General features: G+C 49.5%; 2 protein-coding genes across 2 annotated transcripts; one reads left to right on the top strand and one right to left on the bottom strand.

Annotated features, from left to right (window-relative positions):
- Positions 1-15,325: 15,325 nt before the first annotated feature.
- Positions 15,326-45,849, bottom strand: Srd5a1 (steroid 5 alpha-reductase 1). The gene is made up of 5 exons (XM_003462250.5): positions 45,281-45,849; positions 33,879-34,045; positions 29,833-29,934; positions 26,698-26,848; positions 15,326-17,743 (listed from the first exon to the last, which is right to left on the bottom strand). Exons 1-5 carry the CDS (start codon positions 45,847-45,849, stop codon positions 17,677-17,679), a joined length of 1,056 nt encoding a protein of 351 aa, XP_003462298.3. The 3' UTR covers positions 15,326-17,676.
- Positions 45,850-46,070: 221 nt separating this feature from the next.
- Nsun2 (NOP2/Sun RNA methyltransferase 2) lies at positions 46,071-65,841 on the top strand. The gene is made up of 19 exons (XM_003462253.5): positions 46,071-46,367; positions 46,445-46,602; positions 46,937-47,041; positions 49,098-49,203; positions 50,880-50,951; positions 51,655-51,739; positions 52,935-53,127; positions 55,089-55,163; positions 56,123-56,253; positions 57,428-57,501; positions 57,997-58,127; positions 58,423-58,519; positions 60,980-61,164; positions 61,332-61,424; positions 62,014-62,149; positions 62,652-62,732; positions 62,940-63,078; positions 63,966-64,005; positions 64,977-65,841. Exons 1-19 carry the CDS (start codon positions 46,071-46,073, stop codon positions 65,284-65,286), a joined length of 2,508 nt encoding a protein of 835 aa, XP_003462301.1. The 3' UTR covers positions 65,287-65,841.
- The last annotated feature ends 4,412 nt before the right edge of the window (positions 65,842-70,253 follow it).

Below are 70,253 nucleotides of genomic sequence, written 5' to 3'. Positions count from 1 at the left end.
ATTTCTTATTCAAAGCCAAAGGGAGTGGCTTATTGTTAAGGGAGAAATATCTTTTCGGCCTGATTGGTCCAAACGTTCCCTTAGCACATATGTCAGGCTAATGGAAAGGAGACTAATACCAGGCATCGTTTCCTTTCTGAGGTGTTTCAAGCCAGGCAGCAGCATCAGTGCTGAGACAAGAGGGAACCATGGAGGCCCTCAGAGACTTTGAGCTGGGAAAGGAGCTTTCCTGGCCTCGCAGTTTTCAGCACTGATTTTGTGGTTTCATGGCGGGGACGGAACCAACCCACACTGCTGAACGCCTCTCATCGAGGTAGACACTAATTAATTTGAGATGCTTTTTCCATCTACTTGTATACTTTAGATCAGATGAGCTAGATGTTAAGGAAGAAAGAAAATCATTATCCCATTGAGGCAAACAGTTTGCTTTTAATTCTATCCAAGTGAAGAAGTTACATTTAAAGTCTGTAAGATATTTATGAAGACCCAGGAATTAACATGTATCTGAGGGCACAGAACTTTAGTGACCAATGCAAAGTGCAGGGCTTCGCACGGCACCTGAGGAGCTCACAGGCACTTACGGAACTGATGGACAGACAATAGGGGGCGTGGGCTGTGACCCCAAATAACAACACCCCAGCAAGGAGCTTGACTGAGACCCCCTGAACTGTTTTCTTCTCTAGCCTGACATTGATCATTGCAATTGTCTGTTTGGAGGAGCGCTGCCCGGAACGAGGAAGTATGCAGAGTGGGACAGCAGGACCAGAGGCTGGAGGGGTCAGTCGGGGATGTGACCAGGAACTGACGAAGCTTGGAGAGTTGGTCAGCTAGTCCCAGGGTCCCCCTGACACACAGCTTCAGTGGCTTTCTTCCAGAAAGCATCAGGAAACAATGACCACACTCTTCACATCTACAAAGTTTATCTTTTAGCCAGTACTTTTCCAGAACCCAAGTTAGATTCTCCCTAAATCCACCAAATTTTATGGAGCCAACTATGAGTGGTTTTTTTTTTTTTTGTTTTGTTTTTTATTGGTACTGGGGCTATTGAACTCACAACCATGTACTTGCAAGACAGGCGCTTATGCCTCTGAGCTAAGTCTCCAGCCCCTAAATATGAGTTTTGTCCTATCCTCATCCTGGTCCAGCTACAATTCCTGCTTCTTGAGAAGAGATGGAAAATGTCTTCACTTAGTTTAGGTTTGTCTTGGCCCGGAAAGCCTTTATCCACTGTGGTTTCTCCTTTGCTCTGAATGTTATGTAGGGTTCTCCAGATATTTTCTCCAGAACAGAGTTTTAACAGTCTGCATCAGTCTCCCTCAAGTAGCCCAGTAAATGCTGAAGAACCCATTTTTCCTGTAATAGTGAAGAACCTGTATTTCTAGTATAATCCAGGAAGTGACGTGATTTTCAGGCATGTGAATGTGGAGAGCACACTAGGAAAGAGGTACCCACGGGCGCACCCCTTCTCTCCTGTGGTCCACATATACGCAGTGCTCGAGACAGGTGCTGGATACTGCCCTTTTCCACTTGGCCAAACGGTGCCTCATATTGGCCTAGCTTCCTGGACGATGCAATGCAAGGCCTTGGGTCAGCGCTGGGCATTCCACTGCTGTACTGTCCCTGTCAGTCCTCTGGGCTGTCTCGTCTCCCTACTGTGCGGACCCCTTCCGCCTTTCCTTTTCAGTGGGAGAGAGGTCCAGATCCCAGGATCCTGCCGGTGGAGCCGACTTCTTCATGTTCTGCTTTGTAGATGTAGACGGACGCTGACCGTTTGCCAGCACATATCCCACACCCACTCAGTGCTGAGGAACGCTCGTATTTCCCCATTAGATATATATTCTTCTATGTACAAAGTGGCTGCTTTAGGAGAGGCAAGAATCAGAGAAGTAACCTGTAATACTGCATCTGCATTCTCTCTGACAGACGAGACGCTTTTATCAATGAAAAGTGAGCATCCTGAGGTTGCCCTGGGCTCAGGCGTCAGAGTCAGCAGGGTTATGAATGTGACTTTCCAGCTCCACGTTCCTCAGAGCAGTGGACAAAGTCATTAAAAAATAAAGCCGGTGAAAGTGGTCTGCTTTCCCAGTCACTAAACTGGTTTACAATTGATGGATAGCATTCACCAGAGTCTCGATTTCACTGCTGTGGAGAAAGTTCCAGAAGTTCAGAATAACCATTTTGCTGACTTAGCATTTCTATTTATTTTCTTCTAACAAGAAATTTATTTTTATATTTCTGACAGCTTATTTTTCAAAAATAAATCCAAAAGTTTCTTTCTTTCTTTCCTTTTTTTTTTAAGGGGGATTACTGGGTATCGAATGCACAACCTCACACTTGCCAGGCAGGTGCTTATGCCTGCCTGAGTTAAACCCCTGGACCCTTCAGAAATTTATTTCAGATAAATAATTATTTTAATACATCAGGGATTTAGCTCAGTGGCATAAGTGTCTGCCCGGCAGGTGTGAGGCTGTGAGTTCGATCCCTGGTACCAAACATATATATGTATAATTTTTAATGCAATTTCTCAGGTCACACATGGTCCTTATTTTATTTTTAAGCAAATTCAAATTTTGCATTGTGTCACATAATTATATTAGGAATTATCTGTGCAAAACAGATTTTGCTCCAGGAATTTCATAAACTGATGGTGAGTTTGGTTCTTTTTAAAGACATATTTTTTTAATGCCTATTAACTTTTACACAATATTGGAGCACAATATGGAATGCCCACACCTGCATGTTTTCATCATGTCCACCAAACCATACCCTCCCTCATGCCCTGTCTCCATTATCCCCTTCCTCTTGTTTAATAGTCTCCTTTCTACTTTCATGTCACCTTTTTAGATCCCACATTTTAGGGAAAACACGCGTATCTGAGTCTGGCCTATTTCACTTAGCATTCTCCACATTTGTCCGTTTTCTTGAGAGTTACACAATGCCATTCTGCTTTACAGCTGATGGATACTCCACCATGTCTATTTGCCACATTATAGTTACCTTGATCTTCTGATAGGCGGCTGGCTGACTCCTTGTCTTGGCTATTGTGAACTGTGCCGCAGTGAACAAAGACACGGGGAGGTCCCTAGCGCAGGAAGACTTTAATTTCTTTGGGTGCATACCAAGCAGTGGTACGGGTCACACAATAGTTCTGTTTTAGTTTTACAGGTATCTCCTCATTAATATCTACTGTGATCACGCTATTTTTCTTTCCTTCCAGCAGTGTAGAAAGGCTGCCCCCTGCATCCTCACCAGCATGGATGCTCTGTGACACACTGGAGGACAGATAACCTCAGTGTAGTTTTCATTTGAATTTCACAACTGAAGATTTGAGCAGCTTTTAACCCACATTCATTTCATTTGCCCACTTACTGATGGAGCTACTTGACTTTTTACTGTTAAACCTTTAGAGTATCCTCTTGCTGCTAACCCTGCGTTGTAACAGTAGCTGCAAAGAGTTTCTCCCCCTATGCAGGCTGGCTCTTTATTTTGTTGGTTGCTTTGCTTGCTGTGCAGAAATGCTTCCGTTTGTGTAGTTCCATTTTTTTGATTCTTGATATTACTCTCAGTGCTGTTGATGCTCAGTCTGGGAAGTCCTGGGCTGTGCCGATGGATTTCAGTGTTTCTCCAATGCTTTGTGCCAGCAGGTTCAGTTTTTAGTCTTATACCTAGGTCTCTGATCCATTTGGAATTGATTTTTGTGCAGGGTAAGAGACAGATCTAGTTTCAATCTTCTATACCTGGATATCCGGTTTATCCAGCACTGTTTTTAAAGAGGCTGTCTTTTCCAACATATGCTTTGGGTCCTTTTTAAAAGAATTAGACAGCTATCATGTGTGGGTTTATTTCTTTGTCTTCTATTCTATTCCACTGGCCTCTTCTGAGTTTATGCAGTACCATAATGTTTTTGTTGCTATGGATCTGTAGTGTAATTTGAAATGTAGTTTTGTGATGTCTGTAGGCTTTCTGTTTTTGCCTATGATTGCTTTGTCTACTCTAAATGTTTTGTGTTTTCAAATAAACTTTAGAGTTGCTTTTTTCTAATTCTGTTAGGAGTGTTTGGAATTTTGATGGAGAGTCCATTGAAAATCTGGTAGACTGCTCTCGGTAGTATGGCCATTTTAACAGTATTAATTTTGCCAATCCAAGACCATCTATATCTAAACCCTCACAGGCCTGAAGCCTAGCACATGAAATAGCACCTGTGTGTCCTCCTAGCACCTGCAGTTCAGGAGCTGAGCTCTGCATCTCCCCAGGCCCCAGGCCAGTGAGCTGGGCTGGGATCTCATCCAGGGTTCACGGGGGAAGGGTTTGCTTCCTTACGCACATGGTGGCTGGTGACATTCAGCTCCAGTGGTCACAGGAATGAAGGTTTTCCTTTCTTGCTGGGCATTTTCTGGAGTCAGCGCTCCTCCTCCCCACAGATGGAGAAGTTTACAATACAGCAGCTGCTTCTTCAAAGCCAGTGAGAGCACCTCTCACATGAGAGCGATTGCATCCAAACACACCCTAATCACACAGCCTGCACCTTTGCATGGGGGTCACACTAGGCTGTGAATACCAGAAGGTGGGGCTGTAGGGACCTCCCTATATTCAGCTTCAATAATGCATCTTCTAACGTTGTCGTCTTTGTGAGTACCGAAGTCATGCTAAGAGCAGGAGATGAGAAAGTGAAGGTGCCCAGGGACTTCAAAAGGTGTGAGTGAGTCCAGACCACAGCACAGCAGGGATTCAGCAGTGGAGGAGAGCAGATCTGAGCATCCAACAGGAGGGGTGAGCGCACTGATAATGTGAGTATTATTTTTAACATTTGTTGAGTACACCTACCTGGCAGTGTAGGAAATCATTCCAAAGGTTATGCTTCTTCTGCTCACAATTCTTCCAGGTACTCCATGCTGGTATTTTGTTTTGCAAATGAGGAAACTGAAATGCAAAATATTTAAGTGGCTTGTTCAGGTTTGCAGAGATACGAAATTTTGTGGAGCCGGTGGCGGACCAGTTACTTTTAAACACTGTGTCCTGTCTGCTCTAGTGTTATGCTGTGCTAGGTTGGGGACTAATTCAGGACTTGCTCATGACCATCCCTGGAAACTCAACTCCTTAGGCAGCCTGGTGATTTGTGTCTGACACTGTTGAGCCCCATTTAGGAGCCACAGAGAGAGCTGTGACCTGATTCAGGAGCCAGGCTAAGCCACACACCAGATGCCTGGACACCTGAGGACAGGGTGGCCTCAGTGGGACAAGAGACTTGTACTATCCACAGGACAAACGGGCCAGTCATCAGAGTGCCTGGCCAGGGGCAGCAGCAATTCATCATCCATACGCTCCAGGGTGGTGGCCAGGCTGGAAGCAAAGCACCTTTTCTGGTGATAGGTTTGGCTGAAGGTCCTGAGAGGTGAGGTCTCTGGGGGTCGGCTCCCTGAGGTCCTGCACAGCAGCCCCAAGCATCTCCAAAAAACAGCAAGGTGCCAGTTTCTCTTTGAAGATTTCAGCTTCTTTGCATTATATCTGATGTCCCCATTGTCAGCTGGGAATTTCATTGCTTTTGGAATCCGGATTGTGTGATGACCTTACTGGTGTCATTCTCTGAGAGATGCGGGTCCTTTCTGTAGCTCCCACAGTCACAGGCGCCCAGTGGGCATCAGGGCAGGCTTGGTGTCTAGCTGGTCAGCATGAGGGCACTGCCTGCTGTGACACCTTCCCAACAAGGGGACTGCTGGACACCCAACCCCTGCGGCACATCCCTCTGGTCCGTGATGTCCAGGGTGGGCTCCCAATGGGGCGTGGTGTCTCGTGATGAATCTGTCGAGGCTGAAACGGTGAGCCAGAATGCACCTCCACTCTTTGTAAGCTGATGATAGTGGCTGTGTGTTATTGCCTGAGAGCTGACTTGTGTGTCAGCTCTCCAGCCTGCGGCACGCTGTGTCCAGAAGACCCAGCCTGGATGGAAGGCGGCTGCTAGAGGACCTGAGAGGGGCTGCACTGCAACAGGGCTGTGCTTACTGGGAACAGTGGGTCAGGGCTGTGGGTTCGGCAACTCGTGCCCCAGGGCTCAATGACACACAGGGGGCGGGGTGGCACACTTCAGATGGATGTCTGTGAAAGGCAGGAGAGCATGATGCCAGCAGAGGCCAGAGCCAGGCAACAGCTGACCCAGAGCCGGTGAGATGTATACCCTGTGCTTTCTCTGGATCTGTGTCACTCCTTTGACTTGACACTATTTTGGTCACTTATTTTTTTGTCTTCCCAATTGAGTGTGCCACACACCCTGGCCGGAGATCCAGGACTCAGGCAGTTCTGATCCTTCTGGAGTAAAGCTTTAGGGGAGGTGCTGCTGGCTGGTCCTGCAGGGGGCAGCAGATGCAAGGGTGCATCTCTCCCCGAGGTCCTGAGACCTTTCCAGGATGTGGCTCAGTGTTCAGTCATGTACTTCCATCAATGCATTAACCCACTGAGTACAGTATCCCCATGATCCAGTCACCTGCCCACAGCCCCGTCCCTGAACATGTGATGCTGGGTGGATATTTTCTACCTAAATCATGATAGACAGTGAATCAAAAGCTCACGTGGCCTCTTTCACGTGGGACACCAGTTTCAGACATTTCAGGATCGAACCACAGGCTCTCAGTAAAGCATGGGCCCCTGCCCTGCTTTTCTCATTTGAGCACTGAACAAACATGTTTAGAACCTCAGCTAAGTCTTGAGTTCCTTACCAGGTCTTGGGGTGGGTTACAGTGGACAGGAGACCTCAGCATCTACTTCTCTCCTCCAAGCCAGGTCAAGGGCAACATGGGCCACGGGAAACAGAATGTGAATCATGAAGGCCACTGTAGACAGCCCTTCCCGGTTCTCATTGAGATCTGGGAAGTTTATTTTTGTAGTTCCAAGAGGAAGTCATTGGAATTCTAGGGAGTTAATCCCAATCTACCACTTCCAGTGCAACCCAAGGGGAGAATAGAGGCACTAAGACGTATTTATAATTATGGGCAGCCATGGGGTCCTAAATCCAGCCAGGATGAAAGTTCCCAGGGACAAAGGCCCCATCCAAAGGCCCAACCTGGATTTTACTTTCTCCACAAGGGGAGTGGCTCAGGGATGAGTGACAGTGAGAGTGGCAGAAGCTACATGAGTGTTGTGAGCTGGGTTAGGTGGGGGCCTGAGATCACCTCTGCGATATGCAGAGACAGTAATTTGCATAACACAGCTGAGGTAGTATCTTATGTTTTGGGGTCAGTGCTTCAGCTGATCTATGCTCTTCTCTGCCTGGGAAGTCATATCCTCTTATCTCAACGCTGGATCCCAGGTGACAGCGTGGAACTATGCTCTTCTCCCATGTCACTCAGTCACTGGGCAGGTAAACAGCAACTGTTGGCTTGTTTCAGTAATTATGCATCTGATCTTCAGCCAGCCCAATTTACATGCTGGGGTTATTTTTCTCTAATTGCTGAGACAAAACACCCGACACTAAAATGAAGCCAGGAGAGGGTTACTTAGCTCACTGTGGAGGTTTTAGTCTATAATCAGCTGGTTCCAAGGCAGAGTGGCTTCACAGAGGAACAGTTTATGGTGGCCAAAAGTTAACAAAGCAAGAAAGAACCTTACCAGTGTCTTTCTGCCCCTTTTATCTTATTGAGACTCCCAGGTTAGGATGGTGTTAAAATAATCAGTGGAACAATTTATTAATCACACACCCTCAGTCCCAGCATTGCATTATGAACCAATCACACACCCTAGATTCAGCCACCTCTGAAAAACCTCCACTTATGACCACATGAGGATTTGGGGGACATCTAGACACAAACTTTAGCAAAAGGGGAATGGGAAAAAAGAAAAATTAAACTATAGTACATATAGGGACAAATGTTGAATGTGATCATTATGTCTAACAAATATCCCTAATAAAAAAATCCACCTAGACAAATGTTGAATGTGATCATTATGTCTAACAAATATCCCTAATAAAAAAATCCACCTAGACTTAGAACACTCGTAATAAGAAAGATAAGGCAAAGCCAGGTGTGGTGGCTCACACCTGGAATCCCAGCACTCAGGAGGCTGAGGCAGAAGGATCATAGCAAGTTCAAGACCAGCCTGGGCTACAAAGTAAGCTCAAGGCAAGCCTGAACTACTCTGTGAGACCCTGTCTCAAAGGAAAAAAAAAAAAGCAGAAATTTAGAAATTAAGAAATACAGGAGTAGAGGGAGAAAAATAAATACAGAGGAAATTTGCAAAATGGTCACAGCCATTTCTCCTAACTCCTGGAAGACCAGTGTATGACCCAAGTGACCTCAGGTACCAGACTTGGTGTTGCTGTTATAGGTTTTCTCTCTTTGTTTAAGCAGCACATTTTACAAAGACCCTGGAATGTACTAGAATAATACATTGTGTAGGAGACCAAATAATTAGAATTTAGCCTAATTGACCTTCTCTGAGGACACCAAGGAGAAAACAGCAAGCTGCCTCCTCTGGCAATAAGCAGGCACGCTAGCATGATGCAGGATCCAGGGAAGTGTGAACGCGGCTGAGATCTGGTGGCTTTGCTGGGTATGTACTAACAGACAACAAGAAGAGACGAATCTTGGGTTACTCTAATTGCTTGCTTCCATGTCTGAATGAAAAGCAAGGTGAGCCAAATTCTCAAGATTCTCTGTTCACTAAAGGCAAGAGACCCTCACACCTTCATTCTGAACTGATTCTGTGATTTTTGTCTTTTATCCTTGTTCACCTCCTTTACAGAAAGACCAACATCAAACCAAATGGTAGATGCTTTGCACTGAGGAGTTGGAAGGCAACTGTTCATTATGCTAGTGGGCTGGTGGGACCCAACCCAAATCACCAGCACTGCCTGAGAGTGAAGCAGAGACTTACATATGTTTTATGGAGAAAAATTGATAGCAGCTTATGATATAACTGGCTTCATGAGTCAAATTGTATGCTGTCAGGCAGATTTGTTCTGGGCAGCTAAGTTGGTGGGGTTATCATAAGGTGGGAGAAAACAGGGAGGGAGCTGGGACTGAGGGAGTGGTTGAAACTAATCCCCTCCTTGACAAGTTTATCTTGATTGTACAGTCCTTGAAAATAGAATATATTTATATGTCAGGCAGTTCCAGCAGTCCAGATGGATGCAGCAAGACTGAGCCAGGTTGGACTATTTCTAGGTTGCAGCTGATGTGGTCAAGGCTGAGTCTAATGGATAGATATGTGGTGGGCTGAGGGAGCACATAGTACATCAGACTGTTGATTTTTAACTTTTCTGTCACATTCCCCACTTTATTTTATGGGGAAGATTCTTTTTTGTTTCCTCAATTATAAGGAGCTGATAAGAGTGGGTAACTCGTAAGAGGAGCTGGCAGTGTAGGCCTTCAATGCTGTCAGACAGAAATTGGGTCAGAATGTGGGTCACACAAGGGCTGAGAAGGAAGACAATTAGGAGAGTCACTGGAGGCCCATGAATTACATTTACACAGGGTAGAACAAAAACAGCTGTCATGGTTTATGTCTGTGGCACATAGGGGTGGAGCACGGATGTTATGTAATGGCAGGAAGAAGGTGTGTCTTGCTCTTCTGCTGGTTCCTGCTTGCTGTTTGCAGTCACAATGAACTGTGGCCCAGCCATGCCCGCCTGCCTTGGAGCCAACTGAATATGGACTGAAACCTCTAAAAACTGTAAGAAATAAACTTTTCCTTTCCCAACTTGAGCTTCAGGTATTTTGTCTCAGCAGCGAGTAAAAAGTAACTAACACAGAATTTGGTACCAGGAGTGGGGTCGTTTGCTGTGACTATACCTGACCATGTTTTTTGAGAGGCTTTGGAATTGGCTTGTGGGCAGAGTTTGGAAAGGCTCAGACATGTCTCCTGGATGCATAGAGCTGGAGCAGCTTAGGCTGTTTTGTAGAGGAGATTCTGGTAAGAGCTCAGGAGACCAGAAGACTAATAGAAAGCCTCATGGTAAAGACCAGGGTTGCGAGGTTTCTGCTGGGAAGAAGGACTGCATTGGTTGTTGGACTCCCCATGATTTGTGTTATGGCTTGGCAGAAATTTTGTCTGCATTTTGTTCATGCCCAGAGACTTTGCCTGAGACTGAGACAAAGGGCAATGGACTGATTAATCTTGAAAAAGAAACTAAAAAGCAATCAAACATTGAGGCTATGGCATGGCTATTGTTGGGGACTTTTAGCCAGCTTTATGTTGCAAATCAAGAGCAAAAAGTCCAGCAGGATAATATGCAATACTGTGAGTTTGACCAGAAGGAAAGTGCCAGGAAGGATGTGGATTGTAAAGACAGATTTGAGATTTTGATTGCTAAAGAGAAACAGAGAGATAAGAAAGATAGCAGGGGGCATCCCAGGAAGCCAGCCCCCATCCTCTGCAGCCTTGCTGCAAAGGTAAAAGAATTTGCTCAGAGTAAAAGAATTTGCTCTCCTGCCTCAGAGGAGAAAGCTGCAGAGCACAGGGTTCCAAAATGATGACAGAGGCCACATGAGGTTCCAGAATGGCGGCAACATAGAGAAGTTTTTCCTCACAATCAGGTAAACAGAGCCCTGCAATCCAGGAAACTGACCCCTACAGCCAAGAGAGAGAAAAGCTTGTCTAGTGCTTCAGCTGGCAGCAGACCTTGGCGGCATCCACAAGGTGCTGATTTTAGGTGCAAGGAAAATGCACAAATTCTGAGGGTAAGACAGCTTTCACCTCAATTGCAAAGGGCCTGGGAGGCCGAGCAGTGTCCCCCTGAGAGGGCAATTTGTGAAGATGTAAGGGTGAAGCCAAAGGTGCAGTGGAGACCCCAGAAGTTTGGAAAAGCCAGGAACGTGGATGATCCAAGGAAAGCTGCAAAAAGCGAGCAGAGAGGATTTAAGAGAAAAGCTGTGGGAGCTGAAATCCCTGGAAGTGCCATGGGGTTGGAATCACCCAAGCCTTTTGGAGCTTGCAACCAGTTTGCTTCAGATACTGAGCATGGAACTCTAGGACTTAATGTTTGCCCTGCTGGATGTTGGACTTGCTTTGTTTCCAATGCTTTCTATTCCCATTTGTAACTTTTGGAATGGTAATGTCTGTCTTCTGCCTTTGCATTTCAGAAATGTTTAACCTTGTTTCATTTGTACAGGGGGTTACAGTTAAGAGTTTGCCATAGATCTTGGAGGAGACTTGGGACTTGGACTATTCAGCAATGCTGAAACTGTTAGAACTTTGGCACCTCTTGGAGGTGGACTACATGTCTTTTGTATAAAGGATGTACATGAGTCCTGGGGGCCAGGGGTGTAATGTCATGGTTTATGTCTGTGGCCCCCATCCTCATCAGTTTGCATTGTGCATTTGTGATGGTTCATTGTCTAGAGCTTGGATTGATGGTGTCAGTGCTCCACCCACATAGGGGTGGAGCCAGCAACGAGTAAAAAGTAACTAAGACAACAGCCTTCTCATGGGGTTTCCTGCCTGTCAGAGTTGTGATCTAGAGAATGAAAGTGAACACTGAAATAGGACAAGGAACTAGGAAACAGGCAGAGTGACAGTACATTGAAATTAAAACTTGGAAAACACAGATCAAGGTTCCTTCCAATAGTTACATCAATATAGAAGAGAGTGAGGGTGATTTTGTGGGGGGTTTTCCAGTCCTCTAGGAGATACTGCCCAGTGTCTTGTGGCAAGCACCAAAATAAATAAAAGAAGGGGAACTAATTGCCAAAATGGGTAACAGAACATGAGTCAGTATAGACAGGTACTCTGGTATACAGTGTCCACTTAATCTTCAGCCATGAGAAAAGAAACCATGCCTTCCTGTGAAGCAGATCCACCATGCAGATTGGGAAGAGACTCAGTCAAAAAAGAAACCACAACTTCCCATGAGCCAGCCAATACATAGCCTGAAAAACCGGAAAAGCACCACCACCCCTGCTGACTTAGAGGATTCAGGGTGAGATGCAAATGAGTTGAAAGGAAAACCCCATGCTTGTATTGTTTGGTTGACTCTGCTGGCCTGGGGCTGGTGGTCTGGGCATCTACCTGGAGGATGGCAGAGTGCATTGTGTCAACTGTGGAGGATTTCCTCATTTTATTTTTGATATCCAATGTTTTGTTCCATTTTACTGTTTTGTTTTATTCCTGTGTCTGGTAATCTGAGCAACTATTTTGAAGATAACAATATGCAGTATTGTTAACACTGCTTTGTTTTTTTCTCTATTTATTGTTTTATTTAATGTTATGTTTTGATTGGTTTTTCTGTTCTGTTTTGTCTGGTTTTGTTATGGCTGGGGGTATGGACAACTTAGCAAGAAAATGCCACGGCAGCCATTGTTGATCTCTTATAGTCCTGTTTTGAAGTTCTGAACCACCTTCACTGCTTTGTTTTGAATGGCTTTGTTCTGTTTTGTTTTGCTGGGTTTTATTCTCTCTTAAAAAATATTAAAATAAACAAACTTCAGCCAGGTGTGAACTTGCCATCTTCCAGAGTGGTGAGAGCAAGGCTTTGACTATGCTGTCTCTGTAAGGTAGTTCTCAGGGGACTTGTCTCAGGGTAGGTTTTTCAACAATCATCAGGGTGAGGCCCCTTGATCTTGGAGTGGTGAATCCAGGGCTGATTCTCTGCTATTTGTGTGTGTGGTTGGGGTAGTCAAAATAAATAGGGAACTTTTAATATTGAGGGACAGGGGATCCTCTTGCCCCAACTTTAGCCTAAACAATATGGCTTGTTGAGGCCTCAGTCCTTGCATAAATTCGACACCTTTGGCTGCAGGCTGCATAAATTGATGCCAGTTTTAGGATATAATAATGGCAACCCAGAAGCTGGGTCATGGCAGTCTTTCTTCTGTGGGTGATGTCACAGTTATATGTTATGTTAACTCAATTATAGGTCAACTCCTTCCGACTGATCACTCAATCTTCTACTAAGGCCCAGATGCTGTGTTTCCATGACCTGCGTGGCTCTTGAGGGTCCCAGGGTGAGGACTGTGAAGGGCAGTGAGAAGGTTAAGAAATAAAGACAAGACATAGAAAGCTGAGATTAGGTCAAGTCCTCTCTGGATGGGTGAAAAGGAACTGCCTCCTCACTGCAGGGGTGTTATTTATATGTTTAGCAACACAATGTCACATGGTACCTCTTTGCCTAGCAACCCACTACTTGGATGTCTAGGGTTGGTGTTTTTCTGGGCTGAAGCAGCTTCTTCATGTGGCTTGCCCTGGGAGCTCTTTGTTCTTGGGACTGTCATGCCCCAGCCCGTACATTTGATACATTTCCAGCTTCAATGGTTCCCAACATAATCCTCTTTTTGTTTTGTTGTAGCACAAGATAGGTAGTCAGTTGAAGCTGGAGGAGCTGCATTGGCATAACTCTGTAGACCTTTTCATTTTTAAACCCTTTTTCAGTTAAGTGAAGTCCAAGGATTTTAGAAGAAAAAAAATTTTTTTTGGTACCAGGGATCAAACTCATGACCTTGCACTTGCAAAGCAGACACTTATGCCTCTGAGCTAAATCCCTGACCCAGTCCAAGGATTTTAAGTCCCTGCATTCTGCAACTGAAACCCTGTATAGTTCATTAACCCATAGCAGCAGATAGCTATCAGTGTAGCTGGCAATTTTCAGAAGGTATTAGTGATTTGAATTTCTTTTTATAACTAATATTTACTACAGCATTGTTTTAAACACCTCAAGTATTTGTATGTTTTCTGTAGAATGTTCAAGACCAAGATGAGACCTGTTTCAATTACAATCAGTTTTTTGCTATCTATTAAGGTCAGTTAAGTCTCCTCAGGAACACCTGGGAACCATGCATAGCACCTCTTAGTTGCCCGTCAGTGTCAGCGTTTGGATGAGCCACAGACATTGTTTTACCAAGGTGCTTTCTATGAAAGCTTGGAAGATCTTTTCTCCTGGTGACTTCCTTAAGCACAGCACACACTGACAATCACTTGTGATCTTCTTGATCAGAAGCCTAAGAACTCAATGAGAACAGGATGTCACAGCAGAGGTTCTCTTATGTCCTGGGTCCTCACTGACCTTGTAGGACTAGGGCCAAAATATGGGCTATCCTCTTAGTCCATCTACATCTCTAATTTTTTGTCTCTAAACACCAGTTGTTGAGTATCCAGAAGACAGACAAATATGCCTTTTCAGCATGTTCAGGTATCCAGATTCAGCAGGAACCAGTTGCCCCAAAAAACTAAGTTGCCTTTCACAGTCAAGCTGCAGGATGGAGTAGGTGTCTTTCCTTTTTTTCTAGGCCGAGGTGTCAGAGCTCCTTTCCTAAGTCAAACCCAAGATATCTGACTTTTGCCTTCAAATGTTTTTTTTTTTTTTTGTTTTGTTTTGTTTTGAAAAGCTATTTTGTACCTGGTATCACACAAGTGATGGAGGGCTTGAGTTCCCCTCCAAGGGTCCTTTTCTGTGGGGCCTCCAATGAAGGTATCAACATACTGCAGGAGCATGAACTTGGACTTTCGTGGAGGAATCTGGCCAGATCAGCAGCCAGGGCTTCCCTGAAAAGTAGGGGGGAATTCTTCAAACCTTGTGGAAGGCAGGTCCATGGAAACTTACAACAACTGGATACTCAGTTGTTGAACACCCAGAATAGAGTATGAGTGACATTACTATTGTAATGGGTTTAACTTTTATAATTTTACCTACCATCAAGCATTTGAAATACAAAGTATAGCAGAGGTCTATTATTTCTTATCAGTGACGGTTGTCCTAGTAGTTGAATTCCTGCTGAATGTTTAACAGACAGAAGTTATATAGTTTTACAAAGAAAAAATGAGATCAAAAGCCACATATATTTCAGCATGCCAATCACGATATTATTTTTTTGATGACATTATTTTTGTAACATATTTAAATGCCAGCCCTTATTTGATGTCACCAGCATGGTACCACCTGCAGGAATCTGAACACAGGAACAACTCCAGCCCGGGGTAAATTTCCAAAGTTCTGTCAAACTTAAGGAAGTTTTATAGGAAAAATAAAATTACAAAGTTTAACTAATTGATAAATATGCTTTTTTTCAGTTTGAGTTGATGTGCTTGAAGCATTTCTTGTACATTCAAAGTTTTGAATTTTCAGGATTAGCTTGCTCTTTATTGTGTTGTTATAAAATAAAAAGTGATTCAAGGTTACTCAGAGATCTGTCATCAATCAAGTTTACTATCTGAGGAAGAAAAGGGAAACTTCCAAATTCAAACAGCTGCAGTCAGTGTAGGTTGTAGTAAGTGGAGGACGAAAAATATTAAGAAAACTATAAATGTAAGAGATATACTTTTGGAATGAGAAGATTCTGTATGATGAAAGTCTCAGCCTGCTAAAGAGAGAAAGAGAGGTAATGACAAGACTAGAAATCTTACATATGTTGAGGAAAGTTTATTAAAAGGAAAATATATGCTGGCATTGGGGCTCCCAAAGCTGGGAGGAGAGCTTGGGCTGTCTTGCCCCTTTTGAAATTTAAAGACAACCCGTTTCATCCCATCAATCTTAGCACGCACAGCTGGGCCTGTCTCTTGACCTTGAGTCTTCATTACAGCTCAGCCATGGGCCAGCTGGCTCCTCAGGTGTTGTCTCCTAAGTCAGGACTCTACCTGGTTGGTGGTGCTTCAAGGGTTTTAAAGAGGTGCATATGGTTGGAGGGTCAGGTGACACTGTGGGGTGCTAAGCGAGTTTACATTTTTCAAGCTATATTATTATTTCCAGTTATTATATTATTATTAATAAAACAAAGGAAGAAGTATCCTGTTGTATCTGAAGTTACATTACAAGGTCATCCGTTACAAAGACAGCAAAGACAGGAGTCCACATACAAAGAACTGCTCTGTTATCCAGTCTGCCTCATATGTCTGCTTGGTCTTGACAGACATGCTGGGTAGGGTTTCATTGAAAGATTTTGTTTTCTCTTCAAGACTAATTAGACTACTTTTTCCAGTCCCCCGTTGAGTCCAGGGGACCTTGGACTCACGCATTTTATTTTGTGCATACACACACACACACACTCTTGTGCATAGGAACACAGAGGTTAACATGTCAGCCCCTGATTCAGGGAGGAAATCTAACAAACAACAACAGTAGCTTACGCCACTGAACCTGGAACAGGAAGAAGTGACAGACGAGGCTGCCAAGGAGTGATCAGGTCCTCTGCCATTGACAGAGGGGAGGGCAGTAAGCAGGTGACAGGCTCTCTAGGAAAAAGACCCAGGGAGACCTAACTTATGCGAGGACCCAATCTGTTCTTGTTTCAACTCCACCTGGGGTCTGAAGAGGTCTCTGCTGTCACACTGGGGCTTCCTCCTCGACTGCCCAGCTTAAATTTGAAGGGCATACCTTCTCATCTGCAGATCAAGGAGAGGGTTCCAGCAGCGGCCAGCAGGCCCACATCAGTGACCTAAATCTGTCAGCAATGTCTTCCCAGTCTTCTAAACCAAGAAACATTGCAGAAAAACCAGTAGCAAACCAGAGGGAGGACCCTCTGCACTGAGGGGGTGTAAGGCAATTGTTTATTATGCTAGTAGGGTGGTGGGACCAAGTCCAAAAAACTAGCACTGACTGAGAGTGAAACAGAGACATACACGTTAAAATCAGGAAGTACAAGAGCTGAGAGCAGGCTGTCATATAACTGGTTATATGAATCAGGTCGTATGTTGTCACGCATGTTTGTTCCAGGCAGGTTAGTCAGAGGGGTTATTTATCAAAAAGGGGGAGAAAATAAGGAGGCAGCTGGACTGGCCTTGACCACTTTATCTCGGTTAGACAGTCACTGAAGACAGAGTCCTTGAAGGTGAGATGGTACAGACTGTCCAGATGATGGATGCAGTCAGACTGAGTCAGGGCGGACTATCTCTCAGTTGCGGCTGATGTGGTCAAGGCTGAGTCTAACGGGGTAAAATGTGATGGGCTGAGCAAACACATCTTGTCTTAATGAAGCATCAGACTGTTGATTTTTAACTTTTCTGTCCAGCCTCCACTGTGAAACCTTGAAGGCTGGTCTCTACAATACTGTTTCACCATTTTGCTCTGTAAAGAGTTTAAGAAAACTGAGTTTCAGAAAATTCTAGTTCTATGCAAAGGAAGGAAAAAATACAACCACAGAGCATATTTAGAGGTAGCGAGCCCAGAACCAGGCTGGAAGACAGAGGAGCTGCACCTTTGGCAACCATCTGAGGGTCCCTCGCAGGGAGACGGGGCAGCTTGCTCTTTTTAGAGCACATACCCTCCCCTGGTCACTTCTTCTGAGAGCTGGCTGAAATCAGTGCCTACTGCCTCTGGCAACTTAGCAAAATCTGGTCTCAGAATAAGAAATCAAAGAGGCCAGGGTGTAGCTCAGTGCAAAGGGCCTGGATTTAATCCCTGGTACCACACACACACAAGCAAGCACAAAAAGCTTACAAATTCTGTGCTTGTACATAATTTGCTATCCACAGGCAAAACAGGCAAACTAGAAATAAAAGAAATTACCAGTACTAAATTCCCAAGGTTTGAAATTCCTGACCACTTATGTGGCATAATCCTTCAACCTGTATTTCAGTTTGGTGGGTTTATCACTGGGTAGCTTACAAATTTTACTAAGGCAAAAAAAAAAAAAATCCACTGAGTGTATCTTGAAAACAATCAAGAAACAGGAAAATTCCAGCGATCTGGCTCATTTATACAGTCTCCCAGAGAAAGAGCAGTGAGCCTTGCACATGAAGATCATCTGCTTGATGGCACACTTAATACAAAAATGGAATTATTACTTTTCGAGACTTTGGATAATCTTCAAACTTCTCAAGGTACCACCTAAAGTAAAGATTAAAAAAAAAAAGAAATTTTGTCATTTCAGCATTTCACGGACACTAACCAAAGTGATATTTTTCATTATAAATGAATACTGATATTTCAAAAGTAGCAGTAAAGACTCTGGCATTTTGAATACAGAGTTTAGTTTTATCCATGTCACTGATATCTTTGTAACCTGAAGTGTGATTCAGACCCAGTAATCCATGATCTTCACCTTTCTCCTGGGAAGCAAACTGCTGACAGGGTCAAAGCACTCATGAGCTCCCCCCACTCTGGGGCAGTGTACAGCCTGGGGCACTACACAGCACTGGCAGGTATTGTATGACCCCTTCCCCAGTCCTACAGTGAGCCACGGCCTGGGCCCCTGGGCAGCTCTGAGGAAGGATGCAGGGTCAGCTGGGACAGAGCAATTGCATAATTCAATCCCATGCCCAAAACAAATAGCATTTTTTGTTTTCATATACAATAAAAGTCATGCTTGTTCATTTTGGGGTAGTAGCCTACTGAGAAAGCTAGCAACCAAGCAGATGGTGTAAAAGTTGGAAACAATTTGAGGCTGGGCTCTGTGGCAGGCATCTGTAATCCCAGCTCCTCAGGAGCTGAGGCAGGAGGATCACCTGAGCCTAGGAGTTCAAATCCAGCCTGGACAACCATGTGACACCCATATAAAACAATAAACAAAACAAATAAACAAAACAAGAAAATTTTTGGGAGGATGGAAGAATAGAAAGGATTTTCCATAAGCATAAAAGTATGCTAAATTGGGTGCCCAGGATTAAAATGCTGAACTGTAATTTTATTGGTGTCATCCATAATTCCATGATGATAAATATTTCTGACATTTTAACAGGAGGGTATCTTGATCTGTTTTCCTATGGAGTTGTTCCCATTATCCCTGTGTAGTTTTTAAAAGGTAATGGTATTTGCATTCCCTTTTATTTAATGTTTATGTGCTGCTAAGCAGATTTTAAATACACTGTGGTTTGTAAGCTTCAGTTACTATGATGAGAACTTAACAGTGGTGGGAAAAGCAGACACACTCTTGTACAGAGCGTGGGTGACCTATGAAACTGCAGAGGGGATTTTGTCTTTTTTTTTTTTTTTTTCCATACCAGGGATAGAACTTGCAACCTCGTGCTTGCCAGACAAGCACTTTCGCCAGTGAGCTAAATCTCTAGCCTGCAGATGGGATTTTGCAGAAAGGACATGTAACACTGTCTGCTCATAATACAAATTTGTAAATTCTGCAAGTCTAGTTTTTATGTAGATAGTATATTTGAAATTGTCTTATGTAACTTTTTCCTCAAAAGATTTGCTTCTAAATCAGAGCTGTTTGCGCTTAAACACGTTGCCATGAAACACAACCCCCCCCCCCCCAAGCATGCAATCACTACACAGATGAAAACTCATGACGGGAAGCAGCCAGCTGTTTGCTAACGTGGCAGAAACAGGAAGCAGCAGGCTGCACATGAACTGGCACCTCCCGGACAGTTCTGGATGAGGCTCACACTGTGGTGCACCAATGCCAGATTCACTTGCACCAGCCTGCTGTGCTCACTGCTGCTGGCCTGCAGGTCCCACGCGGCACGGGAGAAGACCAGCTTCCCAAGCCAGTCGTGGCTTCAGGATCAGGTGTCACCTCACTTTGCCAGCACTGACCAGTGATGGCTCATAAGGTAAGAGTACTTATTTCAGTGTGGCTCCAGGCAGAAGTGGGTGGCCGGTATGTGCAGGGTTGCAACAACCTGCCCACAGTGAGTTCCCGACAGCCCCAGGGACAGGAGCCAGCACCTCTCCTAGCAGCTGTGCATGGAAGATGTGGAGCTCTGGGCTGTGGCAGCGCTGGGGCCGGAGGCTCAGCCTCAGGTCAGAAAGAGCACCAGCACTGTCAGGATGGTCCTACCGAGAGAGGAATGTGTGCCAGACAGAGAGCTCATTTCACACACCGCACCACTCCCCTTCCAGAAATCTCCTCAAGAGTAAAGACATTCACTGCAGTGACACGCATGTTCACGTGTACAGCACAATTCATGATAGCTACTGTTCATGAGTCTGCATGTTCACCGATAGGGGATGGATGAAAAAAACACGGAATTTCCCCTTGATGAGATCTACCCTGCCACACAGAAGGATAAACATGATGTGTCCAGGACTGTGTTCAGTGAGCTAAATCCTGCTCAGGCTTACATGCTGCACGGCTCCTCTCCTATGAGCAAAATGAAAGAGAATGGGAAAAAAGAAGGGAGGTCTCTTCTAAGTGGGAAGGAGACCCAAGAGCTGGGCAGGGGGAGTACGGAGTCAGACGCGTTATGTGGGCAGGCCGGCACGTTGGGATGAATGCGCCGTTACACGCTGCGCACGCATACGAATAAAAATAAGTAAAAACTCACTGCACAGAGGTGATCACATGGGAGTAAAATGCTAAATGGTCCTGAACCCACGTCAAGAAGCGGTGTTTTAAGACACGTATTATAGTCTGTTAAAGGGCACTTGGCCTGGTGTCTGTTCCCGTCTCTGCCCAGAGCTGCAGCTGCCTAAGGTGTGACAGGGCTGGCTGCGAGGCTTTGCCTTCCTCCGACTCCTTCCCCTCCCCTGCCCACTGTGTTCCACCAGACGCCCTGGCTCTGGGAAGCAGTTACTGTTCCTGGCCCTCCCCACAGCCTAGCTTAACGTGAGTCTTTGACAGCATGAGGACTGAGCACAGGCTTTCTGGGGTTCAGAAATCACGCTTCTGGCTTGCAGTCTGAGGAGCAACACAGGATAGGGGTGCCATGGGTGTAAGGAAGCAGAGAGAGATTCTCATCTCATCGGTCTCTGCTCTCCTGTCATGACGCCATCAATCACAGCGACTTGAAGATGCACTAGATTCTTTCTGAATGACATTGAACACAGCGACGGCACTTCTGTCTTCATTTCCGCTGAGCTCCTCCACGGTGACCCCGAGTCTGAGCTTCAGGCCTGGACAGCAGGCGGCCCGGCCCTGGTCCACCACTGCACACAGTGCCGTAAAGCTTGTGCAGCCTGGGTCCGGGCCAGGGAAGGAGACCCCTCTCCAACCTAGAGTCCCTGTCACTCCTGCCCTCAGCAGCAACCTGTGCCTGCCCATCTCATGTGTCCGAGCTTAACTAACGACGCGGTGGATTATGAACTCAAATAGCTCCTGCTGCACAACTTCCGTGACATGCAGCATTAACGTTTTCAGAGCATTACGATAAACAGTGAAAGGAAATGGCTCTACCGAGTTTTTTCTTTTGGAATCAATTTACTGATAGTCTACACTAGTTGGTTTTCTGTGGTATTTATTCAATGGGGCACCACCCTACTATAAACAAAGATAAATTGGGTTCATTTGTAGGAAAATGAACCTTGAGACCCTAAGGTTCAGAGAAACAGATGTGGGCCGCAGGCAATACAGGCTTTCATTGGGAGTAGGAGAACTGTCTTTTCCATTTGTGTATATTTCACATTCAAATGTCGAAAGGGATTTTCCCCTTCTCCACTTTCCTTTAGGAAAACGTTCTGACAGCCCAGGCTCTTGGACCTTCCTCCACCCACCTTTCAAGGTATCGGTGCTGTTACACTGCTTTCTGATATTAAAAGCAGGCCATGACTGGCTTTTTTGTAAGCACCTTCTCTGAAGGTACTGACAGCCGCGTGGAGGAGCTCGGACCCCAGGCCCTGGCCGTGTCAGCTGGTGACGGGGCTCAGAGGAGTGTGGAGACCAGGACATGGACTCCACCTTGGTCAGGGTTAGCAAGCTCTGTCCCACAGGTGCTGGGACGTGACCCTGCTTTGTTCTGTTCATTTCCTAAGACCCTTACACACAGCAAGCACTAGTATTGAACTACATTATTAGGGTTTGATATTGAACTACTAAGGTACTGTTTCAACCAAGTCACCTGGCAGAGGAGAGACCTGAAGCCTTTGGAAATTGGACACGCTGCTTACTCTAAGGCTGTCAGGGTGCAACGGCAGAAGGCCTGGCTGCTTTGGTGCCTCTGCTGGGTCAAAGCACCATAGATAGGTGGCTTTTAAGAACAGCAACCCAAGGACTTCCGGGAGAACATGGCGGATAGTTAACAGCAACTACTGGAGGCTCTCTGAAAGGCTCGGCTCAGAAATCAGGAATGATGCGGACTAAGGAGACATGAGCCGGTAGAGATATGCTCTGCTGACTCAGGAACAAACTGGGCTGAGAGAAACCAACTTGGAATGCAGTCCTGGTGCTAAAATAGGAACAGAAAAGTCTCGGTATGGAGGCTGGACCCCGCGCCATTGGAAACTGCGATTTGGGTTTCCTGCCGCCCGGTGGCTGGCTGCCTCCACAGCGGCTCAGCAAGGAGAGACGCGCAGAAGCTCTGGGAACGGGAGTCTGCGAATGGAGTCGAAAACAGGACGGACAAGGAGGCGTACACTGACTGGTGGCGAGGTGAGTGAGAGAAACTGACACTCCACCACAGTTTGACTCCAGCGGAGGACTTTCTGGGCTCGGGCAGTCCTGTAAGAGCAGGGCGCAGTGGCGACTCCAGCCACACATTCCCCTCTTGGACGGGATTGGTGAAAAGTGCCTGGCCTGCGTGACGCTGCGGGCGGACTTGGTAGGCTGGCCTAACCCAGATCCCAGAGCCTGACGGTGGCGCGGAGGGGTGACTCCCGCGTAGGCTGCCTAGTCCATAACTCCCTGGTGCGCAGCGGTGGGCGGGAACACCTAGCCAGCGCAATTTGATCAGGCTGTGGCTGACAGGCATGGAAGCTGGGCCTCCTATGTAAGCTTGCATTTTATAAGGAACGGAGAAAATGGGGAAGGGAAGCAACAAGAAAGGCTCCTCGGCCCCCAATTCTGAGAAACAGGCAATAGCGGACACCGCACCAATAGACATTAAGTGCCATATAGAGAGCCTCATAGACCAATTCAGGAATGAAGTTATCAACGACCTGAAGCTAGAAGTATGCAGAATAGTTAGAGAAATGCTAAGCACCACCCAGGAAAAAACAGATGGTGGAATGGAAGAACAGAAAAAGAGGGGAGAATTGTTTGATGGAGAAAACAGAGAAAGCATAGAGTACGTGAAGCAGGTTCAAAGGGACTATCAAGAAATTAAGAAGTCTATCCAAGACTGGCATAACAGCTTGAAAGAAACTAAGGACAGACTATCTGAGCTGGAGGGCAGACTTGTAATATGGGAGAATGAAACGAAAAACTTCTTAAAAATAACAAAGAAACAAACAGCAATAATACAAAGACAAGAAGATGATAAGAGGAGCCATAACTTAAGGATTAAGAACATAAAAGAAGAAGTAGGGACACAAACAAGTGAACTACAAAAGCTACTCACAGAAATAATCCAGGAGAATTTTCCTAATTTAGCAAAAGGTAAAGATACTCAGATGTACGAGGCATACAGGACCCCAGCTACCTACAACCCTAACAGAGAAACACCCAGGCATATGATAATAAAAATTCCAGAAATTCAATACAAGAACAGAATATTAAAAGCTGTAAGAGACAAGAAACAGACCACTTACAAGGGAACACCCATCAGAATTACAGCAGATTTCTCTGCACAAACCATCAAATCACGAAGAGCATGGGGGGAAATAATTCAAGCTTTGAAAGACAATAATCTCCAGCCAAGATTGAGATAACCTGCATAACTGTCCCTGGAAATTGATGGAAAAACAAGGTGCTTTCAGGATAAAGAGGAACTGGGGGAATTTGCAACCACCAATTCAACCCTACAGAAAGTATTGCATATTTGCAAGATATTCTAAAAAAAGAAAAATACAAAGAACCCAGAAATGGTGGCGGGGAGGCCACAACGAATGGAGCAGAGAACAAAATGAAGAAGACAAACTGACAGCTACTGACAGAAAAAGAGCTCAACAGAAATGAGACAGAGAAGATTGGATGATAGGAACATCTATTTTAGAGAAAATGACATCTTAATAGGTAATACTGATTTAGTATCATCTTGTTTTGAAGTCTCATCTAGCTTTTGTTCTTCTGTCTCCAATGGTCTAAACAGGTTGTATCTTATTGGATTTTATTATGTACAATAGTATAAGCAAAAACCTTTTAAAGACAAGGAGATTATACAGAAACCATTGTTCATTTTCTGTTAGTCGATTCTAAATACTCTGTAATGCTGTCATTCTCTTAAATGGTTTTACATTGTTTTGATATACTTAATGCTACAGTATATGAAGTTGTACTCAAGGACTTCAAGGAAAGAGTCAATATGGTAACTACTTTTAGGTCGGAATTATCTGGTGGTGAAACACTATTCTGCTTAAATGGTTGTGTTTTGATCTGCGCTGTTTTGCTGTTATGCCCTCTTTTTTCTCAATCTCCACTCCATTATTTATTTTTTATTTTTATCCGTTTAATTAAAGGAAAAAAAATAGCAGGATATAATATAGTAACCCACTTTGACTTTCTATTATCTCGATTTGAAGCCCTGTATTACTCTCACCATCTTGTTTTTGACTGATGTTCCCCTATTCTGTTTTGATGGATAGTATCAGGTTCGAAAGTTTAGGCATCAGCTGAGAAGATAATGAGATTCATTATAACGCCCATTCTCATTGACTTTTATCTACTTTTGAAGACGTACAATGTCTCCAATGTTTTTGGTTTTTGTCGGTTTTATTCTTTACTGTTTTGTTCAATTGTATTATAACTAACGATATAGGCAATTCTATTAGAGATAGCGGGAGGCATTATGGTAACCATTGATGATCACCTTGTATTATGTTTTTATATTATCTATTATGTCCACCGTTTTGACTTGACCGATTCTATCCTGTTATGTCTCATTTGGTTTTACTCTCTTCCAAAAAAGCAATAAGAACCGTGGGAGCAATGAAACCCAAAATGTGTAATAGTCATTGTACAAAAGAGAGGAAAAGAAAGTGCTCTAAACTATATAACTGCGTGTATATTTAAGTGTGTAAGATAGAAAATGATATCACAGAGTTTTATTGGATCATTGAACAGAACTGTTTGCAGTATCATTGTTGGAATGTCCACTCTACAAGCTTTAATTTTGTGACTTGAACAATTATTTTTAAGATGGCAATATGTAATCCATTAACTAGTGATTTCCTACTGTTCATTTTTTTCTTCTGTAAATCTGTATAACTTGTACCCTTTCACTTTTTTTTCTTTTCTCCTTAAATAAAAAAAAAAAAAAAAAAAAAAAAAAAGAACAGCAACCAAATCTCCCCCAGAAACAGCGGCAGGGGCATCCACAGAGGACCCCTGAATGCAGCCCTGGGGACAGTGTCCTTCCTGGTTGTCTGCACCCTGTGTGGCATTTCCCTCTGCAGAGTGTACCCAAATTGAGCTCTCCCCTTGTGTTGAGGCTGCCCATCATGTGGGATCGGGCTGTCCTCCCTGTCACGCCTGCAGCAGTCCCATTCCCATCAGACACACCCACAGGCCCAGGAGTGGAGAACAGTGACCTCTTCTTGTGGGATACAACTCTGCCCTTCCCAGGCAGCGGCTCCCGATGGCCCACAGCCCCAGCCACTCTCCAGCCTGTGACTGCTGTCCTGGACCCTCAAAAAACTGTCTCTCTCAGCAGCTCTGGGATCTCATGGTCCCTGTCTGCAAGGGGACAACATGCCCAGAGGCATCCAGGGGCACCTGGAGAAGATGCAGGATGCCTGTCGCCCCATCTCACCTGCATGTGCATTTTAGGTGTCCACTTTGGGGACCCAGCAGTCGGCCTCCCCCTGCTCCATCTCCGAGAAACGACCCGTGCACTGCTCAGTGCACAAAGAAGCTAGGAGGACACCTAGGTACCTAAGAGGTCTGTGCTTTCCCACTCCACCGAGCCATCAATCCAGTAACCTGGTAGCTTTCCGTCTGTCCTTTCCCCTAAACACCACAAACTCCACGGGTGGGGGGAGGTTACATCTCGCTGCATGCCCAGAGCATCAGCCCCACAGGGGATCCTGATGGCATGCAGGGAGCAATGGAGCAGGGCCCTCTCCAGCTCTGGGATTCACCCCTTCCCTGCCCACCGTGGCTTTCACGATCTTGCGAGCTCCTCCTGTATTCTCAGGTTTCCCTTTCTGCAGTAACAGGGATTGAACCCAGGGCCTTTCTCTTGATCACAGCCTTTTTTTTTTTTTTTTTTTTTTTTTTTTGAGATAAGATCTTACCCAATTCTAAGTGGTCCTGGCTGGGTTTGAATCATGCTTCTCCTACTTTACCCTCTTCTGGCATTACAGATGTATGTTGCCATGCTTGGTATGCATTCTTGATTTGAACTAGGGCTTCTATTTGAAGTCTCCGAATCCTCTGCTTGGCATCAAACCTGACCATGAACTCCAGGAGCAAACATTCAGAAGCTCACAAGTGGCTGGGGGCACTGAAGACTCCCCAAGACCAGTCCCACTGCAGACATGGTCCTTGGGGTACTGCTTGGTTTTGGTTTTTGTTATGGTTTGTGTCTGAGTGTCCCCCACAAACCTTATGCAGCCATTGAGGCAGATGAATCTAGCATTTGTGATTGGCTCATTGTCCCGTGCTGGGATTGGTAGTATTGAGCACTGCACCCACCCAGAAGTTAGGAGCTGGCATACAATATAAAGGAGGGAAGAGGGGGGGCTTTTCCTTTTTCCTTTTTTGCTGGTTGCTTCTGGCCACCACAAACAGCTGCCCCTTAGCCAGGCCACTCTGCCTTGAAGACAGCGGAGCATAGACTGAAACCTCTAGAAACTGTAAGCTAAATAAGTCTTTCCTTCCTTAATTTGGAGGGTCAGGTATTTTGTCACAACAATGACTGAAAAGTAACCAAGATAGTCTTACTTGGCTATGGCAAAGCTGACACTAGGACTGGGCAATTCAAATGAATCTCAGCATTCTGGGACATCTAATCTGAACATTTTTTTCATTCCATGGTCACAGAACCAATGAAGAGAGTTAAGTGTGTTTTAAAACTTACCGGTGATGTTGCTCTGCCCTAGGGTATAAAACAGTAAATGTGAACAGAGCAAAGGCTCCACCTTGGAGGGACCAGCTGGCCAGTGCGAAGCCACACCACTCCACGATCTCCCCAAGATAATTAGCTGCAGTGACATAGTCAAACAAGCCTCCTGGACGGAAAGAGAGCAACACAGGGCGGTTACCATGCAGCCAGGCCTAGCGGAGTCTGTCTTAAGTGATGCTGTAGGACACTGCTGCACATCACTGAGGCACCACCATTCCCACAAACACACGCAGCACATGTGTCATTGGAGGCATCGACGGGGGTGAACGCCAGGTATCTGAGGCTGTGTTTCCTCCTGCGGTGGCTTTACCACAGTCACCCTTATTAACTATTTCTGTAAGCCACCCCAGTTTCCCACATTACTCTGTCATTACTGTCTGTGTGGATTTTATTTTATTGTCTACGTCTTATCTGCATTCGGGCAGCCAGGTCCCAGGAGGGGAACTCTGCACCTTCAAGGAAAGGGCGATGTCACCCGAAGGCCAGGGCTAGAGGAGAGTGGAACAGAACACCTCTTGGGTGAAATCAGGGACCTTGTCCCCAGGCGTTCCTGTGGAGGGAAACATCTGGTGGGGAGAGGGATTGGTGAGTAATCCCCTAAGAAAACTGGCAGATGCCGACCTGCTAGAGATGTCCCAAGCGCACAAGTGGCCGAGACGCTATGTGACTTACCCACAAATGTGATGTCACACACAGTCCACAGAACTTGTCCTCCCCCCACCCCTAACTTCCTCTCTATGGATTTTGTAACTGGGCCCTTTTGATTTTCACCAATGACTGTTCAGAGCTCTGGCCAGGCTCCTGGAAACAGCACACAGCCGGGCTTCACAGAAATGACCATGTTAGAAAACATGGCCATGCCCCACGGAAAAGACCCACTCTGAGCTCGAAGGTAGATGGTCAGCCCCAAAGCCCACCACGGTGGAGTCCTCTAGAACACTGGTCCACATTGCTAAGCTCTGGGGTCTTCAAAGATACTGGCTGCATCTGCATGGGGGACAACAGGATCAGGACAAGGTGGGGGCTTCCACTCTCCTGCATCTCCAAAATCTGACACCCTCCCTCCAGCCACCCTCAGCTCCAAGGGCTCATGTGACTAGAGTCAATTGTCCTCAGTACAACTAAAGGGAGAGTGATGGCGAACCTTTCAGAGCCTTCAATGATAACAAACAGCCTGTTGTGGCACGTGTGCCACAGGTTCACCATCCCTGGGAAAGGTGTATTCTTTCCCAAGCTGGACTTGAGTCTTGGCTGGCTTCATACAAGCTTCCTTACACTACTCTTGGAAACCTGCCCTGGATTTCTTCAGGACTCCCACATGCACACGATGTCTGCCCTCTCTGTCCTCGGCAGCGCTCACTGGAAAATTCCCAGGGCTCCATCTCGCGTTTTTTACGTCCTTGCTGTGGCGTTTGGCTTTTGCTGTTGTTCTCTGTGCACCATGTGATCTCAGGGTCAGGAATAAGGGATTGTAGCAGCAGTTCTCCATCTTTTGGATTCCCAGCTTGTCTTCCTCCATCACCTGGCCACGTCTTCTGCTGTATGCACTGCCCGTCTCTGTGAACACCTGGTCTGTGCCAGAGCTCCTGGGGATGTCCCCCTCGGCTGGGGGCAAGGGAAGGAGGCTGCAGGTGTACGGAGCTGACCGCATCGAGCCGAGTGGGGAGGTGCTGGCACCCCACTCACAGGCATCCCTGCAGCCGCGGCTCCATTCACACAGGAAGTCACGTGGGGAACTTGAATTTCACCTTTTTCCCACTTTGTGAAATGCATTTCTGTTCAGACAGGTTCTGCTGCTGCATCTCCCTCTGTAGTGGCTACCATGGGGTTGTGAAAACACCTTTCTCGTTCCTCTGGTTTGAAACAAGTTGGGTTAGAACGCCAAGCAGCAGCCAGCAGTAGGAGGCAGAGGGAAAAGGTCAGAGACATCCTGGGGCACCTCTGCTGCTGTGTGGTCGGGATGGTCGCACACAGGACAGCTCTGGGCTGCCCAGAGACCCTGCTTCTCAGGAGATGCTTTTCCGCTTTGTTGGACTGTTGCTCAAATCTGTTCCTAGTGGGGCTTTGGGCTTTTCTAGCATTTTCTTCTTCTGCCATCTGGTGCTCCGGCCTCGCCCTGTCTCATGGTAGCAGCTCCTGGAGAGCTGCATTGCTCAGGGATCCAATCAGGTGCCCTCTAGGCAGAGATGAGGGGCACTGGGTCCTCCCCAAAGGACAGTTCCTTGGGAAGCCACATAGGCTGCAGCCGGCCAACACCTGGGGGGAGAAGCATCTCTTCCAGATGCCAGGCAGGCAGAATACTAGCAGCCCAGCTGGGGACCCCATAGAGGTCACGCCTCCCCACATCCACACCCTGGTACTTCCGGAGGTTGGTCTTCCAGGACTGCACTCTCTGGGTCACAGTTTAATGTGATTGTTTGCTTTTGCTGTTGAAAGATCTGAAATCCATCAGGTAATCTAGATTTTTCCTCATGGTGCCAGTTTTCTCCTGAGTGCTGCAGCTACTCTGGAAATGAGGTCTGTGGGGTCCATGAGGCCCCGGGTGGAAGGCAGGTGCCTCTCCAGACTGGGGCTCTGGCTGCCTGGGCACATGATTGCAATCCCACTCCTGCTGGGGACAACCTAGCATTAACCAAACTTAACTGAAGCATCATGGATTTTCAGACCACCCTGGTTGGGACTTCCGGTTACACGGGGTGGCCATGCGTGGCACATTTTCAGTGTTTTCCGATCCTGGCACACATTTAGATTTAGGGTTACAGGCTTTTTAAAATCCACCCAACATTTTAAGGTGTCTCTAGGAGTCGATTCCACCATCCTGAGGGTGGCACAGGTATCAGAATCCAGGGAGCTGTGGGGTCCTCCTCGCCCTGTCTCCAAAGGCTGAGCTTCCTTTTCACTTCATATCCTGTCCTTAGCCAGAATCAGTTCTCTTGTTTTTCTGAAAAGAAAACAATCTGTGGAGGTGATTCACTGCAAACCTATGGCTAGTGACCACCAGAATTGAGTTATTAGAGGCCTCAAGGCTAGGACGGCCGCTGGGCACACGCAGCACAACTTTGAGGGGAAGCCTCCCCGCTTGGGACGCACCCCTCGGTATTTTGTACCCCGTCTCCTCTGGTTTCCGAAGATTCCTCAAGATATGATCCGAGTGGATGTTTACCACCATGCCCGTTAACCACAAGGCACAACCTAAGAACAGAAAAGGACAAGATCAATACGGTAATGAACCACCAGGCTCCAGAACCCACGTGGACTGAACAGGTCCCCCGAACCTGTCTGACTGCCCTCATTCGTGCCATGACTGGCTGCACCTGCTGGGAGACCCTGGGCGCTGTCAGCAGTGGGACACCATCTAACGGGCTTTGCTGTCCTGATGCTGGTCATGAACTAGACAAGCAGTGACCATCCCCAGGGCTGCTGGTCCCAGTCTACATCTAGGACCAGAGACACCCCGAAGCCTCAGGCACAGGCATGCTCCATGGCAAAGCCGGCCCCCAAGCGTACCTGACCACGTTCCCTATAGAGGCAGCAGCCTCCAGCTGAGGACAGGGGAAGAAGCCAGCCCTGCTGATGGTTACCAATGGGGCCTGGGCTCCGGAGGGGCGGCCGCATTCCTGGGTGTCCAGATCTGCACCTCGTCTCCTTTCCTCACAACCTCCTTTGACCCACTCGGTGTCCTGTCCCTGGCTCCCCTGCAGCTGAGACTCCATCAGGTCATCCCTCCTAACCTGTGGGTCACTCATGTCTCCCTCCACATTGCAGGGTTTTAACTGCTTGAGGCTTTGCATCACTGACAGGAGACTTCTCAGTATAACACCACTGAATTCCAACAAGACAAGGCTAAATGGCAGAACTGGAGAGCAGGAACTGATTTTTAAAATTTTTTTTTATATCACTAGTTAAGTTTATTGGTACAATTTAGATATGTGTAATGATCACATTCAGCACATGGAATTTGTACCTGCACGATATATTTTGATTCATACTTTTCCCCTTTCTTTCCTCTCTTAAACCCATTTTCCCCTTATTTACAAAAGCTTTGTTTCTATTTTATCCTTTTTTCTCACTTTTCCCTTCTGTGCTACTTTTCTCTCATTGATGACATAAAATACCCGATACCCAAACTTAAAGGGAGAAAGGTTCATTTAGCTCACAGTTTGTAGAGGTTTCAGCCCATGATCAGCTGACTCCAAGGCAGCGGGGCACATGGCAGCAGGTGACGGTTTATGGTAGTGGGAGGGGACAAGCCGGGGTCTGTCTCTTACACTGTGTGCAGGCTGCCCACCCTAGGGGGTGTAGCGCTCACACCCCTAATCCCAGCTGACTGTGCCAAAGCACTCAGTGCGATGACTTACTAACCCACCCATACACCTGCATCACAGCATCACACACTCTAGACTCGGCCACCTCTGAAAAAACCCTATTGGTACAGGCAGCTAAGGTAGACAGAAACACTATAGGCAGTGAGACAGAGCTGGGCCTCAAAGGAGCCCAGACACCTTGCAGCTGCGGGGCAGACAGACACCTCTGCTGTGGACCAGGCCTTAAGACAAAAGATAAAACAAATACTCTCACACCCTAAGGATAAAGAGCGGCGATTGATATACTACATAGGTATCCATCACCTTGAGGAAGTGAAAAGCTGCTGTCAGATCGTTCTGTTTAAATCCACAAGGCAAAAAATAAAACTCTCATTCTCTCAAAAAATATGACTGAGCATTGGAAAGTGCTTTGCTAGCAAGAAAGAACTACACTTGAGTTAGTTATTCGGTGGTTACAAATTCCTTTACATCAAGAGAAGGCAAAATATCACACAGGGCATGAAGGGTTAAGTGCCACCAGGCAGGCTGCGGATTTAATGGGCCAAGTCAGGACTCCTGATGCACTGCCACTGCGGTCAAGACTCGTGCATGTGCTGTCATTTCTAAGAGTTTCAAAGCATGCTAAACAAACACACAAAAGAATCCTCCTTCTTGGAAACAGCCCTGAGATTGTTACAGGTTAGTTAGACAAGAAGTGTCCCCCAAAGAGTCACTGACCCCCAGTGAGATGGGCACTGACTAGGGGAAGTAGACCACTGAGGGCGAAACCTGGGAGGGTGTGTTTTTCTTTTAATTTTAAAGAGAAAAAAAAAATGAAACAAAATTTCAAAACACGGTAATTGAAGGGTAACAATGGTTAATACATTGGAGTATCCTTATCTTCAAATCAGTTACTCAGAGCACAAGCTATCTGCCTTTAATTGTCTGAACAGTACTAGCACGAACATTTCTCTTCAATGAGCTGAGAGAAATCAGCAGTACAGCTACCTTCACTATCACAGACACCCACACATTATTTCTTTTGGCACCTCACAACAGGGAGACAACATGATGTTAATACATGCGTGTCTGATTCATTTCCCTTATCAGTTTGGACTCAAGCTGCACACTCCATCATATAAACACTATTTTGCTTAAATGGTTATGTTTTGATCTGCGCTGCTTTGTTGTTATGCCCTCTTTTATCTCAATCTCCGTTTTATTATTTACTTTTTTATTTTTATCCTTTTAATTAAGGGAAAAATAAATAAAAAAATAGTAGGATATATTATAGTAACCCACTTTGATTTACTATTAACTTGATTTGAAGCCCTGTATTGCTCTCACCATCTTGTTTTGACTGATGTTCCTCTATTCTGTTTTGCTTGATAGTACCAGGTTCGAAAGTTTAGGCAACAGCTGTGAAGATAGTGGGATTCATTATGATGCCCATTCTGGTTGACTATTATCAACTTTTGAAGACCTGTAATGTCTCCAATGTTTTGGTTTTGTTGGTTTTGCTCTTTACTGTTTTGTTCAATTTTACTATAACTGATGATATAGGCAACTCTATTAGAGATAGCGGGAGGCATTATGGTAACCATTGATCACCTTGTATTATGTTTTTGCATTATCTATTATGTCCACCCTTTTGATTTGACCGACTCTGTTCTGTTATGTCACATTTGGTTTTACTCTCTTCCCAAAAAAGTAATAAGAACTGTGGGAGCAATAAAACCCAAAATGTATAATAGTCATTGTACAAAAGAGAGGAAAAGAAAGTGCTCTAAATGATATAACTGCATGTATATTTAAGTGTATAAAATAGACAATGATATTACTGAGTTTTGTTGGGTCATTGAACAAAACTGTTTGGTCTCACTGTTTGAATGTTCACTATATAAGCTTTAATTTTGTAACTTGAACAAATATTTCTAAGAGGACAATATGTAATCCATTAACTAGTGATTTCCTACTGTTTATTTTTTCTGAAATTCTATATAACTTGTACCCTTTTTCTGCTTTTTTTCTTTTTCTCCTTAAATAAAATTAAAAAGAAAAAAAATGCCACATCTTTTTTACGCATGGCAGGGTGTATTCTTTTCCCTACCCCTTTCTCTCTCTCTGGCTTGTCCCATCTTCTGCTGAGCAGCTCTCTACTGCCACGCCATCTGCCATGATGCTCCTGCCTTGGGGCCAGCAGTCCATGGAGCAAACCCTCTGAAACCACAAGACATATTAAGCCTTTTCTCCTTTAAGGTTTGTATGTCAGGTGTTTTGGGTTTTTTTCCCCCAGCAATGGAAAAACAACTATAAGCATTTTTAATAATCTTGATATTATTTTGATAGCAAATGGGTATTTTCACTTCTGTTCAAAACTTATAATGCTGTAATGCTGTAACCTGAAAGCACATGTTAATGTATTCTAATTGTAATGAACTTTTTAAAAAGCTAAAAACCTTCCCAGTTAAGATGGCATAATCATGAAAGGCTGACTGCACTGTAGGAAGGTATTGTGTCTCTTTTACAGAAGATGCTGAGAGAGGCTGGAGGACCAACTTACATTACAGTGCAAACAGGAACCAGTGTCTCCTCCATTCGAGCCACAGCTTGCTTGGCTGGGGCTCCCCCAAAGCCCAGGCTCCCAGCAAGAGCAGCACTTGTGTCCCCTGAATGCACCCCTCTGGCCTGTATGCTATATGGGGCAGCCTTGGTCTTCCCCTGGCTGCTCTGTTCTCTGAGGTGCTCGCACCCAGCCCCCTGGTTCTCCTGAAGGGCCTGGGCACTCTGGCTACAATTCCCAGGCCATGGCAGTGAGTGCCGGACACTCACCAGCTAGAAAGCGGGGCTGGGTCACCCAGTCCTCAGTGTACACGGCGTACCGGCTCAGGTACCTGCTCTGCAAGTAGCCGTTGTAGACACAGAACAGGAAGGCTGACACACAGGTGAACAGCGGTGTTGGCTTCCCTCCTCGGATCAGGAAGGGGAAAATCAGGGCCCTGAAGAAAAAGGAAGGAGGTAAAATTCAAAACGAGATCAAGAATAAACCCCCGCGATTCTGTCTTAAATCTTTGGTTCTGTAGCTCATTTCCCCTGTACAAATGTCACCCTCGGTCACACTTGTACCAGTTTATTCTATGTTGAAAGGAATTCTAGCTCAATTAGCCATGTTTCAGTAACGTGTGTCTCAGCACCCACACTCAAAGCTTTGAGGTATACAGAACACAAAACAGAGCCATCAAGCTGGAGAAAACTGGCAGCCTCCTCTGGTTCTCAAACCGGGCCCAACAATCACTGCGGTTTCTAGTTCTTGTGTTACAGGCAGCTGAGTTAGTCAGAAATATTACAAGCAATCAGACAGGGCTGGGCCCTCAAAGGAGCCAGAGCAGAAGTTCAGATACCTTGCAGCCTGGGAAGAGACAATCATCTCCTGCTGTGCACCAGACCTCAAAAGACAAAAGGCAGAGCAAATACACCCACATCCTAAGGATCCACAGTCCAGATAGTTCTCCATCACCCTGAGGGAGCCAGGAGTCAGTAGCCCACCCCCTACAGCAAGAGTCACTGCTGTTAAGTGTGCCGCTTACTAGCTGACACGCTCCCCCATGTGCTCCTAATTTAATTAGTTTTACTGGAGCAATTCATCTTACTGGTTGACCATAGTTCTGTCCCACCTTATAAATTCCCATTTTCCCCACCTTTGACCCATCTAATCTCATGATTTTACTCTATAAAAGTCCCTAAAAAAGACAGTCTTTGGCAACCCACCCAGGAGCCCTTCTGTCTCTCAGATAGAAGTTTTTGTTCTTTCATTAAATACATTCTGCTCTTAACCTGTGTTGTTCCTAAAATTCATCCTTCGATTTGAGAGAACACGAGCTCGTACTGCACAGATAGCAGATCGTGAGTTTCTTTCCCCTGGATCACTTGGACAGCAGGACTCAGGCTCACAATCACCCATCTGTCAACAGTCGCTGGCACAGCCATGGCCACACCTCGCAACACTGGGCATTTGCTGCTCACGTGGAGCCAAGACTGACATGAAGACCTGGAGCGGCCCAATAACCTGCACCGGGTGACGGGGCTGGAGTGGCCGAGTTCAGGCCAGATCTGCTCAAGTCCAAGGTTATGTGTGTCAGCCACACTGCTGGCTTAGCCTTAGCCCCCCTGGCCCAAGGGGCTAAAGTTCGAAGACAAAAGGCCTCGCACCAGACACACAGGGAAAGGAGTGCAAATTCATACTGGGTTTGAATTTTCTCTGAAATATCAATGCACAGGACAGTGAGACCGTAAGAGGACAGCAAGGTCCCAGAATGAACACTTTATGAAGATAAACTGGACAACCAGTGGGAAGAGGCAAAGCCTTTGAGACACCGAGGAACGGACCTGGCTGGAGAAGAAACAGGCTTCAACAGCGCATCCTCAGTGCAGGAATTTAGGCTCCTGAGATCCTAGAAAAGGCAAAAGTAGACCCACTAGGAAGGAATTAACCACACCGGGCAGAGCAGAACTACTAGGGGACACTGCTGGCTCCTATCTTGTGGCCCAAACAGTTCAGATTTCAAGTCTAGAGCTATAAACAGGGCAGAGATGGGCTGCAAAAATACAGGACAGCATTTAGAGGAAAATAATTGCATATCTTAATCTGGGTGATATCTATATAACAACCCAGTCACCAAAATCCATCAAACTGCAGACTTGAAATAAGTGGGATATTCTGTATATTATGATGTGTAACCTAAAAAGACGGTGAATGTTTAAATTTAATTATTACAGCAAAAAATAAACTGCCACAAATCTCCCCAAACACCCTCCCCCTGGCTTCAAACACATTTATCCCATCCTCTGCGCCACTTCCTCAAGCAGGTCTGAAAATTCTCCTTCCGAGCATCTTTGTGAGTGATAAAAAAAATGCAGTGCATGTTGCTACCACGTGTGGCCCCAAAACGACAGGCTCCACAAACATCCCTGTGCATCTTCAGACACCGGATCTGGTACCGTGCCCCTGCTGGCACTTCCCCAAACTCAAAGTGACCGAGGAAGAGGAGCATTCTGAATGGACTCAGGACACTGAGGCAGTCAGTACAGCACAGCTAAAGACACTCGAGAAAGAGGACTCTAGAGTGTTCCAGAAAGCAGTGTGAACAATGGGATGAGTGTGTTCTAAATGTGTGTGTGTGGGGGGGGTGTTGAGGGAAATTACTGACCGTGGCTTTTCTGTAATAATTTTTAAACATTCCCTGTATATTCTGCCCATGTCTTCCTTTTACTTCTTTCAATAGGACAGGAGAAAATCTTGTTATTTGCTTCTGTGTGACCTCCCAGGCTAACAACTGCCCTCCTGGCAGTAAAAGATTAATTACAGTAATACACTGGAAGAATCTCACGCCCCTCGGAGCTTTACGCTCTCACGGGCAGAACTGTTACTGAACCCACGTGAAATCCACTGTAGATCTCTCAGTGCCCACTGAGAAATACAATATCTGGAACCCTAACCACCGTCGGTGCCACAGAACGAGTGATGGCTCAACCCCTGGACCACGGCTCGTTTCCTGCCTGAATTAGTCATGGGAAACGCTTTTTCTACCTCCCAAAAGACGCCTCTGCAATGCTTGATTTCCAATCTATGTACTCTTAAAATTAAAAGCACCATAAAACCTAAACAATTAATCTTTTACTGCCAGGAGGGTTGGCCGACCTATCCACTTACTGGCAGCCCATGGCCTAAAGGGGGATGTTTGACCCCTGTATTCTCAAAAATTTATACAATTTCTGCCAAACTGGCGACAAGTTAACAGAGATCCCTTACGTACAGGCTTTCCTTGCTCTGAGAACGCACCCATCTCTCATTAAATCTTGTACCCCTGCCCAGGTACTTTTAGCTAACTCTGCTGCGCTGCAAACTCTCCCCTCCTGCCCTCATGATCTGCTAGAGGAAGTACCCCGGTTTTTTATCGGCCACCTCCCTATCCTCAAAATCACTCCTCGCTGTTACCTGCTGCTGTGCGATCCCCTCCCCACCCTCTCCGGGGGCCCACAACTCTCCCAGTGGTTCTAATCCCTCCGTTAGCGCTTCTTCAGTCTCAGACCTCTTACTCTCCTGAGAATTCTCTGTCCCCTGCGGCATTCTCACCTCCCTCCCACCATACTAGGGCTCGGTCGTTATACCTTCGGGCAGGCAGCGTAACTGCTGCAGCTCGTGTGGGAATGGTCACCACGTTGCTGCCCTCTGCCACGTGAAAGGGCGCTGCCATCTTGGGATGGGTCTCACAGTCAATGGCTGCCCCCTTGTGGCTCCTCTTGTGATCAGCAACAGCCACCCTGTTGCGGACCACATGATGGTTGACTGTGCTGTGAGCAGCAATTGCATCGCTGCAAGGCACACAGTGAGATGCCACCTGCCTGTGTTTTCTCGTCCCATGTTAACCAGCAGCTGCTTTGTAGCCTATCTACAGATAATTATTCACATGCACCTACCGGACGGATGGCTGCCCAATGGCCCTCTACTCCGCAATCTTCTCCTCATCTCTGCTACCACTTCGGGAGCAAACTGGCCCCAAGGGACCTGTTAATATACATGTGCCTTTCTCCCTTTCTGACTTATCTCAGATTACCCATAAATTAGGTAGCTTCTCTGTTGACCCACAGAATTACATCAGGGAATTTCAATTTATAACTAATTGTTATGATTTACATTTTAAGGATGTTTATGTGATTCTAAATACCACTCTCAGCTCACAAGAGTGAAATCAGCTGTGGCAGGCAGCTCAAGAAGAAGCTGATCGCAGACTTAAGGCAAACTCCGCTGATAATGACCCTGGGCCTACCGCTGTGCCAGAACAAGATCCTAACTGGAACTAGAAAGTTCAACAAAATTACATAAAATGATTGAGTATCTAATTGTGGGCCTATTGCTCACAAACATACTAAGTATAACAAACTTTCAAAACAGGTCTAGGAGGCTAATGGAAACCCAGCTGTGTTCCTAAATCGGCTTCAGGAAACCTTAAGTTTACTAATGTGAACCCAGACTCTCATGAGGGATAATTGTTGTTACCAAAGTCATATTACAAGAAATCATTCCAAAGTTTGGTCTACCTCAGAGTATTCAGTCACATAATGGTCCCACCTTTATTTTTCAGATCACTCAACAGGTATCCTCAAGCTTACACATCACCTGACACCTACACATCCCATACCATCCACAATCCTCAGGGAAAGTAGAAAAGGCAAATGGCCTCATAAAGACACACCTTACAAAACTCACTTTAGAACTACACCAACCTTGGCCTCAACTTTTGCTCTTAGCCTTAGCCAAGCTTAGGGCACTTCCCCGGGCTCCTACTTTCTTAAGTCCTTTTGAACTTATATGTACGGCAGGCCATTCTTACTCCACAATCTTCCTGCTCCCCAAAAATCTCCCTCCCCTTGCTGATATGTCCCAGTCCTCTCCTTCCTCCGACACTTGTTGTGACAACATGCTGATCTCTGCCTTCCACAACCCTCTGGGTTGTGGCCCTCCTATGGGAGGCCAAACCAGATCAGAGATCTAATTTATCTCAAATGTTCTAAATCCACAAAACTACAACCAAGGTGGAGTGGTCCCTATTTGGTCTACTTGACGACCCCTACAGTGGTCAAAGTTGCTGGACTCCCACCCTGGTTTCACATCACTCAGGCTAAATCTGATCATTCTGAGTGGTCATCTCATCTTTTGTTGCCCACCCATCTCCGTTTCATGAAGGCCTCGCAGCCACAGTTAACAGGCTAAGTCATGTTTTGTTATCCACTTTGGTTCCTAATTTCTTACATTCTATTAATGATCATTTTTACTGCAGGACTCCTGACAATCTTTCCCAAAGACTCCCACATCATGCGTAAGATAATCTTCATAATGTTCTATGTGATGACTGTCGCAGTTCTTTCTACCCTCAGCTGTCTGGTTAAACGTGACATCCCTGAAAGCCTAAGCCCTTACCTTCCCTATACTGGTACAGCCACTGCCTTCCCTGCTCCCCCTATTTTTTCCAGTTCAACTCCTGGACCGGAGACAAGTTTTACACACCTACCCTCTTAACTTTTATGCTTTCAGATGGGTTAGTAAATCACCTCTCATAACTTCACTCCTCCTAACCTCACACTTATTTTTCAGAGTTCCACCTCACCGTGACAATGATCCTACCTCAAAGTGGTCCTCATATAATGATATGTCTAAATCAAAGGCACCTTTCCCTCTACCTCACCTGGGTCCTTAAATATGATAGTGCCATGCCTCCTCATAACATCTTGTCTCTTTGTTTTTCCAGTCTAACATATGTGCATTCACCATTGAAGTTGTCCTGGCTAAAACACCTGGCACCAGCGTCTACCTGGGCATCAACAGTAATCCCCTTGACTCCCCTAGACTCCAGTACAGCACCCCCTGCCAGCAGGAAATAGTTAAAGAAAGAAATCTCCCCTTTTCATAAGAATAATCATAAGACAGGATATAAAAGGGTTTTGGCCCAGACAGGACTCTGTAGCCAGAAAAGCCTCAATGGAACCAGGAAGCTCCGATCTCCCCCACCCCTAGGAATTTACCTGTGACTCTATCTCCCCCACCAATAGGAATTTGCCCCTGGCGCCAAACAAGTGCTAATGAGATACCTGTGCATCTCAAATAGCCCTAGAGCACTACCCTAAGCTTAGGCTACTTATATACCCCCCCCATGCCATGTGTCCCCCAGAGTGAAGGCCGGACTCCAGCGGGTGGGGTGTGTTTGGTTTTCTCTCTCCGAGTTCTCAGAATAAAGGCCTCTTTTGTTTTATACTTCTCATCTTTTGGATATAAGGCTAGAATGTGTTTATTGAGAGAGAGAAAACTTTTGTCTGAGACAGAAGGGGTCCCGAGTGGGTTGCCGAGGACCGGGTCTTTTCTGGGGACTTTTGTAGAGCAAGTTGATGAGGTGAGATGGGTCCAAGGAGGGGAAAATGGGACCCTGCAAGGGGGGTATGAGGTGGGACAGAACTGTGATCAACCAATAAGATTAACTGCTTAGGTAAAATTGATTATATCAGGAACAAATTCGGAAGTGAGTCACATAGCAAGCGGACATGATTAAAGAGCAGGGGCTCTTCCTGTAGGGGTTGGGATGGTGGCTCCTGGCTGCCTCAGGGTGAGAGATCTATCTGGGCTAGCCATCCTTTGGATGTGGTTGGATTTGCTTTGTCTTTTGTCTTGAGATCTGCCCCACAGCAGAGGTGTCTGTTTCCCCCACAGTTGCAAGGTTTCTGGTCTTCTGCCCTGGCTTCTTTGAGGGCCCAGCCCTGTCTCACTGCCTAGAATATTTCCGACTCAGCTGCCTGTAACAGTACACCTGACTCCTCTTGCTGAAACCGACTAGGCACTCATTCAGGGAACAAGTTGGTTCTTGACAGTGGGACATTATGGCCCAGCACAGCCTGAAATGTGGGGCCCTTGGGTTGGGGAGCAGTTTAGACCATAGGAAATTTTGTCTGGTCAGTTTCAAAAGTGACAGCTGCTAATTTCAATAATCTTATTACTTTTTTCTCAACAGTTTGAAATCCAAAACCTCAACAGATCTGAATTCAGAGTCCTTTGCAGGGATGACCAAATGGCACACATCCCAATAAATTAGACTTAAATAATCCCAATAAATGAGACTTAAATAAACACTTTGCTTTTTCAAGACAGCGTGAGGGTTACATGACCATTTCAATGCTCATTACTACACCTTGGCATGACACATCTACTTACTTCAAGTACCTGGATCCACAGGGCCAGGGCCAATGATTCAAAAGCAAAACCAGCCGGGAAGCCCACAGGCTGAGATGGCTCTGGCAGCTGAGTTCCTAGGGTTGCTCCTGAAACTACACCCCATTGAAGCAGTTACAAGAAAAATTACACTTAGCTCACCAGAATCCAGCACCTCCCCAGACATTTGGCCAATCAGAAATTACTAACTAATCTCAAACTAGAGACTTGACCAATCAGAAATTGTTAAGAGTTTTCTGGCGCAATAAAGGAACACAATATAAGAAAAAGTAAAAATGGCCTTTTTATTTAAAGGATTTGGAGAGGAGCCCACGACCACCAAGGGTTTGGCTTTCTACTCTGCCCAGGTATGGGGGTGTGGGGTATATGTGACCTTTGACCGGATGTGGTGCTTGGGGTAGGCATTGATGACAAATGCGAGGATCTGACTGGAATTTTCTTCATGTGCATGGGGAAAGGAAGAAGGAAGTTGTAATCAGGGAAGGAGGAAGTGGCCATCAGGGTAAGCATCCCTGATTTGGCCTTCCACCATGTTGAACTACTGCCATGTCCTATAATTTATTCTAGGGCAAAACGCTTTCAGAAATTACCAACTAATCCCTAACTAGAGACTTGGCTAATCAGAAATTACCAACTAATCCCTAACTAGAGACTTGGCTAATCAGAAATTACCAACTAATCCCTAACTAGAGACTTGGCTAATCAGAAATTACCAACTAATCTCTAACTGGAGACTTGGCCAATCAGAAATTACCAACTAATCAGAAATTGACAGTGAATGAAAGCTAGGTACTCTAGTTTATCCAATCACATATTTTGTCTTGCTTCCCAAACACCTTAATATGCCTTCCCTGCACCTCAGGATAGTTCCAACTGCCTGGGGACTGGAGGGACCATCTCCACCCCACTTAAATAAACAAAAGTTTAATGTGTCTTCAGTTATCTTTTCATACTTTGCTCTCTCAGTCCCCTGCTGTAATTTAGAATTACAGAGCCACACTACAGGGAGAAGACTGGGCCAGGCCTCCCCAAGGGTCCTCTGTTAGAGCCATCTGATAAGATTCCTTTGTCTTGGTGTACTGGGGACGGAACCACTGACAGTAAGTGCCGCCTCTAGTCCCTCCCGCCTTTATTCTAAGACAAGGTCTCCCTAAAACTCCAATTTTCAATTCTCCCTCCTCCTTCCTCCCTCCTCAGCCTCCCAGAGTGTGTGCCACCACCACGCCCAGCTAGGTGAGATTCTTGGACACCTGGTCAGGAGGGGCAAAGCGGAACCAAGAGCGTGTGCTGGGTCACACTCCAGTGGGGGTCATCCTGAGGACTGGGATTAGGAAGAGTGAGCTTCCTGGAACAGAGTGCATGCAAGCTGCAGGTCATCAGATATCTCCCTCCTGGGTCCTGGTGGCTCATTAGGGAGGACGGTGACAAAGGAGGCCCCTGGCAGGCAGCACTTTACACTCAGGCACCCAGAGACACACCTATCAACAGTGCTCCTGGTGTGGCACTGAGGAAGGGCTCCCCTTCTGCTGACTCATTCAGGGCTGGGTGGGGAGGCACCCCCAATCCTCCAGCCACCATGCTGCTGCTCAGGTAAACACCACACAGACCTGCCCGGTTGGAGGGAAACTCCAGCATCACAGCAGCCCTGAGCTGGCCCTCATAACAGCAGAGCAGGTTTTTACGGGGAAAGCAGGGGGTAGGCAGGAGGAGGTGTGAGAAGCCAGCAGGTGACAGTGTGACAGCGCTGGTGGGGAGGAGCTGGACTAAGACTCTGGCCCAGGAGGGAGCCCTGGAGACAGAACAGCAGCTGGGGACCAGAGGCTGAAAACTGAGGAGGAGGACAAGCATAGCAGGCCAGGGAAGGCAGCGTCGCTGTACCCACAGAGCTCAGAACTGGGTGCCTCCGAGAGCACAGGGACCCATGCATGGAGACAACTGAGCACAGGCCCTGAGGACACACCCACCGCAGGTGCCTGGGACAAGTCAGCTGTACCGGCCTGCAAGACTGAGCACAGGACACTGGGCATAGGACACCCTTCCGACTTCCAGAGGTCAACAGAGGAGACTGTAGCACAGACAGGATGCTGATGGCCCTGAAACTAATAAGCACCAATGCTGCCCAAGCCGCAGGTCCCTGTGCTCTCCAAGACACTGCCTTCCCTAGGGAACCAGCAGGAGCAAGGTGGCCTGAGCTTCAACACAGATCACAGCCTCCTGGTCAGGCAGGCTGCAGGTTCACTGCTAGCTGGCTCCCATGTCCTCACATCCATCCTTGGCCCCCACTAACCAGCCAGGTAAATAAACACACACAGGAGGCGACTCTGTCCCTCCTTCAGGTGCTGGCCCTCCTCACCCATCCTGGGACTGTCACTCGCTCTGGGAACTGCAGGCTGGCCCCGGACCTGTATCCCACACAGCATGCACACAGCCCAGGGCAGGGTTGGATCCACTCCTTCAGCTCTGCAAGCCCTGTTAAGCTCCAGCCTAGGGCCTGTTCAGCAACTCCTGAGCCTTCCCACGGGCTCCCTGACATCCTCAGAGCCCTGGGAAAGGTAGCTGGGTCAGCTGGGTGGCCGGTCACGGGCATTAAGTACAGTTTCCATCCTGGTTCTCATCCAAGCACTACCTGCTTCAGATCAAATGACTGTTGAATAAATAAATTGCTTAGACAGAATGGAAAACATTTATCTTTTCATTTGGAAAACCTAAGTGTTTCCCAACCACAAGAGCTTTTAGTAGCACATATCGCTTTACAAAATATGCATCTTCAATGTGTATTACAAGCAACACCTGGCCAGCAAGTCCTCCTGGAGTTTTTACAATCACTGGTCTGGGAACCAGGGGCCGCAGTCCCAGCAGTCCCTCGGGTGGCAGACCCAGGTCACACTTGCATGCTGCTCTATTCAAGTTCTTCCTCTCTACACAGCCTCAGTGGTGTGGGAGTGTGTGCATGTGTGCACCATTCTTTTCCTTCCAGTGAGCCCAGGTACATTCAACCCATGTCTCCAGAAAGAAAGCTTGGGCTTGGATGCCCAGCACACAGCCCTGTGAGGTGTTTCCTACGTCCCAGCACGTGTCTTCTTTGTTGGCACTGGTGACTGGTAACAGTGTGCCTGGGTGATACCTAGGGCAAAAGTGTATGCGTGTACGGGACAAGGTGGAACGGTGCTTGGTGTGCACTGGAGCTGCCCTCTGATAAGCATGCTGAACCTACAGTTCATAGGTGGGGGAAGTCCCAGCATAAACCAGTTTGGTAAGTTAGACAGCTGAGTTAACTATCACTGGCCATCAGACAGGGCTAGGCTCTGGAAGGAGGCAGTGCAGAAGACTAGGACCTTGCAACCAAAGGGGAAAACAAACACTTCCTGCCAGTGATTCTCCAGACAAAAGACAAAACAAATGCAAGTATATCCTAAACTCAAACTTCAGGGATTGAAATTCTAGATACCTTGATCACCCTGAGGAAGCCAGAAGCTACTAATCCAACCCCCTTGCTACATAACTCGCTTCCCTAGTGGATCCCGATTTAATCAATTTTACCTGATTAACTACATTCATAACCTTATTGGTGGACCACAATTCTGTACCACCTCATGCCCGCTTGCCTTCTGACTTTCCATTTCTCCCCACCCTGCACCCATCTCACCTGGATCTACAAAAGTCCTTAGAAAACACAGTCTTTGGCAACCTTCCTGAGACCTCATCTGTCTCTCTCTCTCAGACAGAACCTTTCTTTCTCTCAATAAATACATTTTGCCCTTAACCTCAGTTATTCCTAAAATTTATTCTTCGATTTTAGAGAACGTGAACTCGTACTGGACACCTAGTCTACGTTGAGAGTTTCCCCTATATCACAAGCTCTCTCAATGAACTTAGTACGATATCTGTGAAAGTCCTCAGAATCAACTTGGAGTCACTTTGTCAAGCTCAGAAAAAAAAAAAAAAATCAAGTCAACCAAGCCAGCCAGGAGGACACAGGATAGGGGACCACAGACACTGTCTGCTAATAAGAACGGGTCACAGGAGGCTCCCTCAGAACCACAAGCTAGCAAAGAACATTTCACCTTGCACGTGAAGCCTCTGCAAAGTCATCTGCTCCGACGCGGCTTTCCTTGAGCCAGTGTCATCCCTATGGACCCTTTGGGCCAACACTCACTGGTGTTTAAGTCTTTGTCTGGAAAGCTTTTAATCACCGCCCCAGGGCTCTCTGAAACTAATCAGACCCAAAGGAACCGGTCCATGCGGCCAGAAGAAAAGCTCCCCGCAAAGGGGACACAACAGAGTGGAAAGGTCGCACAACGCCCAGTGTGACTCGCAGCAGTCCATGCCCCACGCTGGGCGCCTGTCTTCATCACAGAGCCCAACTCCGGGATGGGTGCCGATCAGTTCCCCTTTCCGCCCCAGCTCCCACTTCGGGCTGTCCCCGGGTCACGCGGGGACACCGGGCAGCCCCGCCGACCTGTGCACGTAGTGGACGACGAACATAGCCAACAGCACGCGGTTGGGCAGCCGGTCCAGGCGCGGGGCGGCGGCGCAGGCGCACTCGAGCAGCGGCCAGGCCAGCGCGGGCAGCTCCTGCAGGACCCAGGCGGTGCGCGCGGGGATCCGCGGGCCGGGCCACTCGGACGCATAGCGACCGTAGGGCGACGCGAGGCGCTGGAGCAGAAGGAAAAACGCACAGCCCGCGAAGCCCATCAGGTAGGCGAGCGCGTCCAGCATGCGCAGCTCCCCGGGCTCCATCGCTGAGGCCGGGCAGCGCGCTCCAGGCCCCGCAGGCGGCGCACTTACAGGCGGCGGCCGGCGGGGGAGGTCTGACCGCCGGCTCACCGTGCTGCCGCGCCCCACGCCCACTTGGGATGCCTGAGACAGCGCGCACCGACAGTGACCCGCTAGGGCAGCCCCGCCCACGCCTGCGGAGCCGGAGCCCACCTGCCTATCACTGAGCACCCGGCGGCCAGAGCCCCGCCCCACCACGCCCACATCTGCGTAGGGAGGAGCCGGGACCCCGCCCGGCCTGCAGCGGTGCATGCCACGCCCCTGGCCCACGCCCCGCCCCTTCTCCACACGCTCAAGCAGGCTGGCCCCGCCCTCACATCCCCCGCCGGAGCTAAGCCCCGCCCATGCGTCCCACGCCGCTGTGCGCACGCGTCAGGCTTAGGCAGTCTATGGAGTTGCCTGAGCCCCCGTGGGAAGCGGCGCGCTTCGTCTGGACACGCTTTTGGGATTGTCTGTAGAGCCGTTTTCCCGCCATGGTGGGCCTCATTTTTCGCGCGCTCGTTTTCCGAGACCATGTGTGGTGGCACTTTGGGCAAATCTCCCGGCGGCCCCCGATAGGACCGGGCCCGCCTCAGCGGGGGCCTCGGACTCAGGCCGGAAGTCCCGCGAGGGTTGCGGCTGTGGCGGGCCGGTGTCTGCGCGCAGCGTGCGCGGCCGCGTGGGCAATGGGGCGGCGGGCGCGGGGCCGGCGGCTCCAGCAGCAGCAGCAGCAGCAGAGGCCGGAGGGCGCGGAGGACGGAGCCGAGGACGGAGGGAAGCGCAGCCAGGCGGTAGGATCCGGACGCAGCGGGTCGGGGCGCCAGGAGGGCCGTCTTGGGCCTTGGCTAGACATCTCGTTCGTTCTCAGGGCTGGGAAGGCGGGTACCCTGAGATCGTCAAGGAGAACAAGCTGTTCGAGCACTATTACCAGGAGCTCAAGATCGTGCCCGAGGGCGAGTGGGATCGCTTCATGGACGCTCTCAGGGAGCCCCTCCCGGCCACTCTGAGAATTACTGGTTACAAAAGGTAGGGTCTGAACGCCCAGGGTGCTTGTGGGGAGTAGAGCTGCTTTCTTTCACCCCTGTGGGTTAGGATGCACCGAGCAGGGGCGCAAGGGTCCAGTGAAATAGACCTGGGTCGGGAGGCATTGCAGGTGGGAGGTGCCGATAAGAAATGAAAACATAACCTAAGAAAGATTACCTTGCATTAGTCAATGAGGGTTGCTTAAATTTATAGAAATACGGTAAAAAGTAATCATCTTTTTTACATTTGTAGAGGTGGTTTAGTTTTAGAACACTTGTAAAAGTATAAGTTAAAGTTAGCTTTTCTGATCGGCGTGAACTCGCTTATTTTTCAATAGCCATGCAAAAGAAATTCTTCACTGCTTGAAGAACAAGTATTTTAAGGAATTGGAGAACCTGGAGGTGGATGGTCAGAAAGTTGAAGTTCCACAGCCACTGAGTTGGTAGGTAACCCAATACTTCATGCTGGATGTTTCCTCAGGTTTTTTTCTCCCTTGTGTGTTTTTATTTTCCACATTTGATTTGCCGTTTTTGTGAGAGAACCTAAAGGTACTTAACCAGACGTCCTGATGTTCTTTCACCCAGGACTTGCATGAGTTCACAGTGATACGCAGGTTTCCATACAGGACTTCCCTGCTCTCTGTATTTCATTCACATGGTCCAGTTTTTGTTCTTGTAGGTGCAGCCTCTTTCCTCCTTGGCACTGTGACTTCTGCCATTTCCATCTCCATACAGCCCTTGTTTCTTCACATCAGAACTGTTGCAGAGGGTCATCTTTACCTTTAGAAAAATGAGATGCAGCCAGACAGAGGGCTGCCACAGTCTCCTGTGGGTTATGTCCCCTGTTTGCCAGCACAGACTGCAGTATAGTCGTATTTTAAAAGCTTGAAGGGCGCAGCACTGGAGTGTGACTCAGATGCTGGGTCGCTCTTGGTGTCACTAATTGCGTGTCCACAGTGCTGAGGGCCTATGAGAAGAAAGATGTTCCTCAGTTGCCGTGGGTCTGGCATTTCGGAGTTGAGGTGGCCTTCAGGGAACTCCACTTTTCTATGTCTTGGTGACTTGTCCATAGAAGTCTACTCCTTACTACCTTGCTGTGGAGATCTGATTGATGGCTGTATTACTCCTGCATCGCTTCAAGTAGAGGCTGACATTTTAGTTGTGCATGGATTTGCTGCTTCAGATTTTATCTGAAAATGATTGTTCTTCAAAGCTTGGGTCTAGAAGTGTAATGGAGCAAGGAAGGCTTGGAGGATGAGGGGATCTTGGTCTTCCGGTCCTCGCCATGAGTGTAGTCATTTTCTTCTGCAGGTTCCAAAAAGCTGAGAAGCCACAGGTGGTTAATGAATCTCACTGTTCATTGTTCTTTGCAAACTGTGCTCTAACTCTCATTGTGCTCAGCCTTTTAAACATTTGTCGTTACTGTTCCAGCTTGTCACATGTGGTTACATTACATACATTTATTTCTGAACATAGAGCTAAAAGTTGAAGGGTATAAAGAAAACACTGAATGATTTGGGCTCCTGTACTCATTTCGTTGGTGTGTATGAGTGGAAGTTTTCTTGACACTTTGATTCTGTAAACATTTAGCTTTCCTTATCACCTGTGGGATGCTCATAAATATCAGCAGAAACTTTTCAGAACTTCTGGCAGTTTTTCTCTGTTCAAAATGAAGAAGTAGATCATAGAATGTTCTTCTGGCCCTTTAGTACAGTCAGAAGTGTGTTTTCGAGCGGGAGCGTTACATGTCGGCCTCACCTTTCTCTCCAGTTGTCTGCGGCGCTCCAGTGGAGAGTTGCCCTGAGACCTTGCTTGTCTTGCCTCTGTTTCATTGCGTACTTTCTGATGTCTGGGTTACAGATGATGCAGGGAGTCACTTGAAAATGTTTGATGTACACTGGTGCTTAAGCAAGTCCAAATCAGCCTTTTTCTTGAAAGATTCATTAAGTAATTAAAATGCAGTTTTTTAAAATTATGTTATAATCTACCAAGATCTTAAATTAGTTGGCTTAAAAAAGATGAAGCTGTTTGAAACCTGCTTAACACACAAGCTTTTTAATTTTGTGTTTAATTGAACATGCACACAGTGAAGGCAGGAGTTCAGATCTGTGCATTGGCAGTGTCCAGGTTCGCAGTTTTCAGTGGGTTTTAAGATTGTTTATCAGATGTATGCAGGAAATACGAGTGCCTGCTCGCTCTGGTCTGATTCTTCACAACCTGTGTGCTTAACTCATCCTTCTTAGACGTTTTCTTCCCCTGACCTCTGCACCGGCGTCTCCGCTTCCTGGCTTTACAGTTCCAGTTTTATGGCAGCATCGTACCTGTGTGATTTGTATGTCCCGACAGCTGTCCGCATCTTGCTGGCCTGTGGCCTGGAGCCTGGGTGTGAGCAGGTGGGGCGGCCTGGTCAGCCGTCTCATCTGGCACCATGTTCCATGTTGTCATGAGACCACTCAGGTAGGTAATGATCCATAAACGTTTAATTTTTTTTTTGGTCAGGTATCCTGAAGAACTTGCCTGGCACACAAATTTAAGTCGAAAAATCTTGAGAAAGTCCCCCCAGCTGGAAAGGTTTCATCAGTTCCTGGTTAGCGAAACTGAATCTGTAAGTAGACGTCATGGGGTTGTTGGTCTCTGCACAGCGCTGTGCACAGAGCTGCTTTGCGTGGGTTCCTGCAGTGCTTGTGGGGTGCACAGGTCCAATGAGGCACCCGCACCTACCCTGTCACTTTGTATGGCTGTCCCATCTGAGGTTGGGAGCATGTGGACTGGGCCATTCCCTTCTCAGCTGTTCTCTGCTGTACGTGCAGGTGATAGGTTTTTAAGGCCACAATACAGGACCTTTAGAGCAATTTATTTTACTAAAAATAGCTTTTCATTTCTTCATCATCTCCTTCCCACGCGGTGCGCGTGTGCGGTGCCTTTGCCAGGAATCACAAAGCACCTGGACACGGGGCGGCTCTGGCCGTGAGACCCATTCTCCTCCTGCACCCCGACCTCCCTCCACGCTGAGGCACTGCAGCCTCACACCCTCCCACAGAGCCGCTCTTCCTCCCACCAGGAAGAGCTGCGCAAAGGCCCGCACAGCGGGCAGTTCCTGCCCTTTGCTGTCCGCTTTTTATTCTTTGGGGACTGTCAGTGTCCTCTTCTTAGGCAGCAGCTTCCTCCTTCCTTTCCCAGCCTGCCCCCGTGTAGCCAGGTGAGCCTCTGTGTTCCGGGCTTGCTCTTTGCCCTCTCACAGTGAGCTTACAGAAATAGCATGCTTCCCAGATTTCTTCCCTGAAGTGTTAGCCAGGGAAGTGGGTCGCCTCTCTCGGTTCTGATTTCCACGCTGGTCCCGCTGCTCTCTGCTAGCTCGCATGGCTCTCGGTCTGGGCAGCCACATGTGAAGTCTGGCTTCACTTCCCTGATGAGAGCCAGAGCTGAGCTCCGCCATGTGGCCTGTTTGTGCGAGGTGCCCATGCTCAGCCCTCAACCTGGGTGGGCTGACAGTGAGGACAAGCAGACAGGTCATGAGAAGTGGAGGACTGGTGTGGTGCACGGGAAGCTTTCAAGAGCCAGGCTGAGATTCAGCTCGTCCCGTGGACACAAGGCTGGCCTCAAACCTGTGAGCGAAATTAGCGGTTGAGGTTGGGGTGTATGTGTGGACTGTCAGATGCCTATGTTTAAGACAGTGAGGGCTTCCTGGCTGCAGCTTGGACACTGATGTCCAGGTGACGTGGAGCAGGGGTTGTGGGGAGCCTGCATGGCTTCTGGGCCATTGTGGGGGGGTCTGCATGTGATTGTTCTCTGCAGTGGAGGAGATGCAGGACAGGGACAGGGAGGGTGCATGGGAGTTGGTCATCCAGATAATGAAGACAGATCGGTGGCTGGTGTGTTCTCTGAAGGGCAGCGGTGAGGAGCGGAAAGCAAGGCCAGACCAAGCAGGAGGACTTAGACTTGGCCTGGGAGGAGGCAGCCTGACGGTGGCTGTGTCTGATGCCCCCCTCTTGCCAGGGGTGTTTTGTAGGTGGGTCCACCCTGGAGAGCTGCTCGCCCAGACCTGGAAAGGAGGGGATGGGCCTCAGTGTTACCCCGGGCTACGGGTATTTTTGTGGCACATTTTGCTGTTGGCCTGTAGATAGCAACCATTTACCCACCAACCTAGGAATCTGTTTTACATGATTGTACAGCCTTGCTTCTGTGTAAAATTACGCAATCTTTTCCTATTGCATTTGATGTTTGAATGCCTATTGCTGAAATGTTCTGCCATTTGTTTCATCGTTGATTTTCTCCTCCAAGGGAAATATCAGCCGCCAAGAGACTGTGAGCATGATCCCACCGCTGCTGCTGGACGTCCAGCCACATCACAAGGTAGCGCATGGGACAGGCCGGGGAGTCAGTCATTGTCGGGGTCCTGCTGTGTGATGCGTTCTTTGTAACCTTTTAACGGGAACTGCCCTTTTTGAATGAGAATGGTACGAGTATTATGGCAGGTTCTTTTACTTCCGTCCTACTTACTTTTGATGATTGGTAGTACTGTTTTTTACTGTGTAAGTGTTTAATGGGCTTACTATGCAGATACCTTTAGCAAACTCTGCCAAATCACGCTGCAAATCCTAATGTGAACTTATCGTATGCCAAGCACCATGAGTGCTGTTTAGTGCATCGCTTTCTTTTCTCATCCCTGTGCCCCTCTCGAAGCTCTGTCTCACTTTTCCAGAGCAGGGGAGAGAGTGTCTGATGGAGAGTTACGGGCTGCCAAGCTCTGTCATGGGTGTTGAGCTGTTAGCAGTCTGTCAGTGACTGCAGTGTGTGGTGGGATTCCAGTGTCATTCTGTCTCCCTCTGGGCTAGAGACCCTGCCTGTGTCCGTTAGGGGCTATTTCTTTGCCGACTACCAGCCACCACGGGGTCCCTAAAGCAGTGTGATGTCCTCCAGATATCACCCCGTGAAGAAATGTGTGGTGGGCCTGGGATGGCGATCAGAACATGAGTTCCTCATGAAGTCATTATATATTAGATGTGGAATACTCGATTTTTAATAAATGTCAAACGTGTTCTTCCTTTGCTTTTAGATCTTAGACATGTGTGCAGCTCCTGGATCCAAGACCGCACAGTTGATCGAAATGCTGCACGCTGACATGAATGTCCCCTTCCCAGGTACTCGCTGGAGGCTGGGGTGGGGAAGACCTGCTCTCGGGACAAACGTGTGGGTTTTCTGTTTCCCAAAGTTAGAGCCAGACCATTTTGTAGTCAGGAGTTCTCAAGCAGCACATTCGTGCAGCGGGAATACTTTATCTTTTTATTTTCCATAAACACTTTTTTATTTATGGCAGGGGTTCAGGTCTCCTGATAGTACACAGGTGTCACGGCTTCAAGTCAGGTAGGGACGGTTTGGGTCCCTGCTGCTGTGTGTTGCTGGGTTCTGTAGGGCTGTGGGCTGAGTGCTCTCCAACCACCTCACAGGCTAGGCACAGGCAGCATGGGCATCACAGGGCGGCAGAGGAGTTCTGGGGTCAGGCACCTACTGCTGCGGTGTCGCCTGTGCCCTTAGGACGTGTTTATTATTGTCAGTGTTGTCTCCCTCTCCTTCTGTGAGCCAGCGGTCCTGGGCTGTTTCAGGGGGCATGTTTGCTGGCTATGTGAGTGTCAGTCCTCTTGCCTTGTTCAGGGATGTTCTTACTAACAAGCGTTTTTCCTTCCTGGTTAAAACTGGTAGCAAAGAACCTGGGTCGTGTCAGCAGATACAGAATCCCCTCTTCACATTACTGAGGTTTTGCTCTTTGCGTGGTCTTGCAAAATGATCCTGTTGTCATAAGCATTGTGAGGCATGTCCACCTTCCTGCCGGGCTTTGGAGAGGGTGCAGAGTGCCAGGACAGCGCCCAGGACCCACGCTGGCTCGCGGCCTGGTGACCCAGCAGTGTGTCTGTCCTCAGAGCAGCTTGTCCGCCCATCCAGGTGCTCCGAGCACAGCCGGCTCTGGGGACAGAGCAGAGCTCGGCTCTGAGCAGTGCCGTGACACTTGAGGTGGCCCTGCTGTCCTCTGCACCTTTTCCCTCGCCTTCCTCTAGTCCCTTTCTAGTCCCTTTCTACTCCCAGGAAAGACACTGTCAGTACCAAGTCGATCATTGCTGAATGGAGGACTCTTGAAGTTTTGAGATGTTCAGATACATGTAAAATCTATGAAAAGTCCCCCATCTCCTTTTTGGGGACACCTGTGTTTTTCTAGAAAAATCTCCACCTAAGGTTTTACGTTTGGTGAATTTCGGGTCTCACCTGCCAGCCTAGAGGTTGTGTGTTTAAGGAAATGCACTGTGCTGCGTCTCTCCTGAGGGTACAATTTTATGTCCCCAGAGGGCTTCGTGATAGCCAATGACGTGGACAACAAGCGCTGCTACCTGCTCGTGCACCAGGCCAAGCGGCTCAGCAGCCCCTGCATCATGGTGGTGAACCACGACGCGTCCTGTATCCCGCGGCTCACCGTGGATGTGGACGGCAGGAAGGAGGTCCTCTTCTACGACCGCATTTTATGCGATGTGCCTTGCAGGTATTTATGTTAAGAGACCAGACAGCGCAGTAGCCCTAAGGAGTCAGGTCCTATGTGGGCCCAAACGCAGCTGCACATGAGCACGCATGGGGGCCACACGACTCTTGTGACCGTGACTGTGGCCGTGGAGAGAGGTCCTGAGCCTCAGGGAGAAGCTGGACAGTGTGTGGGTGAATCGGCTCTGCCTGATGCTGGATACAAAGCGAGAGGTAGTGAGAAGGGTGGTGCTGGCGAGCAGTCTTTAAAAGGGAAGCGAGCGGACGGTTCGGTCTCAAGCTCTCGCTCTCGCTCACACCCCAACACTGCTTTTGCACCCCAAGTATTTCTGTGAAGACTTTGCTGTAAAGTAATACAGTCACATCAGCTTTGCCTGCTGAGTTTGTGTTACACAGTGAAAGAAATGTAGGAGTTCAAACCTCCGAGTAATGCCTGCTCCATGCTGATCTTCAGATTTTCCACAATAAGTGCAGCTGTTGCGTAAAGTGTCCGTGTTACAGTGAGGCTGTGTGGCAGGAGCCGGCACCTCCACGTGGCTTCTGGCACAGCCCTGCTGGTGCAGCCATGTACCCGCCACGATAGGCCAGGGCTCAGTGTTGTGCCACTGCCTCGTCCTTAGGCTGGGCGAGAGTCACTGCTACGCCAGAGCTCTGTTTAGAACTTAAACCAGAAGCACTGACGTGGGCTGCGTTTCAGTGCCTGGTAAGCCCTGTGCAGAATGCAGTTTAGAGCACCTTAAATGAAATGGGCCACTTTAAATAGCTGCGATGCAGCAGGTGAAACTTAGCAAGTAAGTCATAAGCTCGGTTCCTTTTTCCAAGTGTGGTTCTCTCCGTCACCCTGTTTGCCCATCTTTGTGTTCTTGTTCTGATGTGGAATTTATCCCTTGTATCATATTCTGAGAATAGAGTGACCTTATGAGCAGTTGGTGGTCAGCTTCAGAAATTCCTGAAGTTACCATGGAGCTTCCACTGTCCGAGTGCTCAGCTTTCACCTTGGGGTGTCATCTGGAAATAGGAATTGTCTTGTGGGTGGTCACCATCCTTTGGAGTTCAAGCAGACTGAGCCTGAGGGACATTAAACTTGAAAGAGACATCAGCAGAGGCAAGAATAAACCCTGGGAAAACTGGGTGGATGTAATTGGACATGGACAGAAGATTCCGAGTCAAGGCTGTGTTTTAGAACATACATGGAAATTACTTCCGTTAATGAAAAGTGAAGCTGATTTTCCTTAAACTAAAAATAGAAAGTGGGAAATCTTTCACTGTGATCATAGGATGTAGTAATGGAATTAATTTGGCCTAATTGAAATTGCTGTGGAAAAACCTTTTGAGTATAAGTGTATCGTTACTCATTTAGTTTTGATTCAGCTGTCGTTGCTGATCAAGGCTCATTAAGTAGCTGGAGTCACGGCTCTGTGTCCTAAGTCTGCGTGCCAGTTCTGCCGGTGCAGGCTTAGCATCCCGCTGTGACGTTCAGAGTACTCCAGAGTCGGAACCTGTGAGCGCTGTCCTCATAGCACAGGTGGAAATCCCACCCCTCGTCTCACACAGTGCTTTGCACCTAAACACAGACATCTTGGAAGTGCTCTGCAGGGTCGCCTTCGAGCTGTGCCTGGAAGGCGTGTACCACAGATGCTCCGCGTGTTCAGGCTTGGCTGTCACACAGGGTAGCTCGTCACATGTGCGTATGAGTTCAGGACCTGGAGGAGCCCCAGAGCTCTTCTGCCCCAAGCATTTGGGGTACAGGATACTTGAGCTGTGTTTCTCCCAAATGAATGCAAATTACTCTCTTCAGGAGATGAGTGAGATGTTAAACGTAAAATAAAATGTTAAAGAGTTCCTCTCAAATAGAAGACTGTAGAATTTAGAGCATTTTCTAGCTGGAATTGATAGTCCCACCTGTCCGCACACCAGTAGGGTGTGGTGTGCTGTGTGGTTCCAAGTTTACTATCTTCTTCCCAGTGGGGACGGCACCCTGCGGAAGAACATCGATGTCTGGAAGAAGTGGAGCACCTTGAACAGTCTGCAGCTGCACGGGTAAGGGACCGAGGTCCCGTGCTGGGCTCGGCTGGTGGCAGAGGGGCGCTGGTAAACAGTGCAGCTCGGCCTCCAGGCCTTCGGGCTGGCACTGGGCACCCAGAGTGACAGCTAGCAGGGACCTGCTGAGGGTTAGCTTCTAGGACAGAAGTTGTTTTTAAAACCTTTCAAGAGCACTAACTGTAAATTACGACTTTAAGATACACATTTATCATAAAAATTCTTTAATAACCATTTCTCCTAGTACTGCAAACATTTTCCCATGACAGGACCATTTTCTTCATATCTCAAGGAATCTTTCTTTTCTCTTCATTTTTTTTTCCTCTGTGGTACTAATTTGCTTAAGCTTTTGACCCTTCAGAATAGTGTTGGATGGTATTTATCAGGAAAATACTGATTAAAGAAAATTTGGAAAATTCTTAAAGGAGGTACAAGCTGAATCTCACTTTGAGCCGCAGCTCCTGCTGTGTGTGGTGGTGGATTGCTTCTGCGCAGAGATCCTAGCCACGTACTGGGGCAGCTCGGTGGCTGTCTGCACAGCACCACGTGCTTTTTCTGTGCTCCCGGCTAGAGCTGTGGGTCCCTAACACGTGCTGATGAAAAGTCACCGCAAGGGACTTGAGCAGGAGATTTTGATATGACCACTTTCTGTAGAAGGAAAGCAAGTGCTAGGATTGGATTACGGGAAGGGACACAGACATCTTATGGAAAATTCACATTTGATGTGAAACGCATGTGATTTTGGATTTGGTTGCCAGTGATGTGTTGGCAGGGTAGCAGAACACAGGCATTCGTGTAACAGAGGCTTCCGGACCAGCACAGGGCAGTCTTATGGTTGGTGCTAAGCTTATTACCAGGCTTGACGCTTTTGAGTGTGTCAAAGCTGTAACGAATCGGTGCCTGTAAACCTGTGTGCTGAGTGGATGCATTCAGCCCCAGGTCACCGTGCCTGCCCTTAGCTTACAGCTGCGGATCGTGACACGTGGCGCTGAGCAGCTGGCGGAAGGGGGGCGCATGGTGTACTCCACATGCTCCCTGAACCCCATTGAGGACGAGGCCGTTATTGCATCACTGCTGGAGAAAAGTGAAGGTGAGCAGGCTGCGTGAGCTCTTGGGGATCTCGTGTGTGTGTGTGTGTGTGTGTGTGTGTGTGTGTGTGTGTGTGTATACGCATGCAATATGGCCCCGCAGCCCTTCTGGAACTCGGCTTGTATGTTAACCCTGCAACCATAATGCGAATGAGGTGTCCTAGGCAAAAGCACACTTACATGGTAGGTCTCTCATGTTGTGTGGGACATTTGAAAGGCAGGAATTTGCCAACAGAAGGTTTGCTTGTTTTGTTTGTCCTAATAGGGGGATCATGGCAGATCCGTGTCATTCTGGTTTATTTTTAAGATTTTCCCCTGTGGGAAGTTTTACTTGTGTCAGACACAGGGCATGGACAGGGCATTGTGCAGGAGGGGCTCAGTCCCCACCTGAGACTGCTGCAAACCCCACCTAGAGGGAGGAAGGGCAGTGGCTGAGCTTGGAGGTGACAGATCAGCGAGGTCACTGGTGAAGCCCGTGGACAGGACAGTTTGGAGGTGCCGATGCTGTGGTTTGGTGCTAACTTTAATGGAAAACTGAGAAATGATAGCAGAAGTCAGGAAGATGCCATGCGAAAGGTTTCTTCCCCACCCCACCACCTTCACTTTTACCTGCTCAGATTCCTCACGGCTGCTTGCAGAGCATTGTTGGATTGGCCTTCCCTGGGAAACTGTCCCTTCTGTGGGAGGCCTGCGGGTAGGAGCTGATGCCAGGGTTTCCTAGCTCCCTGTCCAGCTTCTGTTGCTGTTTTCCTGGGTGTTTGTCACTCACACAGGCAGGGGGACCTCACCTGTCTGAGCAGAATGTGTCTAGAGCAGGTGTCTGGAATAGCACTGAGTCCTGGCCTGGGTCTCGTGGTGCACAGGTGCAGCTCTGTGGTGTTAGTTTTGTGTTCATCGAGGGACTCTCCCAACACTCGTATATTTCAGTGGCTTGGTTGAGCCGTAGTTTCCCTGAGGTCGTATTTTCCGCTGAGCCCCTGTCTGTGCTCGACACCCCGCCACAGGAGAGCTGATCCATGTGTCCCTTCCCACCTGGCTGCTGCTGTCCTCGCAGTCAGTGGCGCTGCCTCTCTGGGTACTTCTGTCAGTGGACGGCTGCAGGGTGAGCCCTTTTGTTTCTGGTGTCCTTCACTGGGCATAGTGTGCCATCCCTCGGGTTTTTTCCTTTCTGAGTAGGCGCTCTGGAGCTTGCCGATGTGTCTGCTGAGCTGCCGGGGCTGAAGCGAATGCCTGGACTCATGCAGTGGAAGGTAATCCTGTGACAGGACCCGGTTTCTGAGAAATGGGCTGGGGACAGACCTGGGGCTGTCACAGGTGTGAGCGGTCCCGTGTGGGTGCTGTGAGCCGGTGCTGCTCGGCTGCACGGTTTACAGCTGTCCCTGCTTTTCTCTGGCAGTGGTAAACTTTTTTGCTTTTATCTCACTTACAGAAACCAGCTTTGTTCTTATTTCCTTAAGTACGCTGCTTGGTGTTTTAAGGGTCTGGCTTCATTCCCCACATAAAACAGTTCAGTTTACACTTTCAGTCCAGATAGAACCCAGTAGTTGCTTTAAAAACAAAAAACAGTCCATGAAAAAAAAGCGTCCCCATGGCGGGCCTGGTTTCTGAAGCCCTTCTGCCGCCTCCACTGTGCAGCAGGCAGGGCGAGGCCCGAGGGTGGTGCAGAGTGCTCCTCCAGCCGAGGGGCTGGGGACAGGCCCACCTTGGTGGTGGCATCTTGGTGATGCCCACCGTGTGGCCTGCAGGTGATGACAAGAGAGGGACAGTGGTTTGCTGACTGGGACGAGGTTCCCCGCAGCAGGCACACCCAAATCCGGCCCACCATGTTCCCGCCAAAGGACCCCGAAAAGTTACAGGCGATGCACCTGGAGCGCTGGTGAGTTTGGGCGTGACACGGTTTGTGGGGGCCTGGCTGTGGTGGCCAGTGGGCTCTGTCGGGAGGAAGACAGGCAGCGGGGACACGGGCTGGCTGTTCCAAGGCCACCGCTGTGTGGGGCTTCCAGCTGGCAGGACGCACCTGCTCCCTGGTCGCTGCTGCAGCGTGTGGTGCGTGGCGGCTGCTTAGGGATTTGCCTGAGGACCTGACCCTGCAGCCCACTCTGTGGGCCTCCTAACACTGAACAGGCCCATTGGTCCCCTTGACAAGGTGTGCCCTGTGCCTGTCCTCCTAGCCTTAGGATACTGCCGCACCATCAGAACACCGGCGGCTTCTTCGTGGCCGTCCTGGTGAAGAAGTCTCCGATGCCGTGGAATAAGCGTCAGCCTAAGGTAAGGCTTTATCCCGGAGCGGATGCGGAGCGCTTGGGCTTTTCTCATCTGTAGGGCACAGTGAGCAGTCAGCAGGTGCTGAAGAGGGCTGAGCCTGAGCAATTGGGCTGTTTAGGTTTCGAGTTTTCCTGCAAGCAGACGTTTGACACTGGGGACGGGTGGTAGAAAAGCCAGTGTCCAAGCAGTGAATTCCACTTGTGTGTTCCATCTGGTTATTTAATAGCCATCGAGATGCAAAGCTTGGCCTGGGGGCTCTGATACCCCAGCCTCTGCTCCAGTACCCGCAGATTGATTTCCGTCTGCCTGCGTCCTCAGGACCAGGCGCTCCAGGGCTTGGCAGCCTTTGTCACCTTGACCCCAGGCACCAGGAAGGCTTCACCAGGCCTGTTCTACGATGCCGCCTGGCCTGGTGTGACGAGGGGGCAGCCCAGCCCCCCTTCTTCGAGGGCCACCTGGAAGCGCAGGGGGCACTCCCCCGTCCGTGCTGCCACTGCCCTTCCAGTGTGAGTCAGCCCCGTGAAGGGTCTGTGGCTGGTGCAAAGACCTGAGAATGGGGGCTGGGACACTTTGCCTGTGGATAGGGACAGTGGTTTCCTGGGAGGCACAGCTGGCTCTCCCACCCACTGGTAAGGCCTAGCACTGCCCTCGAGGTCAGGAAGGGCTTCACCAGGTGAGTCTGCATGGTCTTCCTCTGCGAGTCCCAGCTCAGTCGCAGAGCTGAGCTGTAGGTGCTCAGTGCTGTGTTGCCCGTGGGATCAGGGTGCCAGCCCTGTGTGTGACCTGCGTCCTGGCAGCTGCACAGGAAGAGTGAAGTCAGTTTTAATGTTACTTATCTCAGGGTACTGAAAATTTTATTTTCAAGCAATGTAGGAGACTCTTGAACCAGCCTTTGTGTTTGTTGGTAGAGCATTTTAACAAGAAGAACTGTTCATTCATAATTTGGTGCTAGAAATTGAAACGAGGCCCTCGTGCGTGCCCAGAGCGGGCTGTACCACTGAGCTCTGTTGCAGTCTCAGGTGCACGTGGCTCGCCTGGCGCACCCCATCCTGCCTGGCACGGGCCACCTCACAGCGGGCTTCTCTGCAGGAGGTGAGAGCCTGCCCGTCTGTGTGCTGTGATCTCCTTGTACTTGAGCTTTCCTGACGATTTTCTCCCGCCCCTTCCTGTGCCACCAGCTTTTTGTTTGCTGAAGTGCAGTGCCCAGAACCTGCTCCTTCCAGGAGGAAAGGTTTCATTTAGCTCCTGGCTCCAGGGGATTCGGTCCCTGGTTCCTGCTTTGGGTTTCGGCTTCCGACTGCTCTGTCAGCCCCCTGGTAGTGCTGAGGCCGGTCAGGCTGACAAGGTCCAGCCTAGTGGTGACCCCTGTGTGATTGGGTTTTGACTGTCTCCCAGTCTGCCCCAGGAGTTATCTTATTTTATAGAATGGCTCCTTATCATTTGTGGAGTTAACTGCCAGCTCTTCGCTCCTGTTTCTGTTGTGGGTCTGCTGACTCTGGTCCAGAGCATGGCCTGACTGGCACCCAGTCAGGCACCAGGAGGCCTGAGCTCTTGCAGACCCTGTGCCGTTGGTTTTGCAAGGCAGCCAGAAAGCAGCTGCTGAGGCACAGTGGGGAGTGGCCCCAGGAGGACTCGGAGACAGGCGCCTTTCAGGGCCTGAGGGAGGAGGGGAGGGGGCCCTCAGCAGCACATACTGAGTGCGCATGCGCCATGCACCATGCACCGGGTTGGCTGTGCTCTCGCTGGTAGTGTTGCAGGTGACTTGTGCACCAGGGTGGCTGTGCTCTTTCTAGCAGTGTTACAGGTGACTTGGACTTGGGGCTTGGTAGTTGTGTGACACTGCGGAAAATACGGAGCTTGTCCTCACAGGACAGGAGTGTCCTGCTTTATAAACTTAGAGTGCGGCCTTGGTTGGCGAATGCTTCCATGTACAGATAACTTGGTTTTCAAAAGCAACGTGGAGCAGAATCTTGCCTCTGTGCACAAACGTGACTGCAGCCAGCATCCCCGAACCGCGAAGCAAGTGAAGCTCAAGACACAGGTTTCACAGAAACTAGAATTGCTGCTTGCACCAGTCTAGTGACCTGAGGGACAGGGTCCAGTTTAGAAGTATGTGTGCACACTGGAGCCTAGGGCCTTGCTCACGCTAGGAGTGAGCTGCACCCCAGCTCTGCAGTCCAGCGTCTCGTGAATACTCAGGCCAGGCTCAGTGACGCTGCAGTCCTAACCTGAGACTTCTTGTCCTCCTCCTGATGCCGCGTGCTGGGGGCCAGGCCTTGCCCCCTCACTTTGCACCTGCTGGGCCTCTTAGATCTCTCAGGGCCCGAGCATGCCGTAGCCTCTGTCCTTGTGAGCAGAGGTGCCCAGGGCTGCTTTTGCACGGTTCTGGCCTCCTGTCCTCGCCTGCCCAGCAGGGAGGGGTTGAGCGGCACTTATCTGTGAATGCCTTGCTCCCCATGACAGGTCCAGGGGACACCTGCAGCGGGCAGAGAAGCCACAGCATTGAGCCCTGAAGCTCCCATGGAAGGGACTCCTGGTGATGCCTCCGAGCTGGATGGTCAGGCGGCCTCAGGGACCGGCGACGCAGAGGTCCCGCAGGCAGCAGAGCACTCAGAGAACAGTGATGACAAGAAGGACGGTGTGTGCGGGTAAGGAGAAGAGGGCCAGCTGCGGGCAGGCGGGCACCTCGCCAGACCAAGGGAAGAGCTGACCCGGCGGGGACCATGGAGAGCCGCATGGTGAGGGCCCTGCTCTGGAGGGGTGGGTGCTTTACTACCCTGTCAGCCACACCCTTCCTGCTGTCCCATCCCCCTAGTCCTCCTCCATCAAAGAAGATGAAGTTGTTCGGGTTTAAGGAAGACCCATTTGTGTTTATCCCCGAAGACGACCCGCTCTTCCCGCCCATTGAGTAAGCACCGTCCCGCCGAGCCATCCTTTAGAGTTCAGCCGTGCACGGGTTCCCCACCTTTGAACCCTGTGTCCGGCCGGGGAGGCTTCAGAGTTGCGTGCTCAGCCTTCACGGGACCAGGAGGCGCGGAGGTAGAGATGGGAGGGGAGAAAGTGTCATGTCCCTGCTCATAGCTGCCCAGGTAAGCTGGGAGGCGATGGCTGAGGTGCCCTGTGCTCCCCCAGGGACAGGGTAGGGGGAGAGGGAGCAGCTCAGGGTGGCAGCCTCAGGTGTCTTCCTCCTCAAAACAAAACGCCAGTGTCCATGCTGAGCGTGGTCACTCCTGCCTGCTGCGTAACTGGCCCTGTGTGGGTGCGTTCATAAGTGGTGCCTCAGGTCCTTGTCGGAGAGGAGTTGAGGGAAGGGAGCTGCCGGGGTTAGCAGAGGCCTTGACCTGGTTGCGCCCCGTGCATGCTGCCTGGAGGCGGGGTGAAGGTAGAGGAGCTGGCAGGTGGGGGTCCTCACAGAGCCTGCGGCGGCTCAGGAATGCAGAGTGCAGAGCAGCAGCCGAGCTCTGAGGGAACGTGTCACAGCAACGCCCCGTCCCCAGGAAGTTCTACGCGCTGGGCCCCTCGTTCCCAAGGATGAATCTGCTGACCCGGACCACGGAGGGCAAGAAGAGGCAGCTCTACATGGTGTCCAAGGAGCTGCGGAACGTGCTGCTGAACAACAGCGAGAGGATGAAGGTGTGCGCCCTGGTGCCAGGCTGCGGTCTGTGGGTGCATGCAGGACTTGGGTGGGGATGGGGTGACGCCCCCAGGACCCAATGCACTGGGTTCCTGCAGCCCTTCCTGCTTTTGGGCCCCGCCCCTTGCCCTTGGCCCTCAGCCCTCAGGCCTCTGGTGCCTGTCCCCTGTTCTCGTCTGTCACATAGCAGGTTGCCGAGCACTCTGGGGCCACCGAGGCATGGATTGGGCTTGGTCACACTGCTGTCTCAGAGGGCAGCTCTGTGCCTCGGTGGCTGGTGGATCGAGCGCTGACCTAGCCTTGCACCCAGGGTCCCAGGCTTCCTGTCCGCTCTGGTGCTTCCTTGTGTGAGCTGCATGCTCGGGTGCCCTCGGAGCCCCTGCTGTGATGAGGCCTCGGCCCCCACTGCGCCTTCGAAGCTGCTCCTGCAGCCTTGCTGCCTGCACGGAGATGACCCTCACCGGCCTGAATTGTGTGTTCTCTGGGCGGTTTTTCTTACAGGTTATTAACACAGGGATAAAAGTCTGGTGTCGAAACAGCAGTGGTGAAGACTTTGATTGTGCTTTCCGGTTGGCACAGGAGGTAATTATAGGTACAGGCTTGGGCAGCGCCAGCCACCATCCTGGGAGTGAGTGCCAGTGCCCCCTTGCTGCCACTGGGCTGAGCAGGGTCCTTGAGCTCCTGCCCTGACAGAGTGCCCAGGCGAGGGCTGTCCCAAAGCTGGAAAGCCCTGCGAGGGGAGGAGATGTCGCTCCTGTGTGGCAGCTGGTGGTGTCTTTATTCCCACAGGGGATATATACGTTATATCCATTTATTAATTCACGAATTATTACCGTGTCCATGGAAGACGTTAAGATTCTATTGACCCAGGAGAACCCATTTTTTAGAAAACTCAGCGTGGAGACGTACAGCCAAGCCAAGGACATGGGTGAGCATCGGGGCTGCAGTGCTTTGTTCTTCTCTGTGGATGAGGACTGCAGTGTTTCTGGCACTGGCGTGTTTTCCAGTCCTGTCCTGTAGGACTCGGAGGGGTTTAGAGATGCCCTGGAGTGCTGGGAAGCTGCGGAATTCTGGGGTGGACCCTGTGCTGCTATACATAAAGCACTTGGCATCCGGGTACCCGCGGGGGCCTTGGATGCCCACTCTGTGATTGACCTTTCCACACACTAGGTGTCAAAGGTGCCTCTAGGGTTGCTCTGGCCCTGGCAAAGCGCTGGTGCCACTGAGCAGCCCACTGGAGTCTGCACAGCCTTTGAGCCTGCTCCTGAGCCAGTGAGCCCGGCTGCTGTGTCCGGGTCACTGATCCTTCAGAGCGCTAGGTTGCATTTGATGGAATGGGCACAGTGGGGCCTATGGTTGCCTGATGGCCTGGCTCGGCTGTGAACTGCAGGCCTGTGGCAGACAGGGTGCTGTGCCACAGGAGCTGCTGTCTCCATCCTCCTGAGCGGGAGTGCAACGGGAGGAGAGGTCTGCTTGCGGATGAGGTAGTGTCTTCCCTCAGTCCCACGGTTCGCCAGTTGCAGGGTAACATGTTTCTAGGAATTGAGGCTGTCATTGATGGAATTTTGAGTCTGAGAGGGAGCCAGTCCTTACTTCCCAGCCTCCCTGCTCGGGAGAGGCCTGGCAGGCTGGTGTCGCTACCATGCCACCAGTGGCTTAGTGCAGGCCTCTGTGTCCCAGTGTCAGCTCCATGTGCCAGGCTGTGCGGGGTCTCGTGCTCTGTCTTCTGCCTCCACACAGCACTGCCTGTGATCGTGCTTAGCAGCTGGGATGACCGCCCAGAGGGCTTTGCAAATGTGTGTGTTTCTCTTCCAGCAAAGGGAAGCGTTGTGCTGAAGTACGAACCGGATTCCACGTAAGTCACCCGTGCCTGGCCGCTCATGCTCCTGGTGTGTGCTCCTGGCCGAGGGGGTTTGGGAATGGTGGGTGGCCTCTAACTGCTTCTCTGAAAGATTGATCGTGCGAGGCATGGTGGTGCACGCCTGTAATCTCAGCACTCAGGGCTGAGGCAGGAGGATTGCTGCGAGTTTGAGGCCAGCCTGGGCTACAGAATGAGTTCGAGGCCAGCTTGAACTGCATAGCGAGACCCTGTCTCTAAAGCAGGAGTAAAAGTAGATTATGGGGGTCGGGAAGATACGGGAGAGACACTGCTAGAACTGCCAGCGCAGCCCCCGAGGACTGTGCCTGTGGAAAGAGGCTCTCCGTACGTTACGGAGGGTTACTGGGCTCTGACTGAACTCGGAATAGCCAGGACGGGGGGCCGCAGAGCTCACGCCAGGGCGAGTGCTTTCCTCACCACGGCCCAGCCGGTGTGGGTCAGGTCCTGGCAGACAGGTCCCGCCTGTCCACGCAGTACCTGAGCCCCAGTTCAGCGCGCTCCCTCATTCCTGTGGAGCCTTGAGGGAAGCCCTGGGGCATGGGACTGCTGTGGCACCCTAGGCATGTGAGGACACTGGGGTAAAGTCAGGTGTCTCGCAGGTGGCCAGCCTCAAGTGAAGGCTGGGAGGGTGTGCAGGGGCTTGGGGCACAGTGACTAGAGGTGCACAGTGTTGTGGGACTGGGGTCAGGGCACGGCTTGGTGTGGGCCATGTCATGGGAGGCACTGAGAGGGGGACGGTGCTGTCCTGGCCACAGGGCTGGTTCTGCCTCCTACGGCCCAGTAGTTAGTCGCCCAGTCTGCGAGGTGACACCAAGGGAGATGCAGAGAGAAGTGTAGCCCCGGCACTGGTGTGGTGTGTTGGTGTGTGAAACCCACATGTGAACGCCTGAGGGTGGGTGGACGGGACTGGCTGACCTCGGTGTTTACTTGAGACCGTTTGTGCACAGGAACCCGGAGGCCCTGCAGTGCCCGGTGGTGCTGTGCGGGTGGCGGGGAAAGGCCTCCATCCGGACCTTCGTGCCCAAGAATGAGCGGCTGCACTACCTCCGGATGATGGGACTGGAGGTGCTTGTGGAGAAGAGGAAGGAGGGCGCCCCACTTCCCACTGAGGGCGCGGCCGGCCCCGGGTCTCCAGAGGGCGGGGCAGAGGAGCAGCTGGCAGAGGAGCCCCAGGCCAAAGACACCAGCGGCCCAGGCACCACCCCAGGCTGTGAGCAGGTCCCGGCTGAGCCCCCCGGGGAGGATGCTGTGCGCTGAGCTGGGGCCCTGGTGTCAGACTGGAAGTCATTGCCTCCGCAGGCCGGGGAGTGTGTTAAGACTGAGACTCTGGGATGACCCGCGCTTGGTACTTGGGTTCAGTACCAGGTACTGCTCAGTACTGCTCTGTGGAGCTGAGGAGGAAGTGTCCTCGTGGTCCCGGGTGCTGGCTTTCCTTGCTGTGTGGAGTGGGCCTGCGTGGCTGTCTGCCGGTCCCCACGGTTGTCCTGTGCTTCAGGAGCAGCTGCAGCAGCTGCTGGGCCCTGCTCTTGTGCCTCCCTTCGCCCCAAGGGCGAGTGTTTTACAAGCTCATATCATAGGCAGAGTCTGCTGTTAGAGCTCGAAGTGAGGGGCTGAGGGGTGCGGGTGGCTGGGATCCTGTGCCTTTGTCCCCTTGGTCAGGAAGCCAGGAGACCTTCTGAGGAAGAGGAAGCACCTGGCCAGCTGTGAGGCCGTCGGGGTTCTCTGCTTTTCTTCAGTGGCTGCTTGGCAGTTTTTATTTTTAAAAGGGGTTGAAAATCCCGAGATTGTTTAAATAAAGAGCTATTAATAATACCATGTCTCGTGCTACCTGTTTGTCTCTCAAGAAGACATTTTTGAGGACAAAGAAGTGGTAGATTCAGCCGCTATGTGATTAGCTTGTCCCACTGCCAGCAAGTATAGCACCCATGGGTGCCCTGGCACAGTGGGACAGACCAGGGCTGAGGGGCAAGGCTGTGAGCCTGCAGCTCCCCCTTGTTGGGGGCTGTGTGGCCATTTCAGACGGCCGAGCTTTGTGACAGGTCATGTCCTGGCTTTGGGGGGCGCAGTTTGCCACATAGAAATTGAGAAGTAGGGCAGGGTGGGGCACTGTGTCCCTGTCACCTGGCTTCAGCAGCTGCGACAACCTGAATGGCTGCTCCATTGCAGCCCCCGCCTGAGTGCTGGCAGGGAGGCAGCGCCCGTTTTGGTGGCCTCAATGCCACCAGTGGGTTCCTCAGGGCTCGGGCTACCGTGCCTCTGCTCAGCTCTTTGGGTTGGCTCGTCTGAGTCTGTTGGAACCCTCCCCAGCCGCAGCACCATCAGGAGCCCCTCCGGTCTGCCCCACCCCACCCCAAGTCTGGCAGACATTGGCCCACGGGGACGCAGCACTTGGCTCCCTTGTGTGTGATGCCACCTTCTTTCTGAGCCGTGGGCCTGCCATCTGTGGATGGGTCCCTTGTCCGGTGGTATTGCACCAGGTGGTGCTGTGTCCCTGCAGCAGGGCACTGAGGTCATTGCTCCATGTCTGCCCCTGTGCTGCTCCATCAAAATGGGCTGCCACAGGGAGGTGACCTCAAAACCATCTGCTTTGTTGAAGGATCACCTGCTTTAGCCCCACTTCGTAGCTCGACCACAGCCTGTGTTTCCATGCTGGCTGTGGAACGCAGGCTTCCTGCCTTCCGTCTGCGTCATTCATATTGAGCTCCAGGTCACATTTGGGTGTGTCCCTGCAGTCAAGCAGTGCTTCATTCAGTGGGCTCGCCGTCGGTACTGTCAGATGCTCAGCTGTTTCCCAGTTAGTGTGGGGTGCTGCTCCTCATGAGCTCCCGTGTCCTGACGCCCCACCTTTCTTTCCTGCTCAGTGAGAGGGGTCTGGGGTCCTCAGCAGTCAGGGCCCCAGATGGTGCATCCACTGGGTGGCATGTCACTTGCTGGGGACTTCGCAGCAGATAACCTGCCCGGCGACTCAAGGAAGTGGCCGCCTGGGTTCTCAGTCCTGGGTGCATGAGGTTATGGCCATCCTCAGAGCTTCCAGAATGTCCCAGGCAGCTTTAAAGGCAAGAAGTGTCCCTAACCATGTGCCTTTCAGGAGAGCTTTCTTTAATTTCAGTCGGCATTTTGGCCAATCTGATCCCGAAGAGCACTTCGTGGAGGAAAGATGTCCAGCTAGGAGGTGGTCTCGTCCCTCGGAGGTCCCGTGTCCCTGGTGCAATGTCACCCACTGATGGGACAAGGGTTACAGACTCACCATGTGACCCCATCGTTCCCTTCAGACTTGGGAAGAAGGTGAATTTAGGAGGCACAGATTCCCTAGCAAAAGTGTGCCGGGCACACACAACTTTGACCACATCGCAGACTGGCACATGTGCAAAGTGTCCACTTGCTCACAGTCACTCCCCGCTGCGTGTGGTAGCAGGACACCACAGAGACCCTGGCTTGTCACTTCAGGAGTGGAAAATGAGGGCGCACAGGGCAGAGTGTTAAGGAGGGAGACGTCCTGCGCGTCCACCCTGTCCCCAGGAATGTGCGGTGACTGGCAGAACCAGCTGACCTCTGGGGGCTGAAGCCAAGTGGGAGATTTTAGTACCGGACCTCAGGTCAGGACCTGGGATTGCTCAGTGGGTCAGGAGATGAATATGAACAAGTGGACCCACTGGCCTTGCAGAGCGGGGCTTGAGGGATTCGGCCAGAGCCCCAGCCCCACCACACGGCTCCACCACGCCATGTGCTGGTGGTGGGCAAAAAGCAGGAAGCAGGAAGCACAACCTGCAGCCCGCTGGAGGGGAGAGAATGACCAGGCAGGACAGGGAAGGGGTGAACACAGAAACCCTGGACAGAAGGTGCAGGATGGCTCCCAAAACAGCTGAGGTGGACGCTGAAGTGCTCATGCAAGGTGCAGGTGCAGAGGCGGTGTTTTAATTACGTTTTGAATTGCTAAACATTCTGAGCTCAATATTTGAGAGATTCAGATCAGTAAACACCTGCCTCCTGCCCCTCCGCCCTCCAGAGGGGCAGCCAGCAATTTCCTGCCTTTCCTTCCAGGGACAGTCTGTACAGATAGAGGAGAGGACAGGTGGGTTTCCCCAGTGCCACAGATGTTGACATACGGAATGTTTTGGTCCTCAGCTCTGTTTCTGTGAAATGTTGGAGCTCACTTCCGGGCAGAATCTCAGCCTCTGCTCCCTTAGTGGAGAAGCAGACGCTCCCCTCCTCTCTATTCCCGTGCCCTGTGAGGAGACGGTTGGTTTTCTAGTCCTTTGTTCCTGCCAGAAGCCTCATTTCACATATCGCACATGTGTGCAGGCCGGAATAAATCTCTGAGAGTGCCATTTTAAATGATAAGGATACTCAGTGTGTCTGTGTTTTTATCAAATAAAGTGGATTCATGGCTAGATGGCAACTGGGGAAATGGGAAACCTTTCTTTATATTTGTAAACAGGAACATTCCATCAAAAGTATGAAGCAGCTTGCAACAGAATATCGAGAAAAATCGAATAATATTACAGAAAGAAAAATGACAATCTGCAGTTACAGTGAGAAAATTCAATAGCATCCCTCAAAACTGGGAAAATAACGTGCAACAGAAGATTTGAGTGTCAGTTCACAAGCTCCAGTGAGCACCAGGTCTGAAGTGGGATGCGTGCTCTGCAGGGCAGGCCAGTAACTGCAAAGCTTGCTCTTCTGGAATGACAGTGAGATACACAGGCATGGACAGCTGCTTGGGAAGAGCACTTCGGGAAACCCACAGGCTTGTGAACACCTGAGTCTACTTTTGCACCCATGCCTCAGAGGGTGGAGAGGAAATAAACATGCCCAGGTGAGCACGGGTTCGCAGCTCCCTCCAACAAAGAAGGCCTTTGCGGTGGAAGCACCACTGCCTGGGCTAGGTGGACTCAGCCTGTCTGCTGCCCCGAGGGAACCGCAAGTGGCAGTTACTCTGCACTCTCCTGTCCCTCCATCGAGTGGCTAGTGTTTCTTCCTGCAGGGAAGAAGTGTCCGGGGGGGACTGTCTCCATCCTTTCGGGTTGGTGGGGCAGACACCCTAAACAGCTGATAAGCAGCAGTGGTTTCTCACAGTGACGAGGCTGGAAGTTAAGGTGGAGGTGCCAGCAGATTCTGGCAAATTCCAGGGCCACTTCCTGCTTCCCAGATGATGAGTTGGGACCGTGACTTCAGCAGTGGGGAGGCCAGGGTTCCTTCTGAAGCATCCTGCTCTCCTCACGAGCTGATCCCCTCCCCGTAACACTGCATCAGGGTGGGGGATCAGGGTTCCCCTTCTGTGTCAGGGGTGCAGCATCCAAGGCACAGTGGCAGCACTACCCCGGGGCACGGCAGCAGGTGCAGGAAGGTAGAGGGGTTTGAGAAAGGCGGAACTGCGTGTATCCCCCCACCCCGGCATTTCACAGGGGACCTGAGGGGTGCACTCAGCCCTCCCTCTCCATAGATGTGGCGGGACCATCCAGAGGACCATGTGAGGCAGCATGCGCGTCCACACAGTCCTGTGGGATGCCAGCAAGGAGTCCTGATCCAACCGAGGAGGAAATCGGCCACTGCAGGATGGGCGTCAGGAGCTGCCTTTAGCCCAGGTCTGGAATCCCAGCACTCTGCAAGGCTGAGCCAAGGCAGACTCAAGTTTGAGCGAGCCTGGGAAACTTAGGGAAGAAAGAGGTCAGCTCCGTGGGAAGGCCCCAGGTTCAGTGCTTGATACCAGAAACAGAAAGATTCCTGCAGGGACAGCTGAAGGGGAAACCTGGTTTGTTGTGCTGATTATTGGGACCCAGTGAAGAAACTACTGTGAGCTGAAGGCTGGTGAGAGGAGAGGCAGTAAGGACACTCCAACCTGCAAATACTCCTGCCTGTGGCCTCAGGTCTCCCCACTCCCCGGGCCTCCCCACGGCCCAACGCACCCACCTGCTGGCCTGACTCCACCCACTCTGGCTCCCTGCACCCCATCCAGGCACACTGGGAGCCCTTTGCCTCTGAGCCAAGCACTCACCACCGAGGAGGGAAAACCAGCAGATCCGACTTTCTACTCCACAACCAAAGCTGGTGATTGGTGGGTTGGGCGCCACCGAGCTGCCTGCTCATGATAGTGAACCCTCAGCACCCACGAAGGAGCGTAGGGGCCCCATCCCCCACCTGGCCTGCATGGCCAGTCAGCGCCTTCGGCTGTGAGACCACTGCCAGTGGGAGGAATAAAGAAGTCATTTATGTTAGTCGGCTCT

This window comes from Cavia porcellus, unplaced genomic scaffold (assembly GCF_034190915.1).
Source record: "Cavia porcellus strain 051 isolate PalLab524CR breed Dunkin Hartley unplaced genomic scaffold, mCavPor4.1 scaffold_11, whole genome shotgun sequence".
Classification (NCBI taxonomy): domain Eukaryota; kingdom Metazoa; phylum Chordata; class Mammalia; order Rodentia; family Caviidae; genus Cavia; species Cavia porcellus.
The sequence above is the reverse complement of the archived record's forward strand: the minus strand, read 5'-3'. Positions and strand labels throughout refer to the sequence as shown.

Bases quoted from the DNA above. Each gene is read 5' to 3' on its own strand.
- Srd5a1 (XM_003462250.5), bottom strand. From the start codon at position 45,849: ATGCACCGCTGCAGGCCGGGCGGGGTCCCGGCTCCTCCCTACGCAGAT. The intron at 26,849-29,832 runs GTGCGTCCCAAG...CTTTCCGTCCAG, and splicing joins GGGGTACAAAATACCGAGGG to GAGGCTTGTTTGACTATGTC. The intron at 17,744-26,697 runs GTAAGTTTTAAA...TCTTTACTTTAG, and splicing joins AGGGCAGAGCAACATCACCG to GTGGTACCTTGAGAAGTTTG.
- Nsun2 (XM_003462253.5), top strand. From the start codon at position 46,071: ATGGTGGGCCTCATTTTTCGCGCGCTCGTTTTCCGAGACCATGTGTGG. The intron at 55,164-56,122 runs GTAAGGGACCGA...GCCTGCCCTTAG, and splicing joins AACAGTCTGCAGCTGCACGG to CTTACAGCTGCGGATCGTGA. The intron at 64,006-64,976 runs GTAAGTCACCCG...GTTTGTGCACAG, and splicing joins AAGTACGAACCGGATTCCAC to GAACCCGGAGGCCCTGCAGT.